The 61,879-nt window shown below is 45.0% G+C and overlaps 3 protein-coding genes across 3 annotated transcripts; 2 read left to right on the forward strand and 1 right to left on the reverse strand.

The window, feature by feature from the left end:
• Positions 1-530: 530 nt before the first annotated feature.
• On the reverse strand, positions 531-16,859 carry Mtpalpha (monolysocardiolipin acyltransferase Mtpalpha). Its single transcript, XM_084578379.1, has 17 exons — positions 16,743-16,859; positions 16,323-16,364; positions 16,155-16,225; positions 15,964-16,097; positions 13,249-13,387; positions 12,008-12,127; positions 11,818-11,920; positions 11,290-11,412; positions 11,091-11,209; positions 10,441-10,607; positions 9,285-9,455; positions 8,676-8,898; positions 7,558-7,767; positions 4,816-5,011; positions 3,456-3,567; positions 1,694-1,784; positions 531-980 (listed from the first exon to the last, which is right to left on the reverse strand). The coding sequence occupies exons 1-17, from the start codon at positions 16,798-16,800 to the stop codon at positions 771-773; spliced, it is 2,289 nt and encodes a 762-aa protein (XP_084434505.1). The 5' UTR covers positions 16,801-16,859; the 3' UTR covers positions 531-770.
• Positions 16,860-17,018: 159 nt separating this feature from the next.
• Positions 17,019-33,611, forward strand: Mtpbeta (mitochondrial trifunctional protein beta subunit). Its single transcript, XM_084578380.1, has 14 exons — positions 17,019-17,132; positions 19,628-19,684; positions 19,877-19,997; positions 21,686-21,717; positions 21,822-21,889; positions 22,311-22,398; positions 23,942-24,129; positions 26,394-26,574; positions 26,704-26,828; positions 28,312-28,439; positions 29,291-29,378; positions 29,502-29,576; positions 29,759-29,923; positions 33,481-33,611. The coding sequence occupies exons 1-14, from the start codon at positions 17,069-17,071 to the stop codon at positions 33,517-33,519; spliced, it is 1,419 nt and encodes a 472-aa protein (XP_084434506.1). The 5' UTR covers positions 17,019-17,068; the 3' UTR covers positions 33,520-33,611.
• Positions 33,612-35,530: 1,919 nt separating this feature from the next.
• On the forward strand, positions 35,531-45,366 carry LOC146178570 (ectopic P granules protein 5 homolog). The gene has a single exon (XM_084578381.1). It carries the CDS (start codon positions 36,142-36,144, stop codon positions 43,573-43,575), a length of 7,434 nt encoding a protein of 2,477 aa, XP_084434507.1. The 5' UTR covers positions 35,531-36,141; the 3' UTR covers positions 43,576-45,366.
• Positions 45,367-61,879: the final 16,513 nt, after the last annotated feature.

Raw genomic sequence — 61,879 nt, forward strand, 5'->3', positions numbered from 1 at the left:
TATAGATTTGTGGAAAACCAAAAAGCAATTTTTTTTCATTTATATTGTTACCAATACCCTGGAGCAAAAACATGAAACCCGAGCATTTTAGGAGCCCCTTCTGTTTACGGAGTCTTCATGGTATGGATTTCAAACTGGTTATATGTATACACATATACACAAAACTACATGACAAAAGCACTTGAAAAGTTTAGCATCTTTTACACTCTTTGAGACTGTTTAGCTGAATTTTGACTACTTATATGCAGCATTAAAGCTATTTTCCTCTGGCATTTGGCAACACTGATTGCAGCCCAGTGCTAAAATAGTACTTCTTCAGCACCATCTTTAAGGTTTTGCTTTTGAGCATTGAATGCTGAGCAATAATTAAAACTGGGATAGAGTGTATTCTGAACGCTGCACAGAAGAACACCATGAGAAATTAGCTTAGCAAAGGAACAGTGGTAATTTTTGTGGTTATCTGTGGGGCTAGAAGCATGGTGCACAGTTTGTCCAAAATAATGAAGCTCTAAAAGAATCAGCACGCAAGGTATCTGTCAACAGTTTTATTGGCTGCATGCCTGTATATAAAAAGCACATGACGTGAAAAGAAATGGTGATTTCCAAAAATACAATCTCAACTTGATGACGTCGATATAAAAGACGTCCTGTGTTTCCTTCAGGCAATATTTACATCCAGTCTGCAGTCCCCTAAATACAATAAAGTACACAATTGAAAGCTAGTAGTGTGATGACCAAAGGAGGAGGTCCACTAGGTATTAATGTTGGGTCTACTTGTTCCTGGAGTGAAACTTCTTGGCAGTGTCATTAGCATGGTCCCTCAGAAGCTGGCAGGGCTCAAATTCAGGCCCAAAGGTCTGTGTGAATTTGTCCATCCAACGAACAAGCTTGTCCGCACCGTACGTGTCAATGAAGTGGAACGGGCCGCCCAAGAAAGGCGGGAAGCCAAGACCAAACACAGCGCCAATATCGCCTTCAACCTGCGCAGGTTTAAAAGAGCAAATTGGATGACGCACATTATCGACTGTCACCAAGCAACTGCGACAAAGCTGACTGTAAAAAAAAGAAAAAAAAAAGAAAAAAAAAACACTGGACAATTTACAAAGCACGAATAATAAGCGTAGTTCACACATCTTTTTATGTAGGTTCTCAAACACAGAATGTGCCACACTGTTACTGACAAAAAAATGATAATAAAGTTAAGAAATGGCCACGGTTTACCATAAAGCTAAGCTAATTTTACATGCTAGAGCTAGAATTTTACATGAGCTAGAAGTGCTCATGTAAATAGGCTTCGTAAGGATTATGAAGGTGTATAAGTCAATGTGTGTTCAGGCAGAAACTTGCTACGTATTGTGACCTTACAGACCTTTAGGCTTACCTAGGCCTATTAGGTCTCACATGCTTGATTAGGCTTAGAAAAGCATTACTGAGCCAATGTGTATTTACACGTACACTGGCTTCATTTATTAACCTGTGCTTCATATGGGTTTAATTAGATTTAATCAGGTTAACTAACTTTGACCTTGGTACAGTACTTGTGGTCACTTATATAAAGTCATAGCATAACCATTCATAGCAAAGTTAGGCCTGACTATTGTCCTAGCAACAATCGCTTAAGCAGACGGAAACCGGAAGTTGGAAAAATGCAGCTGTTAGGCTAGAGGCGTTTTTAAATGAAGGAGTGGCTCACCGGGTTTGCGAGAACACCTTCTTGCAGGCAGAGAACAGCCTCGTTGACAAACCTGCTGGCTAGCCGAAACTGGAGCTCTTCTTCTGTGTTCCTACAGGAGAGTTGGTGTGAAACACAGACTACCTTTAAATCCAATCTAAAGGGACCAGGAAGTTTGTTCAAGATCTAAGAAGTGCCCCTTAAAAAAGACGTGCGAGACCCACTAGGTATGTCCCAAATATATTCTAAAGTAAATAAACAAATGAAGTAGCCTTTAGAGAGATAATTGCAAGCAGAGCATTTATTGAACTATGTACGAAGTGAGTTCAAGACTGAGGGCACGAAACAAGCTCTATTTGAATACAACATTGGTCTAGTTTTTTTTTGTTTCTTTTTTAACTTCCTTTTTACCTTACTATAGATCCCACAGCGACTGCTTATTTGTGTACGTGTATTTTTCCAGTTTTACCTGATAGCGTAAACGCCTCGCATCTTAGAAAACCCAGCGTCAGTGTTGTTGCCAATCTGTCACAAGGGCATAGAAGAAAACTGACTTTTTAAAATTTAGAGCTACAATACTTGGATGGGTCTTGAATGTCTTAGGACAATTATCTACATAAAGTAAAGCAACCGAACTGAAGAGTCGGTTAGGCAGAATGCTTGAGATTCAAACCCAAGGACCTTTGGGCTGTGAGACGGGCAAGCTACCCATAGACCATGAAAGTTTGCTGCTCCAAGCTGGATACATATGGACCTTGTGGATGTGTTGTGTTTATGGACATGTACTGATGAGAGATTGTATGGTCAATTATGAGCATGCTAATTAAGAATCAGGTAATTAGTGAATAATTACAAATGCTGTGAGGGTTGACTGTGTGTGAATGATCGAATGAATGTATAGGTGTGCGTAATCTCGAGTCCTACTCTTGGCTCTGAGAGGCAGTATAATTAAACAAGTCCTCAGCAGTCATACAGAATTCCTGCCCTGCCTTTTCTTCACTCGCACGAAAGCCACCCCCAAAGGAAAATGAGCTCCCGCAAGATGGCTTCCATGCAGTTGTGCAGGAAGGTGCGTGGAAGCTATTTTGTGGGGCGACTTCTAAGGGAAACCAACCACACGATCCGACAGTGTTTCACCTTATTTAAAATTCATTTTAACCCGAGTTCATCTCGATGGGAACCTACTGTAATGTCAGCACACAAAGGTGATAATAACAAACGATGCCAACAATGACTACCAGCACACAGACGATATGGCAAAACCTCGCTGACATGTTAAAGGTTGAGACGCAAGACGTGAAGAGCTTTTCTGGTGTTTGTGGACTTTCATCGTCCATGGTCCTCAATGAGACAGAAACACTACATACAACATGCTCAATTCAGGGATGGGAAAGCAGCCAGGAAGTCTCTCACTGTAACCATCAGCGCTTTGAGGTGCTTTGCCCTACTACACAGATATAAACTGTAGAGAAGCAGCTGACCGTCGCTGTAGTAAGGTGGATGTTTGGGCTAGTAAGTGAAGATTCATAATGAAAAACAGCTCACACTGATATACACCAGATAGAGAAAAAGAAGGAAACACCGCTAACGTTAAGTGGTGTCTTGTTATCTGTCTGGTGTCTCAGTGTGCGCTGTTTTTCACCATGAATAGCCCAAGCTGTTTTCGTGATGCTGACTCACACATTTTATAAATCTACTGCTCACAATTATGAGCCAGCAACATATCAGTCATGTTCTGTTGTACACAACCCATGTGCAAATAAATTCCGGAAGTTGTTCTTACTCGAGTTTCTTGGGCAGGCTGTACTTCTTGAGCAGGTTTTCTGCCTCCGTATTGATGGGCCTCTCCTTGACGCCAGGCTTGTATATAAAGCATCCCTTGCCGGACTTGCGGCCTGCAAAAGAGCAGTCGGCATTAGAGACAAAAAAAAACCACAACCCATGAAAGCGTGGTTCAATCTGTAGTGAATTTTCTTTCATACTGCGAGAAATGACCAAGCCTGTCATTTCTTTGCAGGCCTAACTGGATGCAGCAGAAAATCCAACACATTTCAAAATACCTGTTGCTCTGCACTTCTAATCAGATTTGAATTCAAACAGCAACCATTTTTAGTGAAGGAATGAAGCGCATTAATGATTATACATGCAGGTGAAACTTGCAATTGTTTTATATACGCAGGTGAAACTTATAATTGCAAGTCAGACCTATCCCATTTTCACAATTCTAACGTGCTCCCGACTGTAATGTGCAGCAATATTTAATGCCCAGAGACCACAAAAACAACTTGCTGCCGATTTTATCGCACTCAAGAAATTTCGTTTATGAGGTTTTTGATCTTAAGTATTTTTTAAATGCTTATTATCAGAAAAAAAGAAGGTACATGTTAGAATCACGCAAACACAGTATCTGCAGTACCAAAGACGTTATGGCTACTTAAAATAGGAGCTCTAGTGAGACAAATTTTGCTCTCAACCGGATTATGAGGGCACACATATGCACACAAAAAAAATAAAGGGATACTTAAGCTTCACCTTAAAGGTATGATGCGATAACGACCTGTGGTCCTAATTACACGCATACCCATTAGCATACACCCCTAAGATATCCCTTGATTTAAAAGACCACATGGTGCGCATATAAAACCACGCATGTTCCCAAGCCGCGCAAGCATGCCTTGGTCGGTAGTATGTCTGACTTGCAAATAAATGATGTGGGTTCAAACCCCTCCTAAAGCCTAAACTCTTTAAATTTTTCTTGGAGCAAAATCAATTACTTTACAGAGTTGGATAATTTGAAACATGCAACTTTTAATTGGCATTAACGATTCAATCAATTTCATTCCGCATGCAATGCCTAGCTTAACGTGAGCGTTGTGGGGTGCTTGAAATTACCACATGAGGTCACGTTGGCTGTGATGTCTCGGCCCTGTCGACCAATCAAGGTTTTTTTGCTCATAGCCAATGACGCTGACACTGGTTTTTCTGTGACACCGGATCCTTAAAGCTATCGCATTAAAAGTTGTTTTCAGAGCGACATGAGCATTTCACCAGGCAATATGGTGTCCTAAACACAGTCACCGAACTGTAAGCTCTCAGAGCTATGGACCAGCTGGTATTAATTTTTCGGTGATATGAGTACTCACCCAGAAATCCGGCAGCGACCATGTCCTTCAGGATCTGTGGGTTGCCGCCCTGGAATCTGGTGCCAAACTCTTTGCTGAGAAACTCGGCAATGTGCTCAGCCACGTCGATGCCAACCTCGTCGACCAGCGTCGCCGCGCCAACAGGAAACCCAAACTTCTTGGTCAATGAGTCAAGCTCCTTGACAGTGACCCCTTCCTGCACAGGGTTTCCCTGGCTGTTAGTTTATTGTGATTAAGAGACTAAGTCAAAGGCAATTATGTGCAATCAATGGACCCCAATCGTACATTGTTCTGTCAGAACCATAACGAACAAAAACATGCATCCACATTTTTATTGCTTTTCTTTTGATTTTGTTGTGATGTTTTTGTAGAAAGGTAACAGAAAAGCCACACAATAACGAGGCAGTGCGGTACAAGACCTTTCAGTGGAGATATTTTGTGGCAGGCACTCAAAGCATTAAAGGAAATGCACGAATCTCGACTAACACCTTTTAAGTTAGACAACTACTCTGTTTATATGGTGAAAACTCGTTAATTCGAACTTCACTACTTTGCCTGTGCCCCTGGCATGTGGCCAGACAAATGTCCCCGCGATACGGCTGCCGCACCCCCCCCCCCCCCCCCCAAACAGAGAAAGAAAATTTTTTTAAAATTATAGGGGACATTAATTCCGCCTTTAAAGGCTTAACTCCGGTGGTTTTTTCACCATTTTCAGTTATTGATTGCATTACATTCCTTGCTCTGTCCTTGTTCCGACACAACAAACAGTTTTTAGAAATTCGAAGTAGTACTGCTTTTAAAAAGAAAGAACAGCAAATCGAAACTGAAACTGGTTTCATGGCCAGAAATGACATTCCAGTTGACGAACCCGTGACGACGTCACATGCAGTAATGTAAAAATACTCACACTTACATTGGTTGGCAGAAATAAAGACTGGAAATCATGACGTATTATATGAAATGTCTGAGATAGCGTAATACAGGCCTCAATTTCTTGCTCACGCAGGGAATGGCCACTAACGTGGGTATAATGCTTATGATGTCACAAATGCAGGGTTGCCTGCAGAAATCGCCTGAGCTGAGGCCGCAAAAACTGCACATTCGTGTTGTGCACGAATAAATCATCGAATGGCACGTAAATTCAGTAGAATGTGTCAGGGCAGAGAGGAAAGCCTACAGTAAAACTTTTAACAGAATATTCAAATGTCAAAAAACTTCCACAGTTGCCCTTTAAGGGTATGACGCGACAGCGTTAAGCAACTAAGCTACGGATTCAGCAACTACGAAGACGAATTCAGCTCTTCAGACTTTAGTACCTGACAGCGAAACTACGTCAAACAGACCCGAAATGTCAACAGCCATGCCCTGATAAGTGTCGCCTGCTATCGATGGTTGAATTTTCCTGTTTTGAAGCGCTTCTTGACAAGTGGCGTCATTCAGTAGAAAATAGAAGAACGCTTCTTTCAGTTTTTCTTTTGGTTTTATTTTTTTCACCGCGCTGCGCCCGTCCAGATGGTCTCCGGAGTCAGGTGATCGGCGCTCGTTGTTTACATTATGGCGTCGACATCATGCATGCTCCTGCTGCTTGAAAACGACGCGGTTCCGCGGAAGTTGACGCATCAGAGAACTCGTTTTTTGGATGCGAACAGCAGTAGTGATGACTCGGAAGATGAATTCAGCTCTTCACACTTTAGCAGTGACAGTGAGACTACGTCAAACCGACCCAGAACTTCGACAGCCAGGCCTCGATAAGTTTTGTTTTCACTCCCCAAAAATTTCCGCTTTTGCTGAGCGCTGATCGAAAGAGATCACTGTTCTAAAGGTCACAACTGTTATCCGTAGGGTGAGAATGTCTTTTGGGTAGTATTACTTGCCGCCGGCAGCACAGGGAGTCATGTTTTCTGCTAGAGGACAGCCAGGGGTCGACCTCGGCCACTGTTTTCTCTTCTAACTCACGAACACTGTACACAGCAAGCTAGAATTTGCTGCAATGCTGCATTGGTCCCTGTCGTAAAAAACGCATATTTTTAAATTTTTATATTGTGTATTTGTAGTACCAAAAAAGTGATGCTTTTATTGTGTGTTTTGTTTTAACTACAATTTTTTGCTGACGGTTCTTTTTTCCTCACTTATTCAATAAATATGGTGATTGTCACTAATACCATTGTGAAGAGGAATTCGTCTTCTACAATTTGATACTAAACACTCCAGTACCAAGGAAGCTTTGTTAAAGAAAAAGAAAATTAATGACACCACCCAAAAGCCACCCTTTTTCCCGCGGATAGGAAAGCATTAATGAACCAGATACAGTCCGCAGATAACTACGACACGCAGTTCTTGCGTGATAATAACTTGCACGATAAGGCATGGTATAAGGGGTTAAATATCCCAAAGCAGCATTGCCTATGAGACACACCGCCATCATGGAGGGCTCCGGATTGTTTCGACCATCTACAGCTCTTTGATGTGCACCGACATCACACAGTACACAAAAGCCTTACGTTTCACTTCCACCCGAATGAAGTCACTGCAGCCTGGACTGAACCTGCATCCTCCAGTTCACAGCAGCTGCTCACCTATCCACACAGCAACCATGAAGAGACTCGTAAACATTTACAGTGCAGGTAACATTCGAGAATAGTAATCTGGACAGTGTACTTTTTAGTCGACGACATATGGCTAGTGTTTATTCCTCATATATGCAATTACTTGCAGCGGAATCAAGCTGTAAGATGCCCTTACCTGTAGCAGCCTGATGGCTTCGGCCAACATGGCCGAGAGGATGCGTGTCGTGTAGAAGCCCGGTGCGTCCTTGACCGTGATAACCACTTTGCCCTGCTTGAGCCCGACTGCAACAGCCGTCGCCGCAGTGTCTTGGGACGTCTTGTCGTGGGTGATGACCTCCAAGAGCTGCATCTTGTCGACGGGCGAGAAGTAGTGCATTCCAACCACCTGCACAGTGTGCCGAGCAGCAGAAGTCTGCACTATGCTCAGGAAGAGTACCCATCCCCACCACATCTCCTTTCATTCTTTAGGAGAGATGAAAGTTTGCACAATGGCTTGAAACATCAATCAGATATAAACTGCCACGATGACATCTTCAGTACTTTTATCATTGTTTATACGTTGTTCACATGATGCTTCCTCGTGGAAAGCCTTGCAAGAGAAAAAAATGGGCTCTGGGTCTGTAAATGCTTTTAATATTTAGTAAAAAGTAGTCTAAATCAAGACACTCAATTCCTCTTCTATCGTTTTTTTTTTTTTAAGGACCATAGTGTGTTCCTTTTGAAATTTCAAATGCTTCACGGCCTAATTACTGGCTAACAAAATAAAGTGGGAGCCTGAGGTGGTAAATCTGAGGCCGTCTCAATACAAAGCACAACTAAGCAGTTACAATGCAAAAAGCGGCATTCAAATCCCCGCACCCACTGCTGTGCTATGATTTGCAGGAACCAGGCGATAACCTCAAAACAAATTTTCAATAAAACAAGATTGGATGCTTTAAATTAGCACATATTGTCTCTATATTCTTATTCCTTTAAAACAAAGAAAGAGTGCTGTAAATGCTGCAAAGCACAATTTTCTAAAGTAACATTTTTTTTTTTTTTCCCCATAGTTTTTACAATCTGACCCCCAGTTCTGCCTTTCAACATGTACCAACTGGGGATCTTTATTACATAGTGATAGACACGTACTGAAACTAATCAATCTCCTGGAAATATTAAATGCTTTTCAAAGCTACAAGGCTAAGGATCTGACTGCTCGGTGAGAAAAGCTGCCAGTGACAATCTGCCTTGAATGCGCATGTCATAATGCGGTATAACTGTTTCAAAGAAAACAAGCAATGAAGCATGACTGGCCTTGTCGGGTCGTTTGCTGGCCTGTGCAATCTTGCCGATTGGCAATGCGGACGTGTTGGAGGCGAAGACACAGTGCTCCGGAACAACCTGCTCCACTTCCTTGAGCACGGCATGCTTGACATTGAGGTCCTCAAAGACGGCCTCAATGACAATGTCGGCCGCCTTGAAGTGGTCGTACTTGAGGGTGGGCTCCAGTGCCGACATGTAGACATCGCGTTCGTAACTGAAAAATTATGCATAAAAAAGAATATGAATGTTAACAACAGGTACAATTCGACAATATAGTTACCCAACAATACCAAGAGTTGACACATCTAACGGTAAGGCCACAATACATCATCCAGGCTCTAGCCACACACCAAACGGTCCAAAATGGAACTTTGAACACACTCTATGCATCAGTACTCCATGATGTACAAATTTTGTATCTTTAATTGAATGCGTAATGCACTGTGCCTGGCTGTTCTTTCGAAGAAAACCGTAATGTTTTCCAACCGTTTTTCTACAAAAATGTGAAAACAGCATGTTCTGGTTCATATAAATGCCCGAAAATTCCCTCACAACCGCACTCCTCGCACCTGTGCCTTGTGCTACACTATGGAAGCTTACGCTGATATGCGCTTCTTCTTGACGTTCTCGTCCAGTCCCTTGCGGACCTGCTGCTCGCCCCGATTCAGGCCCTTTTCGGCAGTGTCCTTGAGTACCACACTCCAGCCCTTGTCGACAGAGACTTGCGCAATGCCCGCTCCCATGAGGCCAGCACCCAGGATACCTACCCTCCTGCACGGGGCAAAAAGAGAACGAGCATGCATGAAAACGATGCTCACCGGATCAAGAGTTCGACCAAGCTCGAGGAGAAAGTTGATACAGGTGATACAGTGATAACGACAGAGCAACTCACTTGTTACTAGAATACCCTAGTGATAATGGAAACTCAGGCCACTAGAAACAAGGTAAAGATGTATCACATTCTGTATGTATACCACGGTGATGTGTCTCGAACAGGATAAGCATGCCACAGAAATTGTGAGAAACCAAATGTGAACGAGAGTTAATGTGCTCTATTTATGCCATTTCCACACTGGAAGTGATAGGCTTCACACTAAATAACAAGTTCTATTATAGGCTTTCATGCTTTTATATTTTTATTGCAGGAAAAAAAAAATGTAATCATGTGCCTTTGCCTAATAAAAAGAAAAAAGCACGGAGAGCAAGCTACAAATGATACATCTTCCAGCATTATTCATGGCTAAATACGGGTAGCTTTAATTGACAAATCTTCATTTACTTACTCGGCCCAGCCACTGCTTTTCAGAGAAATGTAAGAAGAAAACGTCAGAGGTGCAAAATGTTTAAAACAAAGAAATATGCTAAGCAAGGGGCGAGATATACTGCACTGCTTTAAATAATGGTTTTTATCAAATAATGAAGCACACAGGTCCTCAAACTCATTTGGTAAATGTCTTGCCACTAATTTTCCTCATGACAAAAGCTGCTTAGAATGCAGAGAAACTACAGCAGTTATTATGTACAACTACAAGACAAAAAGTTTTGGCATTTGCCACATCCGTTATCAGTAAGCAAACATTCATGTTAAAGCAGTCTAATGCCTCATTCACATGATGTCAAAGTGGCGATGATGAGTGGGAGTCCAGTGCGTCATATTCCACTCCACAGTTGAATATGGCATGCACCCACTTAATTAATTAAACACAAGATACAGTAATAAGTGAAATGCTGATGGCAATACACAGCAATCACTCACTTGACTTCATTCTGTGGCTCCCCAAAACGGTTCTTCTTGCAAGCAACCTGACCAAAGTAGAGTCCTATGAGCCCCTTTGACTGGGGCGTGACACAGAGCTCGCCAAAGCCCGTGTGCTCAGCCTCATAGCCAAACTTGGGGCCTTTCACGACACCAGTCTTGACAACCTGCACGCAGCATGGCAGGCAGCGAAGTTTTGCATCAATACACTGCTAACCAATCTTTCAGGATTAGTGGTATCTCGGCTACCCTCACTCTAATGTCACTGCGCTGTTTGTGGCCTGCACTTTTCCTTTCGGAGCCGTAAGTGCACAAAAAATGAATGAGTTTCACCTGCGACACATTTAAACGTTTATCCAGCTACTAGCAGGTGAGGTTGACAAGTCCCACCTTTTCCAGGAACGACATCTTCACTCAACGAATCCTTGTGCAAGCTCAACTGCAAGATGCCAAATGCTTTTCTGTGACACGCCATGCTACAAGCTTCGAACAAGAACCACTTGAGTCCAAGGTTCATTCAACATCGGACCAGATCAGAAAAATGTTACACTAAACAAAATTTACGTAAGCTTGAAAGAGCACTAACTCAAAGCCATCACTGCAAGCCACTATTATAAATATCAAGATGCCACACCAAGCCAAAACAATACCTCGAGGATCTTCAGTGGAGCTGGGTAGAGCCCTTGCGTCATCTTCATCACCTGACCCTTTGCCTTGTCAAACACCATGTTCCGCACGAGCTCGTACTGAAGTGCCTTGTTCATTAGGCCTGTTGCAAGGCAATCAGTTGAGGAGAGACAAGTGGGCGCCATTAGGAACTGCTAAGTTGAGGATGCGACTCCTACTTACGCTCCATAAGCGGGCGCGTTCGGTTGGGCTTTAGCGAGCCGTCGGCCAGACCCTTAGCTGCCTGAATCGCCACTTCTTCCAGGTATTCGATCATCCGTTCTTCTATAGGCTTCACTCCTGGGCCTACAATAAATGGGGTGAACTGTCTCACGAGCTTACATAGCAAAATAGTGGCCACGGCTATATTTTGCTACTCAGAATTAGGTCTGAGTAGTGTTAAAGAAGAGCTTTTGGCAATTTCTAAGACTCGAACAGAAAGTTGTAGAGTCGAAAGAAAAATATGCTGTTTGGGACAAAAGCCTTCAGGGCGTACAAGGATGTAATTGATACCCGTAATTCTGTTGTTACCACCCAACTTCCGGAGGTGAAAGTCGGACTCGTATGCTAGAAAACATGACGGCAAAATGATGCAGGCGCTGAAAAAGATCATACTTATGCACCAAGATCGCCTTTTGCACAACCTAGAGGCTTTCATCTTTGTCCACGCACTCTCCCAGAATGATACAACTGGTTGCAGCAGCTACGCACCCAGAGGCTCGACTGTTTGGTCAACGAGCCCCATCTTCTTCGCATGGTCTGCGCGAATGTTTCGACCCGTGAGCATCATGTCTAGCGCAGTGGGAAGTTGCACCTGAAAAGAGTCAGTGCAGAAAGATGAACACTGTAGGCCAGCTGAAATAACGGAGCCCCGAGAGAGCACGAAAGCGAATTTGCTTACAAGTCTGGGTAGACGCTGAGTCCCGCCGGCCCCAGGTAAGATGCCAAGCATTACTTCAGGAAGACCGAGGACTGTTTTACGGTCCTTGACTGCTATCCGATACTGGCAGGCCATAGCAACCTGAAATATTTCACCGTAGTTGAAAAGATCTCTCTACTGAAATATGCCACAAGTCCATAGTCCGTAAGTTAAGGATGCCACTGAAGAATGTACCGTGTTTACTTACGTTGTTAACCCACATGCTACGTTTGCCACAGTGAATTTGCTTAACACTATGTAGGCAGGAGAGCCAGCAATAGTTTGTTCATTGCAATGTCCCGAGTTGCTGCACTCCCAATTGCGTAAACCTGCTATTCAGTGTGTTCACTTAGGGCGCATTTGGGGCGGGCACTCTCCACTGCCACAAAATCAGTGGAACGAGTGATATAGCAGCCAACATCTTTTGAAGCAAACAATGCTAAAAACCAGCATCACGACTATGGCTGCCCATGTGCTTTTGTTGATGATCGATGAATGGAAGATAACACATGTGTATTAAATTTCAGCTCTCACAAAAATATCTGTCAACTTTGCCCCCATTTAATCAATCCACCCCCTAAACTGATGTCAATTTTTCTTGAAAAAATAAAAGTGGGTTCATTACGAAAGTATATCAGGTAGCAGCCAAACACAAAGTACCTGCAATAAGACAAAGCTTGCATTAGAAGAAGACTCACAAAAGAGTGCTCCTGCTCAACCCATCAGCAAATCTTGATGAAAAGTGGAAGCAAATATAGAATTTCTCCCACAGTTCCCAGCTAAAGCCAATGAATGTGATGTGTAGCATTACAAAGAGCCAGAAAGTTTGGGCAGTGCTACAGGTTGGGGACGTGCAGATAATCTAGGTGATCTAGCTCCTTCACCTGAGCAAAGAAGTCAGCATATAAGCTTTTCTTTTCGTGCCTGCGCTTCAAAAACATGATGTACAACTTCAAAACCAAATGGGGATTAAAGCAGCCCTTTGGCTCAGCCTTCAATACTTCAAGTAACCAAGCTAAAAGGGCATTAGAGCGGCCATTGGGCTCAATATTTCGATACTTCAAGTAGGGCAACACATGCTAAAATTGCAACCTTTGCAAAACCTTACACAACTTTTGATGCAACCTTGCGAAAGGTTGCAAATGTGATGCAACCTTTCATAAGCCGGTTGCGCTCCCTGTGGTGGAAAAAAAGCACGGCCGAGAAGAGTTGATAAGCGTCACCTCGAGGCCGCCTCCAAGACAGGAGCCCATGATAGCAGCGACTATGGGCTTGGGGCTATCCTCCAGCTTTTGGACTAATTCTTGGGCTTCACGTGAGAGACGCGCGCCTTCGGCAGCAGTCTTGCACTTGTCCAGCATCCTGGAAAGCCACAAAGTTATCTCTCCATATTAAAGAAAAAAGTACTAAATGAAAGCTCAATAAGAAGCCTGAACGAGCAAGCTACAGAAGTCTTAAAACATGGTTGAAAATAAGGAAGATTAAGAGGCAGCTTGGAAACCAGGGGTGTGTCAATATCTGAAATTTCGAATACAAATTGAACAACTTTGCTATTTGATTCATATTCCCAAAACTGATATTCGGAATTTCCGAAAAGTACTTGAAAATTACCGAATACATCGAATGTTTTCGAATTCGTCACAGCTTTTCCTGCACTGCATACTTAAGTGCACTATTTGACCGCGTGGGCTGTGTAGTGAAGCACCCTCAAAACGTGAAGAGGCCGTTTTGTGAAAAGGGGCCTTCCCTTTTGTGGAAAGGGCTTTTCCAATAGCGTGCCCAAAGCGAACGACTCGATGTAAGTGGAAAAAAACTTCGTACTTCAATTTCCTCTCGAATGCAGACAAGCATAGTGTAGGCGTTAATCGGATAGAATTGCTGACATGCAAATAGTTTTCACGAAATTTTTTCAGGCCCATTAGATAATTCGAGCTTTCCGTTATGTCAACATTTTTTTTCTAGTCCACTGAAGGCCAGATTAATGAGAATTTTTGCTGTATTCAGCAGCAATATGACAGCGTCACCCAGTTTCATGCAGATCCTTCTTGGACAAAAAACTGGTACTGTATGAAATCATGTATAAACTTTATATTGGATTTTTGAGAAGGGTATACACGTCTCTGCAATTTTATTTCAATTTTACTTGCAAATACAATGTGAATACTGAATTAAACAAGACAAATGGTGTTCGCTATTTTTTAATTTTTAATATTTTTCCTCTTGATCAGATATACGATATTCAAAGGCATTTATTCCCTGTTTTCGTATTCAAAAATTTCAATATTCGCACAACATATTGAAAAAGAAAAGAAGAACAAGACTGTCACCCAAGTGCTTTCCTAAAACTACCAATGAATGAACAGAGTCTATAAGAACACGTGTCCTAGTGCATTTACCAGGCCAGTCAACTAACCAGCTGCAAAACAGCAACTGCCAACTTCAATGATGAAAAAAAAAATACATCAAAGCACAAAGTTCTTAATGTGACAAGCTTCATTTCATTCCTTGCTGCAGGTGGCATCCAGCAAGCAATGTCAATATGCAGCACACAAGCGATTTACTATAAAAAAGTTCAATGAACTCGCTCAACCTGTTCACGATAGCAAACAAAAAAAGGCTCTCGAATGTCAGCAACCAAGCGAGCTTCTAAGAAGGAAAAAAAATAAAGAGGAAAAATTTAATAGAACCTATGCTTGCAGTTTAAAAGAAGCAGAGCAAATTAATGACAAAACGAAACCAATGACCTTAAACGTCTAGAGCTGCAACATGAGGCACCAATTGTGTTGAATGTTCAGCAATGACAACTGCCGTTAGGTCACCAGGACACCAAGAATGTTATGAAGTTAAAAGATACCAATAAGGCATTGAGTACCAACAATTCGTCTCTCAAATTATAAAAGTTTGAGATGTAGCCTGCACTTCAAATGGACAGAATGCCCCTTTGTGAAACAACTATCTCTCTAAAGGCCCACTCCTGTCTTTTTTTTTTTTTTTATTTAATGATAGTATCATATTCATTGCAGTTCCCTACCTTCGACACAACAAATAGTTTCCCAAAAAGCAGAGTTTATGGCAAGAAACAATGATCCATTGGAAAAATCAATAACGTCGCATATACTATTGGCGGGAAAACATTTGCATGCACTTTGAAAGGCTGAAATAGTGACTGGACATAGCGACGCAGTTCATAAAATACCCGAGACGGCCACATACAAGACTCAAACTTTGTTGTCCATGCGGGGAGCGGGCAATAACTTAGGATTAACGCCTGTGACAGTGCAAATGCAGCATTGTCTGCAGAAATAGTCTGAACTGAGACCACGGAAGGAGCATATTTTAAAATCGATTTGAATGTGGCTGAAGTGTTGCACGGCTCCCCGATTGAGCAGGATTGGTCGGGACGGAGTGGAAAATATACAGCAAAAGTTCTTTAGAATAAATGAATGTCGAAAGATCACTGGAGTTGCCTTTGAAGAAAATAGGTTTGGAACAAAAGAGCAAATGAATACAAGGTCTCATAATATTTCTTCGTATACTAAGCGATGGCAAGTAGTCCACATTTTTACCTTAGTTACATACAAAATGACAACACAGAAAAGTGCTTACCTAACCTAAGCACAACAATTTTGAAAGCAGGCATGGTGAGAACCTAAGAAATGTGGCCAACCACTACAAAGTCTATCAGAATTCGACAGTAAGTACGAAGGCACAGGTGAAGCATATTGAAATGTAAATTCAACGACAAGTTGTTACAGTCATTCATCATAAAAGTTATCTCGTGGCTGCTGCTTTTACCACGTAAACACTGCAAGCATAAATACCATACCGTCTTATCATGACTAGTGTAGCCCTCGGCACAGCAGTCATTCTGGTACGTAAAGATAACAATAATATAAAATAATCTTTATTGACAACCGATGCCTCAAAAATCGTCTTACGTGATGTCAGCGCCGGCGATAAAGCAGCCAGGCTTTGAGGATATCAGCACGGCACTGGACACTGCTCCGTTGCTGAGGAAGTCTTGTAGGACGACTTTCACATCTTCGGTGACTTCGGCGTTCAGTGAATTGACCTAGAACAGGCAAGGCTCTTGTGTGACATGTTACCGCGCCTGCACTGGGACTGTCACCTTTGAACCTGGTGTGTCGATGCGGATGACGGCGACGCCTTCTTTCACGTCGTACTTCAGATGCTTTAGTACTGAAAAGATGAGGCAGGGAGAAGAGTTCTGAACGACGCTGGCCATATAGACGCTTTTTTTTTTCTTCTCCATTGCAGGAAAAGGAAAGCTACTTACGACGCATGCTGGAAACTGAGAAAGTCCTCACTGAGTTCCCTCCTGCGTGGTAAAACGCGTATAATCAGACAGTGACAGCAGTTTCGCGTTAGTACAAGCCTTAGAAGACCTTCCAAGCAATGCCTTAAATTAATAAAATGCAACGTGACACCCGTCCAGCTGACGGCAGTATGGTTGCGTAACGAAGATGGTTCTTTGGAAGACCTCTGCTCTTTCAATTTAGCTACAGTATCACTAATGCCACAGAGATCCGATGCTAGGCAGTGGCGACAAGCAAGGACGAGTTCACACGGGCAAGCCCACAAGATAGGGGTTACTTAGCGTGACCCTGATTACAACCAAAGTGTCCAGTGACACCCACCTATTAATGACTTCTTCACTGACAAATGAAAGTAATGTCTGATGTGATTAGCCACTTACGGATCGAGGAAATCAGATGAGGATAATTTCGTAAAAGTCCCAGCGCCCTACAAGCCATACTCGATGCCGTGCTGTTACCTCCTCGCTGGTCAATAGCCGGCTGGATGAAGCGAAGACGCGATATTTGCCTTATTTGCTATATAATTTGGATGAAACTTTGAATAGTTTCTTACTTTTAAGTGTTATAAAAGTGTTGCAGTAATTATTGTATTTATTTAGAACATTTCTTACACTTCCAGTTGTTGCTTTTTGTTAAGAAAACAATTTTGAAGAGAAGGCTTTAGGGCGTTGACCATATCACCATTTGCAAGCCTCGTCAAGCAATCATGGCGTTTGTGTCGGCTCGGGCAGGTGCTGGTGCTTCGGCGGCGCTAAAACGCGTTAAGTTCTGTGAGTACGAGGATTTTTCGCGCAGTTTTTTTGTTGCAGTGAAAAATATTGGTCTGGTAGTTATCAACTGTCCCGCTGGCTTTTACGTTAGCTTTATTTGCGCTTTGCTCGTGTGGGGATTAATTCGCAGACGGCAATTTTGTTTTCCTGGTTCTCCCTATGTTTTCACTTTTCCTCCAAAAAGTTGGGGCTTCTTGAACCGGTTTCGGCCCAAAGGATGTCACTCGCTATTGAAATCTTGTATTGCCGCAACTCTTCAATGTTATTGCGCTTCGTGGCAGTCGTGTTGGTTTACAGTCGGGCAATCAGATTTCATTAGATTCATTTCATTCAAGCTGCGTCCAGCCAGTAAATCTGGCTAGAGTATTACCTCATTGCTGTATTTTAATTATGTCTAATCACCCCCACTGTCCTGTACTACTCAGACATTTCGTACTTCGGCGTGCTTTCAACGCAAATAAGGTTTGAAGAGGGACGACCTCGCGCTCACTATCTGGACCCGGATGCGCGTTAATCGGCGCTCGTGTCACTAAACACTTTTCGTTCCGAAGTGTCAGCCGGATCAGATATCGCATGCGTCGATTCAATGGGGCGCCCCTATCAATGCACGCGTACTTTTAACCCTGTGTTCGTCATGGTCAAAGCTCTGAAGAGGAGAAATGCGAGAAACCTGACCTTGGGTTGAAATAGTATATGCATCGTGCATTTGATTACGTGCTGTCTTCTTCCAAATGATGCGTTAGACGTTAATACGGATGGATTACCCCGTGACATTCCCCCACAACTGCTTAATAGCGTGCGACTGACTTTCTTTTCAATGCATTTCCGTTTTTATCAGCAGAACGGTAGTTGACATGTAAGAAGCGATTAGGTCACGTGAAGAATGAAAAAAAAAAAAAAAAAGTAAACAGCAATGTGTTTGCTGATACATAGTTATATTTTGCTGCTGACTAAACTAACCTGTTTCTGGTATGTTATGCATCATTACAGGAAAGAAAATATCAGTCTAAATTTAGGTGGCTGTATTTAATATTTTATCTCTTTACCTCCAACTGATATTTGATCTGTATTGCCTTGCTGTTGTACTGTGTAGTCCAGACACTTAGAATAAGGCACCACAGAGACACTTTGGCGAAATTGTTTTTTCTGCAAATATTTAGTTCATGAACTTCCAACAGTGATGTACACTTCTTATTGCTTTGTCAGGCTAAGTGACTGTGACCATATGTATTGACTGCATAGTTGCGCACTGCACATCTTTTTACAACCATGTCAGAAATGACATTACTTTTAAACCACAGGAGTTGCATTATATTTTGGAGCGGTGCGTGCTGTGAATCTGTCTGGCAATGATTTCATTAAAATATTTTTTAAACCGCTTTGGTAGCTGGGAAACCTCTGCAGTTTGGACATATTTTCTTGTACAGGATCAAACTAACCTTACACTTCCATGCACGGCAATAGAGAAACTTTTTTTTTCTTAGCTTAACAGTGACCTCTTGTACGCCTTAGGTTTTTTCTGTGAATAAAATGCTTGACAATTACATGGGCTTAAAGTTAATTGTACTCCAATACAATTAGTTTGGTGCGTGGGGTTAATTTTGCCATTTATACGTGCTGTTCCCCATATAGGCTGGATAGAACACTGCATTATGCAGCAGGCCGACAGCTCAATGAAAGATGGCTGTACTCACTGCCACGACTAGTATTTTTCAAGTGCTCATCACCTGATGCCATTGCTGGCAGAGATTTCATTACTCCCTCCTTCCTTGTTTTTCTTTTTTGCTTTGATGTTTTGGTTTCTAACTGATGACTACCAAAATGATTACTGCTTCTCCTCAACCCTCATCACCCCACCCTAGAAATTAAGCGACCTGGGGAAACTTCTCTTACATATGTTGGTTGCTGTTTCGTTGCTGCGATTGGCCTTCATAGAAGCCTGCTTGATTTGACCAGTAACTTACCTGCTGGTATTAACAGAAAATCACACCTGCAAATCCATCCCCGTCAGTCACAATGCATTAGCACAGGTCTATGTCATGAATGACTGACGTGTCAAGGCGTTCGGGCAGAAACACAGCTGTGTTTCCACTGCAGACCTTTCCAGTAGGGACGATGTGCGAGCACTGCAGTGCCTGCAAGCCTTCAGCGCAAAGCAGGAGTGACACGCAGAAATCGGCGAAATAGCAGCAGCAACATTGTTACCGATGGGGAATGGATTCCTGCAGTTTCAGAGCAGGAAGCAGGTGTTGTCAAAGGCCCATTGTTCTTGTCACAGACAGGCTGAGGGCAAAGAAGGTGTTGTCTTTCGTTCTGTGCCTCAGACTCTGCTGGCGTAGGTACATGCATTGCATTTGCAGCTTCTTGACCTTGGAAGGGCGCAAATGAAGGCAACCTTCTAAGTTATTTTCGTTTGTTAGAATTTGTTTTGTGTGTGTTTGAGAGAGAGAGAGAGATGCTTAATGTTTATTTCTTTTTTGTTGCCATTGGTTCAGGTTCACCAGCTTGCTTGTCAAGTGTCGTCACAACCAGCCACTATGCTACAGCTACTGGTAGGAAAGCATTCGTTTTGTGTTTTACTGTTAGTTTAAGTGCATTTTTGTATTTACGCACAAGGTGAGCCTTTCACCTTGAATTCAGGAGCACTTTGGGCATTTCAGGTCATGCGACCATTCATATTTCGTATATGGCTTGAAAGTTGTTAGTGGAGTTGTTTTGCAACGTTTTCATTTCTCCCCTTGTAGCAACCAAGAGGTCTGGGCAAAAGAACATTGTTTTGGTGGAAGGAGTGCGGACGCCATTCCTGCTCTCGGGCACCAAGTACAACAACCTTATGCCCCACGACCTCCAGAGGGGTGCCTTCTTGTGAGTGCGGTGCTGTGTCTTTTTGACTTGCTGTGGTATTTAGAAGCCTGCCAACTCATCTGGCATCTTGGGCAATTGTTTATGTTAGTGTGCAAAATATTTAAAAAACATAATGGTGCCATTTTACCATGCGATGTCAGTGCACTCTATAAGAAGCCCAGGTAAATGAAATTTTCAGAGGCCTCCACTGCGGTGTCCCGGGTAATTTAACTCTCTTTGGAGCATCAAGTGCTATGAACTAAGCCACGGCATTTGAGTGGCTGAAAAGCTCAAGTAATTTATCTTTCTCTTTATCTCTTATAATATCGGTATTCTATTCTTTAAGATTCTTCACCATCAGTTCCCATTTAGCATTTTTCCTCCCGGCACGATCAAAAACAACAGCGTTACACGGTTCACTCTACGTAATAATTTTCTACTACCTAAGGTCAGTACTAACTACGGGAAACAAGGCCTTCAATTTTTGTCCATATCATTTTGGAATTCTTTGAATTTCGACATTAAGCAAACTAATACACTTTCTTTGTTCAAGTTGAAATTAAAAAATTTTCTTCTTAATTTGTGATTTCTTTATTTATATTTTTTGTTGCGGAATTCGTGTTTTTGTACTTTTTTCTGTATTCTATTTTTGTATCTAAATCTGTCGGCAATGCACTCTTTACTATGCATTTCGTTATTTATTTTCAGTGTTGCTTCATACATTTTCTTACAATAATATTATTCTTTATGTTGCCTATTGAAATCTATTACCATGGGTGGTCCCACCTGCAGTCTTATACCATGGGACCTCTCTCTGTATATTCTTGTACGTTGTTTTTTTATTCGAAAATAAACTTTGAACTTCAACTTCAATGGTACAAACTTGATCTTGATTCAAACATGCACCAGTAATATTTACTCTCATAGAACGCTACACTTCTTGTAGTTCTAGAAGCAGTCTGATCTTGTGCCGTGTTGGTTTCATGGTGGTGCATGTATTTCTGAATGTTGCTGATGAGCGAACTCAGATGTTCAGGGGCTAGCTGATGCAGCCTCAAAACTCTGAAAAAGCAGTTTTGTCCGAGTGCTTGTTGAACAGTTTTATGAAAGCACCATCTGATGGAAAGTGAGGAGCTGTGTTAGAATGCCAATGCAGTCTCGAGGGAAAAAAAAAAGAGCTTTCAATAGTGAAGGAGAACCCTTGCATATTTTGTCATTATTTTTTTGCCGTAGTAAGTTTTGCCTTGTTTCGGGCCCCGAGCTCTGAGCTACCAGAGTTTGATGACATTTCATAGCACATTTGAGGCGCGTTAGTAGCTTAAAACTACTGAGTGCCTGGGGCCTTTCTGAGGAAGATTGTACCAAATGCTCTGGGTGGAAAGCTGTTCACTGCTTGGCCAGCAGTCTGAGCTGCATGTATTGTTGAATGACATGCGATGACCCCTTGGCAAAAGAAAGTTATCTTCTCTTTGGGTTTGCATAGCAGCCCGTAACTGCTCTGCAAGAGGGCGCATAGTTCTAGTATTATGATGGAACTGAAAATGTTGCATTTCAATTCTTTTGTTAGGGGGTCACTTTGTTTCTGTTCCTGCTGGCACTAAATAATTGCTGTATGATGCTTAACACCATAAAATTCTTTCAACTGCTACCTTCTTTCGTTACCTGAGTAGAAAAATGGCCTTTTTCTTGTTTGCCTTTTTTTATTACAGGAGTCTGCTGAGAAAGACTGGCATTCCAAAAGGTTGGTGATGCAATTGCCATGCATCTAGTTATTGTTGATTTCTAATTAGGCAGTCATTTCAAGCTTTCTTTGTTTTTCTTTTCTTTTTTTCCTTTTCTGTACAGAGTCGATTGAGTACATTGTTTCAGGAAGTGTGATTGCTGAGCCTACAACATGCAATGTTGCTCGGGAGGCAAGTTATTATTTTTTTTTTTCGAATTGAAACATTTTGAGTCAGTTCCGTAATCTTGAATATTTCTCACCAAGGAGAATGCATTATAATTCCAGGTGATATGGCACCATGTATGACATGAATCATGTCATTCTCTGTGGAAGTTCTGTAATAGAATCATTTCTTTTTAATTGAATGCATTGAATTGAATGAATTCAGTCACTTGCAGTCATTAATATCCTAACACTAAGGTAATGTAAATGGAGATGTTGATTGTACACTTTTCTTTTTTAGGTTGACTGGTAGTCAGCTCGATTAAGTCGCCATTAAGGTAGTTTAGAAGGGTTGTGTGAGAAGGCATCTGAAGAAGACAGATAGATTGTAAAGTATATCATATGTTTTGAAAGGTCTTGCCCAACACACTTGGTGAATGTTGTTACAGGCCGCGCTGTGTGCTGGGTTTTCGGACCAGACGCCGTGCCACACAGTCACCATGGCATGCATCTCTTCGAACCAGGCTATCACCTCAGGTAGGCTGACTGCGCAGGTTGTTCTGGCAAGTACCGGCGTCGTCGGTGCTGGTACTTACCGGTGCTAGTTGTCAGCGATTCTTGTGGTTCAGCCTGTTGAGACCGTTTCAGCGTTTGTCAAATATGCCTGCATGTACTGCAGCTGCTCTTAAAATCTTGGCCAAAGTCATGTAGGAATTTGACAGTGCTGTTCTCTTTAAGTTGCTTCTAAAATCAAACGGGTAGTTTATATCATGTAAAGTGTCTATTGTACCTTATGAAGTGAGACGCTGTAATCTACTGGTCCAATCTACTTGAAGCCTTATATGCAGTCGCAGTTAACTTTGTCAAAGTGAAGAAATGTTATCGTTCTCCCATCGTAAAGCTGATTGCACTTCTATGTGCATCTGGATAGTTGCGCTTCGTGGTATTGTCTTGAGGTCTACTATCATGTCGCACCAGCGAGACCAAAATTGGTTGTGTGCAAGCCATCCTTGTTATCTTTATTGCTTGGACTGTCATTGCATGATTTTAAAGGGCACAAAGTTGGAGTTCAATTGGTACATCCGTTTTTACTCCATTTTCATGGAAGTCCTGTAGAGTGAGAATCACGCACAGGGTTCACTACCTTCCTTCCTTTGAGGCAAGGAGTGAAATGTCAGTTTTTACTCCGTTTTTGCTCTATTTTCTTGGAAGTCCCGTAGAGTTAGTTGAGAATCACGCACAGGGTTCACTACCTTCTTTCCTTTGAGGCAAGGAGTGAATCGGCAGCCTTGTTTTGGGTGCGGTCCACTCAGCGAGCGGCCGCCCCTTCCCGCTGCATGTGCAACAGCAAAGGCGCGCAAACGGTGTGCCGGTTTGCCAAAGGGAGTAATCCAGGACTGCAGAACCTCGAGCCCTATGGTTCCGCTGGTAGTATCCAACTCCCACAACCCTTTGTTCCTAAAAAAAGGACTAATTCGTTGCAGTCTTTTTTTATGCGGCCTAAATAATAGGCGTGTAACGAGTGTTGCAACGCTAAATGCGAACCGTAATATGCTTCTATCGGTTAAATCGCTAGCTTATTCGCACTAAAATTCAGCACATTTTCAGTATCAATTTGGATGATGTCCTTGCCTGATTCGATTAGAATTAATTCGAAATCCACATAGCCTGCAGCATTGGCAACCCATAGGAAGGCTTGTTTTGGGTTGACAATGATGCAGATGACTCGGATTTCGATTTTATTCTGCGCCAATCAGTCAAATATACATAATATAAACTGGTATTAAAAGCTATAGCGAGTTGTATGCTATCTGTGCGCCAAATACCAGTGCAAATAAGTGAGCGATTTAACCGAGAAATGCTTATTATGGTTTGCATGTAGTGTTGCAACAGTCAGTATGTAAAACTTAATTCTGGGTGGATGAAGCATGCAGTCTGCCATCAAACCCTATACGGTACATCTTGGATGCAGAGGGATTGAATTTCTCCCTCGAAATCATGTAGTGCGTGACATTTGTGGAGCTGGTGACAAAATAGATACATTCGTTCTTGGGCTTTCATTGCTCATTGTCGGATGCAGTGATGGGACTAATTTCGTCGGGGGCCATTGACGTTGGCATGGCGGGCGGTGTGGAATTTCTCTCTGACGTCCCGATACGGCTGAACCGCAAGCTGCGTAAGCTGCTCCTGTCAGCCAACAAGGCCAAGACCCCCCTGCAGAAACTGGGCCTCCTCGCCAAGTTCAGGCCCAGCATGTTGGTACCAGAGGTGAGCCCTGACGGCTGGACTCTGCGATTCTCAGCCTGTAACGCCTCTCTGCAATCAGTCATTAGTGTCTAAAGAAAAAAAAGTAAAAAGGAACTTAGTGGCAAACTTAAGGGAAAATGGGATCTTGAAAATTCTTTCTTTATTTTTCGATGTATCGTGTTGCAACTTAGCGTGCAAGTGTGGAATAGAATGCTGATTTTAATTGTGCATTTAGATTTCAAAAATCTCATCTTGAGAAGAAAATATGGCAAAATAACTGCCCTAATCATAGATTCTTTTACGGTCCGTCATGCCAATTTCTCATTAAAAAAGGCCTCATTTAGGAACATGCAGACATTTCAAAAGGTCCAGCGCACATGCTGAACCTTTTCTTCTTTTCCCTTAGTTTTGATATATTAGCAATTGGACTAAATTTCAACCAATTACTGCCGCATACTTTTCTTTCCGACTTTGGTATTTATTCATAGCCATGAAATTTCATTATAGGAAATTCCTTAGCTCTATCATGTGCGGTGGACGTTTTTAAATGTGTGCATTTCTTAAAAGAGGTTTTTTTTAATGAAACTACTGTAATGGCCCATAAGAAACAGATGCATTATTTTGCCATAACTTCGCTTGGCAACAAGATATTTAAAATCTATATACATATTTGAAAACAGTATTACATGCACACTTGCATGATAAGTTTCAACAAAATATGTTTACAAATAAAAAAAGATTTCTCAAGACCCTGATCTTCCCCTTAAAACTGCATTGAATCGCTTTTTATGGGCTTGCAAATGTGCATATTTTTTACGTGATGAGTTTCAGAGGTACCTCTATTTTTCTTACCCATGCTTAAAATGAGTGATGGGATTATAGCAACATTGATGCTCTAGCGTCTCTCATAGCCTGAGTCGTTTGGGACGTTAAACCCCACAAGCCAACCGACATTGATGCTCTAGCTCCTACCCTACGATGGCCCCAGTGAAGTCGTGTACTTTTCTTGGTTACATCAACCAGCTAATGATACTGCTGCTCGGTAACACAAAGTAACGATTCTTAATGTGGAAGAGATAAGGTGTGGCCAACAGTTACTGAGAATTCTTGCTTTTTGCAGTTTGCAATTGACTAATTGTTGAGAAGAACACACTGAATAAGGTCATATTATGTTAATGTGCCGGATCTCTGACGTAGTTATGATCAAAAATCACTTCAATTTCTTTTTTATGGAGTCAAATTAAACTTCAGTGTGATATGATTGAAGTGGGTTGTCAAAAAGCTGTGCTGTGCTTGAAGGAATTGTCAGCAGGTATCTTGTAACCTAAAATTAGGGGAATTATGGGGGATACAGTCAGAAGTGATTAGGTTATGCAAGAAGACAAGCAGAGTGCACACTACTATCTGTCGCGAATTTTGACGCTACTGCACAATATTTGTATCATTGTTTTTAAAAGTGTATCAAGAAGGTTTTACTGTTTATACAAGTTGGTCCTGTATTGGTTGCCTCTTGTTTGGGCTGGTGCAGATACTTTTAAAAGCATTTTTCATAGTATAAGCCATAACTAATAATGTGCAGATTTTTTGTGCCTTCAGTGTTTAATGCAAGACACCTTCCCATTGTCTACATTACAATCAATCTGGAAAACTCGTCATTCGAGTGCTTGTGGTTTCAAGCAAAAATATGCATACGTGGACATCCAACAAGTAATATCCCTCTTTCTTTTCTCTCTCTCTCTTTCTTTTAGCGCTCCTTATTAGGAATTTATGAAATTGTGAAATATTACAGCCACATATCTGCCAGTCCTGTATTAATTTTAAATATAATCCTGGTCAGTTTGTATGGCTTTGCACCACCTATAAACAGTATTTATGCATGCTTTCTTTGTACCAGCCTTTTTCCTTCACGGTGCTAACACTGGCGACATTGCCCGTCGCAGCGGGCTGAAAGCAACAGAAGCAATTGGAAATTTGTCTGCAATGTACTTCCTCGTCTTGCTTACTCTGTGGTTTTGCACCGTCTTATTTTCACCTTTGTTCATCGCGAATTGAGGTTTCAAAATGACAAGAATGTCATTCGCGCTGTGATGACACGTCTGCATCAGGAGAAAAAATGGTTGTACAAAGAGGGTATGCGTTCTCTTGCTCATCGGTGGTGCTAAGCTAGACAAATTCACCGAGACAGCATTGGAAATATCTGCAGCTCTTGGTAACGGACCAAAAAGGGCGAAACATTTTCAGTTTACCGCGGGAGGACCTGAACATCTTTTGCTGCTGCCTTGCAGCTTCCCTCTGTGTCGGAGTTCACCACCAAAGAGGTGATGGGTCACTCGGGTGACCGGCTGGCTGCTGCTTTTGGGGTAAGTCGCCGCGAGCAGGACGAGTACGCTCTGCGATCCCACACCTTGGCCGACAAGGCCTCCAAGCAGGGGCTACTCTCTGACATCGTGCCCTTCTCGGTGCCAGGTGAGAAGCTTCCTTTGGTTGACATCCAGCCTGTGTGGAACGTGTTGCAAGGAGCCTTATTTTTTTTTCCCATCGATGAATGCTTTGTGAGCATCAGAACTCTGAGACTCGACCTGATACCTTTCCCAGGGGATTCCACACCTGTGTCTGCCGACAATGGGATTAGGGTGTCGACTTTGGACCAGATGGCCAAGCTGAAGCCGGCCTTCATCAAACCCCACGGGACCATTACCGCCGCCAACTCCTCGTTTCTGGTAAGCGGCTGCGCAGAAACAGCCAGCCTCAAACTTTCTGCCCACCTCTTTGTGAAGCTACTCTCATGCACTTTTCATGCATGATACGAATGCATAAATGCCTTCTGGTACTCTCGAAGTGGTGAGCTTGAAAAAAATGGGCTGGATCTTTGCTTGCTGTAAATTCCTTTGCCAGTGTTGCATGCTCTAAGAAGTATGTCTAAGCAGACGTACAGGGTACCTGCCACTGCTGCAAGCTATCTTTGGAAAGAAGTTCGCTTGTGAATATCACGTGCAGTCCTGGGAAAGTCAGGATTCCACAACGGTTGTCTAAGCTTGCGAGAGAAAGACAGAATGTGCCCGTGAAAAATTATTTGCTATCAGACCGCAGCTAATGCTCATGCTACATACTCGTAGCTATCCTGTAAGTTTTTTCATCTCTTTATACTATAATGGCCTTGTCTGTTTGACAAACACACAGTATTAAAAATGCCTATCGTGCCTTTCAACTGGCCCTGACCGCCGGCAGCTGCATTTTGATGGAGGTGGAACGAAGAGGTGTCATAGTGCTGTGCTTTTTCCGCACGTTAATCCCCAGGTGTTCGAAATTACTCCATAGCTCTCCACTATGGCTCCTCTTTCTCTCTTTCCTGGGTTCAGGTGTTCATAGGAAAAGTGTTGACAGATATGCGCCTTTCCTTTTCTGTCAACCAATTATTACAACTTTTAAGTGGTTTTTGTGTATCACCTAAGCCTATTTTAAGTGTTATAATATCATGTGGTTGATTATAAAAAGATTTTTAATGTGTGTGCGAGAGTGTTGAAGAGGGTAGACAGATTTATTGTTGACGTTTCAGCTGGGAACCGGTGCGTGTGCTACTTATATTGGTTCTTGCAAGAAAACTACTTTAGCTGAGAAGCTCAGCAGCCCTGTATACATGGACTCGGCAAAACTGGGTCTAGTCAGTGTCGGTAAGCGAGGTCACCCTTACTCGACCTTCTTGGTGTCTACATGAACTCGCTTGTAGTAGACCGAGCAAGTATAGCAGTGGCACCTTGTGTCGAGATTTGCTCTTAGTGAACAACTTTCCTGTTCGTGTTTGATTCTGTTGCCTTTTACAATCTGGAGCTTCACTTTATTTTTGATTTTTGTTTTTCATTGTTGAGGTCCCTGCAGCATTCAATTTCAAGGTCTCTCTTAGCCGAGCTGGAAGGTTCTGATCTCAGAGTTCCTTCTTACCCGACCTCTGACTCGACAGTCTACATGCTTCAAGCGAGTTAACCTACCCCCTGCAGGCAAGTTAACTCACTCTGCTGCTTACTCTACTCAACCCGACTCTGCCAAGTCCATGTATGCAGGGATTGTGACACAAACAGCCGTATTTGTTATTTGTAATGCCTACTTAGTGTGACTGCAGAAGCGTGCAGCATTGTCGCTTTCATTCAAATTGAGTACCGAAGCCCCCTCTCACTCTTTCTCTGCTGTTTCTTTTTTAACTCTCAGACGGACGGTGCATCTGCGGCACTCATCATGTCCGAGGAAAAGGCCTTGGCCATGGGATTCAAGCCCAAGGCTTACCTTCGCAGTTTCGTCTATGTTGCTCAGGACCCCAAGGACCAACTGCTTCTGGGGTGAGCTCCGGTTGGCATGCGTCTAGTGGTGCACTGGTTGTGAGGATTTAAGTCTGGGACCAACTTAGTCTGGGGCTATTAAGGTTGAGATCAATGTTGCTCTGTGTGTTGTGCGCTGGCGATATAAGCGGCTACAGTGTTCGGCAGTGATAGTTTGGTGATTGCATGTCTTTTGGAAGACACTGGATTTGGGAGACAACTGAGCATAACATTGAGACAGACATTTGTAATTAGGACACTTGTCCAGTCGAGGCAGGAGGTACCAAAGGGCATCCTTGAGATATCAGTGTCGTTTGAGTTGCCAAAATAGATTTAGATTTAATAATAAGATCATTTGGCAGTGACCTTGGGAACTGTGTTGGTTGAATTGAATCCGGACTACTGTTGCATCGGAGGATAATCTACCAGGATGCATTCTTGGGAAGGATATGAAATGAGGCCCTTTAACCTGTCGGTTTTCAGTTGCATTCAGAGGAGTGCACTAGGCTTCCCAAGTGAGGTTTGTGAATAATTGCCTTCATGCTTGGGTTGTAGGACTGTGCATATTTAGTGCTACTTGAGCTTCACATCTGTGTATCCCAGTTATGTAGTAAAGGACAATAGCTTTCTTTTGCCATTATATATTTGCACACCTTGATTTTGCCATCATCCCAATTTTCAGTCACCTCCTTGCCACTGTGGCATTCTCATGATATGCTGCCCTCTCAGTATGAGGCTTGAGGTCCTGTTACTAATTTGCAGTGTTTATTTATTGTTTTAAGGGCTGCTCTTTGCACGAGGTGAAAGATATTCTTTAATTCCCCAAGAATCCAGTTTACCGCGGCTTCTTATTCTGTTCTTTCACTTTTCAGTCCCACATATGCCACGCCAGCGGTGCTCGCCAAGGAAGGGCTCAAAATGTCGGACATTGACGTCTTCGAGTACCATGAAGCCTTTGCTGTGAGTGTAGCTGACTGTGGCCACTTTGGCAGAACTACCCTCCACTGGCTGATATTAACGGCATTGCCCCCCCCCCCCCCCCCCCCCTTTTTTTTTTTTTTCTATTCACATTGACATTTTCAGGGCCAGATCCTTGCCAACATGAAGGCCATGGATTCCGACTACTTTGCCAAGACCTACATGGGAAAGCCTGCAAAGGTAGCAGCTTATTACAGAGATTGGAATGATCTAAGGTTTCAAATCGGTGGAAATCGAATGAGTAAACCGTTACTTTGCTGATATACTCCCAGCGCGGTCACATAAGCTGGCAGTGACTGTCTGTGCACCGGTGAACATGCTGATTAGAGATGCATATAGTATGTCATTTCGATTGTCCACAGGTTGGCTGCCCACCGCTGGAAAAGCTGAACCTCTGGGGTGGTTCGCTGTCTCTGGGCCACCCATTCGGTGCCACCGGCATTCGTCTCGTCACCACCGTGGCAAACCGCCTGATCCATGAGAACAAACAGTGGGGCCTTACCGCAGCGTGTGCGGCCGGTGGACATGTAAGCTTGCTGTCTTTCTTTGCCGTTTAAAGCCTGCACTCGGCTTATCGGAAAGCCACGATGTTCAGTTAACTGCTGTTCATGTACAGTTTCAGGCAGAAAATTTCAGTTGGCTCAGTGTAGCCACAAATAAACATCAAATAGCATTAATCATCTGTAGCGTTGCTTTGTGCTGGATGTTTTGCCTGTTAAATGGGATGGTATATTGCATTATAACTATTTATTTATTAAGGTGAAAGCCTTTAATGCCTCATCGTTGTCAGCAAGAGCTGTTGGCAGAGGGTGTCACGCTTTCGAGGGGGATAGTTAAAAATAAATAAATAAACCTTGTCTCCACCAGGAATCGAACCTCCGTCCCTTGGATCCTCAGCAGTGAAACGTTCATCATAGTTCCCCTTTTCTACAGTGAGGATAGTGGGATTCCCTATACTCCGTTTCATACATCAGGTGCAACGCAGCGAAAGCTACGCAAGTACAGTTGAATCCCGCCACAACGAATACCGCCACAACGAAATTTCCGCGACAACGAATAATTTTTTATTCCCCGCGAGTATCCTATAAGAATTAATGGCCTAAATTTCTCTGCACAACGAACCATTTTTGCAGAGCGTTTCCGCTTCAACGAAATTTTCGCGTTCAAAATCGAAACCGAAACTAGTTTTATTGGCGAGAAGTCCAAGTCAAATCCAAAGCCACATTAAGCATGAAATCACGTGATTGCAGTTCCGCCATTTTGGCTTTGTGTCGTGGTCGCGTTGTTCACTCGCTGCCTTTCTCTTCGACAACGACGAGTTTTCATCCGCAGGACACGATGGCAACGCAAGTGAAAAAACGCAAAACTCTTTCCCTTGAGCAAAAAGCTCAAATAATCGCCCAAGCAGAAAGCGGCAATTGCTGAAGACTTCGGAATTCCTGCAAGTTCGCTGTCAACGATTCTAGGCAATAAGGACAGCGTGAGAATGGCACTTGCTTCAGGCACATCCTCGAAGCACAAAAAGGTGACGCGGCCCCTCCATGAAGAGTTGGACAAAGCAGTGCATGCGTGGTTTGTGGAAGCACGAGCCAGCAACGTCCCCCTGTCCGGAAGCATCGTCCAGCAGAAAGCCTTGAACTATGCATGCCTACTTGGCATTGATGATTTTAAAGCCAGCATTGGCTGGCTAAACCGTTTCAAGGCCCGCCATAACATCGTTGGAAAAGTGTTGTGCGGCGAGTCAATGTCAGCAGACGTGGACGGAGCAGCTGCTTGGAAGGCGAGTAACATGGCCGGAATTTTAAGCAACTTCGCGCCTGCAGACATTTACAACGCCGACGAGACCGGGCTATTCTACGAGATGTTGCCGGCTAGGACGCTCGACTTCAAGAGGCAGCGCTGTCACGGCGGCAAACACAGCAAAAAACGCATCACAGTGCTGCTTTGCACAAACATGGATGGCTCGGACAAGCGTCCGCCGTTAGTCATAGGCAAAAGTGCCAAGCCGCGCTGTTTTAAGGGAACTCGTAGCCTACCTGTGCAGTACAAGGCGAACAACAAGTCATGGATGACCCGCGCTATTTTCACCGAGTGGATGATGGCATTCGAACGCGACATGAAGCGGCAGGGCCGTAAAGTTTGCTTGCTTTTGGACAATTGTTCAGCGCATCACTCCGACGAAGTCAAGCTCACTAACACGGAGCTGAGGTTTTTCCCTCCCAATTGCGCGTCTGTCTTACAGCCTCTCGATCAGGGCGTGATTCTTAGCCTGAAGCGCGCTTACCGCGGGAGGTTAATTCAGCGGCTGCTTTTTAACACTGAAACCGGCCGAGACACGAAGGTGGACTTGTACGTGGCACTGCAGATTATGTCTGCTGCCTGGAGCACACTGGGGCGCTCAGTAATTGTGAACTGTTTCAGGCACGCCGGATTTGCCGAAGGTCGACCCGTACACTCTGCTGGCCTAACACCAGGCATTACAGACGACGACGAAGAGGCGTCACCGGCTCCGGGGATCGCGGCCGCCTGGAAAACGCTGGGAGAAATAGGAACCGTGCCGCCTAATCTCGAGCTCGACGAATACATCGGCGCTGACGCTTGTGTTGTTGTTCACGAGGATGTGAGTGATGAGCAGATCATAAAAGCTGCCCGGAATGATAAGGACTCTTCCGATGAAGAAGACGACGACGTACAGGAAGCGCCGGCTGCGGCAACCGCCGTACAGGTGATGGACGCTTTTGATGTCATCAGGAATTTCGTTGCTGTCCGAGACGACGATGTTGCAATGGGTTTGCTGACCGAGTGCGAAAATCGCGTGACGGCGTTGCTCGCCGTGAAGCGTAAGCAAACCAAGCTTACAGATTTTTGGCATTAAATGCCTTTGCTGCTGCTTGGGCAATTCTTTCTGCGTTTCACGTCAAATTTTTGCGATAACGAAGTTCTGCGAGAACGAATTTTTTTTCGTGCACCGTGAATTTCGTTATAGCGGGATTCAACTGTAGTCTGCAAGAAAAAAAAAAGGAGGCGTATCACTACACGCTCGTTTTGTAGCCGAATGGTTCCTGCGGAAACGGGCTCTATTCCGAGCATACACGTTTTCAATAACTTGCTTCGCATGCCTAGACATCTTCGCAATGCGGATCTTATAGAAAAAATGCGCACCGAAGAACCATTTTCTCAAAAAGAGATGCGCAGCGCGGAGGGCACAGCCAGCGCCATCTAGTGGCACAGCTGGCAAGGTTGTGGGGCAGCGAAAACGTGACACGAACGAAAACGACAAAAAGCATACAAATTCACTGAATCCGATCCTTTCTCCCTAAAAAACGTGCTCTTTATGAAGTTGATGGCAAATGTAAGATGTAATAAGCTTGCAGACAAAATAACTATTATTTCCTCTCGTCAAGAGCAGGCACTATTTTTCATCGCGGGTGCGGAGAGCACAAACAAGAGCTATAGTTTTGGCAGTGTTGCACTTGATGTATGAAACGGAGTATAGTGACAGGTACTGCGCCTTTAATTTCCTGTAAATGAATTATAGAACACTGGTGAACTTTGATGCATTCAATGGAATGTTGGTTGTGTTTGACAAGGGGCGCGCCATGTACCGTCATGACTGGTCATGACGTCACCAGGCGATCCATGCATAGACGAAGCTGACCCTGCCTGGCGTTCGATTCAGGCGTCCTTGCGGCGCCTTTCATTTGGCGCTTCCTCGAATGCCACACCACACAGCAAATAGAAGCAGACCCAGGTGTCTAGGAGGTGTTAGTACAGCAGGCATTATAGCGGCATTTGAAATTGATTTACAGGATAGAAAAGGCGCAGTATCTGTCATAATTCTCCATGGACACATGTATCATGCCCTCAAAGAAGGAAGGAAAGTGGGAGTGAAAGATGATAGGGAGATAGAAGTGCTGTAGTGGAGGGCTATGAAAGAATGAGTTTAAAATAGAATGTATATGTATTACTATATTTCATAGAACCACTAGTGTTGCAAAGCATATAGCACAGTATGCATGACTGAAGTGGGCATTTCTTTTTATAAGCGCTTTGTAATCTGGCTTTCTTTTTTTCTTGCTTGCAGGGTCATGCCATGATTGTGGAGAGGTACCCAAGCAAATGAGACAGGTGCCTGCGAGAAAACATGTTCCTAAAAGATTTATACAGTTAGCGAGAACATTTTCAACTTGTGAATAAACTTGTATATATACTGTCGTTGTGCCTTGATGCTTGTTTGGGATAACTGTCATGTTGTAGCACAAAACAGGGGCAGTTTAACTTGCTTCAGCAACAATATGCACCAATATTTTTTTTAAATGAGTCCGAGTATGCTGCTGTACCTCAAGAATGCACTGTTTCTTGAATTATTGGAGTTGTCAGGAGCATGGTTATTGCGTTGTCATTTCTGAAAGCCTGTAAATTAACACAGTTGAGAGGAAGCATTAATATTATGTAGTACAGGTCATTGTTGCTGGTATAGGCAAGTAAAACCTTTGACCTCACATTTTGAGACATTTTGGACATTTGTGGTGCCATGTCTGGTCACTTTTGCAAAAGCCATGTGGAGTACTTGGTCAAAATAGCTATTTTGAAGAAATCCTAGCTAAAGTGGATTATTTTTACAGAAAACTAGCAGAGATTTTTCTTCAGCATTGTGCAGTGTTGATCACGTGCCCTAGCTGCGATTGCAATTGGTACAGCAGCCTTAATTGGTTGCACGATCTCTCTCCATAGTCGCAAAGTGGTTTATATCTGGATTTATGCCAGGTAAACCGGTAGCAGCAAAGTGCGCTGCCATCATTTGGCTGCAACAAGAAGCTGGGACAGGTTGACTTTGCTGCTGCACATACTCTATGTAGACACCAGTCCATATCTGGGAAGAAAAGCGGCGGTAGCCGCCACAGTTGGACACACCGGAAGAGAGGTGACCAGCTCATCGATCAAGATGCAGAGGAAGTTTCAATCGTCCTTGCAGTTAAACACGCCAGCAGCCAAGGTAGAAAACACACAATACTCAGTGATTCCCAAAAGGCCTGTCGTACCTTCCTCCTGGGACGCGCATGCAAACAGGCACGCCGAATAATGGAGCAGGAAAAAAAGACTGGCAACATGAAGCACACAATCCTGTGGATACCGGCATATGAGGGAATAGACGGCAACGAGGCTGCCGACAGGATAGCCCGAGGGCATACTTTCCGGGCACCTGCGCCAGCTGCCCCAGAGCCTTTGGGAACTAATTCAATACTTCAAATTAGGAAGAAAACGATACACAGAACCACACAAAGACTGCAGGAGGCAGTAACTTGGAGGAACATACAGGCTAGGACATTCCCAAACCTAGCAAAGTGCCACAAAATCTGGCCCGAAAAATTCAAAAATAACACATGCACTGCATGCGGTAAAGCCTCGAACATCCTTCACATGATATGGAACTGCATAGAGCAATTAGAGAAATATAAAGCTCGACCACTCAGCCAAGCGGAGTGGGAGGCAGAGATGGCCCACACGGGTCTCTCTGAGCAGCGCAGCCTGCTCACTAGGGCCCGGGAGGCAGCCCAAGCCAATGGTATCCTGGACTGAGGAAACCACCCACGTTATTCCGTTAAACAATTACAGTTTACTTTCTGCTGCACTGTCAGAATAAGTCGCGCACACCGCTTTCTTAACGCCGCACTTTTACGGCGTCGTTATGGTGAGGTTACTACCATCCCATCGCAACCTTTGCAACTCCAGTTGCATCAGGAGTCGACCGTTAGCAACGCGACTAATTAACCATTTTGTGACAGGTTTGTGATGTGAACATTGCGCAATACGGCTCGTGATGTTGCAAATGAACTCGCTATATTTGCCCAAGGCTACTCGAATACAACGTTCTCTCTATCATATCATCAGCTAAAGCGTGGCGATGTTTTAGGGCTGGTTCTGAATGCATCGCTCTTTTTAATCTGCGCATTCAGTAATCAGCGTTGAGATTCCGTTTTCATCTACTTCTGTATCTGACGCGCCAAGTGTTGTTCATCGAACTCCGCCGAGTGCTGCTGCTCTTGCCAGCTCTTCCTCCGAATGCAAGGTGGCGAAGCCAAAGTCGCGGAAGGGAGGCTCTGCGGGCTATACAGCCGTGTGTGTGTGCGGCCGCAAGTTCAAGGGTATCCATGGGATAGCTTTGGGTCAGCTAGCTGCAAGTTCTTTTGCAGCCTCCAAATATTTCGCATGCCATCCCGCGTAAAGCACGTAAGTGAGCGCCATTACAGAGCTAGAAAGCGCGATGACGCCCTATGCGTGCTTTGGACGCTTTGATAAGGCAAGCGGCGTATGTGACTTCGTGCTCAGGCTACCCGAGACATGAGGTCGACGTCACCGATATCTGAAAGCGCTTACGATTTTGAGGGTGCTGCAACGCGATCAGCGCTCCTGAAAATGTTGGAAGAACTCCGGAGGGCGCGATCAGGTGCGGTACCGAGCTCGCTGGCCGTTTTGGACCGGTACGGCAACGCTACATCGAGCCATGCGCGATTAATTTAAGAGTTTTAAGTTAAGAGTAAGAGTTAGTTTTGATGAAACAGCTAGATCGCCGCTACAGTGGCTGCGAAACTAGAGCCGCCGTTGAGCCGGAAGTTGTGTTTTTCATAACCGGAAAGCAATCCCTTGGCAATGCCAGCTGAGCAGCAAGCTCGACAAGGCCGAGGGGGCGCCTTATCAAGTTGCAGCTCAACAACAGACGCGCGAACGGTGCTGGCATGCAAGCATGGAGGCGGTGAAAGTGAAGGCGCGGAAAAAGGAACGTGCTACATCGGCCGTGCCTTGCGATCCGTGCCAGCCTACTGCAAATGAAGTTGGCCGAAGGCCTTCTGAAAGCGCGGGCAGTGCAGGCGTTGCAAGGCAAGCGTGTGACAAGACGAGCGCACCCGTTCAACCCGCGGCCGCCGCGACCATCGACGATAACGAGAGTGAGTCACTTCATCATGTTCCTGAAACTGTGCCTGCGCTGGCGCGTTCAGATGACAGCGATGTGCCACCCTACAGTTCTTTCTCACTGTCCGACCAGGGTGAACCAAGCAGTGGTAGGCGCTGGGAAGAGGCGAATACCTCGCAAGTTATGGATGCGCATGTGATCTCGGCTACAGTCGCACCCGGACTACCAAGTGCACCGCTTGATACTAGCGATGAGCCGTACGATAACAACTATCCGCAAGCGATTAATTTGACGCTGACAGGACTGATCTGTGCTCCCGAATTGCCAACAGCTCCAGTAGAAACGGCCTGTGATCCCAAAGGTGACAGCTTCCCGGCCAAAATCGAAACTACGCGACTTCAGGAAACATTCCCAGCAGTTCCTCTTCATGTACTGCCGACTGCTCCTGCAGACCTATGTGCCGACGAAGACGCGTATGTTTTCCCGACTTGTCCGGAATGCCCTGCGGAAACACCACATTCAGAGGCCGCAAACTATGTATCTTCGGCGGCTACACTTTGTGGCTTTGATGTCCTGAGTCGAAGCAAGGATATTGGCAGGCTGCATTCAGAACTTTCAACTGTCTTCGGCAATCGAACTTTAGTGCAGCCGTTGACAGAAGACCAAACACTTGGGCTATATGAATGTGCATGGTTGAAGCAGAGGGAATCCATGGTGTCTGAGTTTGTCAGCCTTAACGAGGAGAGTAACCTGAACCATCACAATCTGTATGTCTTGCTAGCGAGCTACTTACGATCCAGAGAACTACTTACTGAATCTACTGGCTTATTGAATAGTTTGCAAGAACAGATTGTACAACTTGAGGCTCGCACGTGGGACCTTGTATCAGCCTCTGTTACGAGGGTAGCAAGGTGCAAAGACGACAGAGAGGTCACAGCAACACATTGTTTTGAGAGAGCGGAATACAATGGCCGTGCGGTCTCTCTCATGGCTTCAGCCTCTGATAAACTCCTTCGGCTGCTTAGGGAGAAGCATGTGGTGCACATGCACAATGTCAACACCTTTCGAATCCAAATCGATTACTACTTCCAGCTGGTCTTTGATGGGGGTCCGTTCAGGCACCTTAAAAACAATTCACCTGTCAACTTTCAAACAAACCCACAATCGAGTGACCATATTTCTGAGCTGAAGTCGTGCATCAGTGTCCTTTTTTCTTTCCTACGCAAAAGAGTGAAGGATGAAGTTTTTGTGAGCGAAGTGCAGTCATGGGTGTGTATGCTCTCCAGTTTGCTACTACGTGTAGCATCCCTGGCCGATCACTTCTTCCTGCTGAATCATGTGCTGTGGTGTCCGCCAGGGCTTCATAAGTGGGCCGTAGGCTTAGTTCAAATACCCAGTCCATCACCAAACTGTAACCTCAAAGTTGGCGTGAGATGTTTCCAGGTGGACTATACCCTAGCAGCCTTAGCTACAATTCTGTCGCCAGTTCAACCTGTTCAAAGTGCCTCTGTGACATCTGCTGGCCAGGTACTGCGCAAAGAGCTGAACTGTGAAGATGACATTGTAGCTTTAATGAATCAGGTACCTCTTTCTGGTATCTGGAATCTTTTATCTGGGTTGTCTGAAAATTCCGATGCAAAAGGGTTGCCTGAACTAGATGTTCTGAAGGTGATTGCAGTGGCATCGCACCTGGTAGCCACCCTTGGCTCTGGACTGAAGAGGTACGACAGTCTCTCATACAAGCGGCTAACCAAGACAATCAGCCGCCTGATTCATCAGACAGTTCACTATGTATCTAACCACTGGTCAGCGTTCCAACTGGCATGCGGTAAGACTGACACTGCTATTCCGACACGTCTCCAGGTTGAGTACGATCACTTTTTTTTGCGAGCAGTCAACACCATCTTTTTCTCTCGGGACACTGGAACATGGCAGTTCATGGCCAACCTTCCGTACGCTTCGGTGTCTAAAGCCATGCGGTGGCACTTAATTTGGGTCCTCCACAACAGGCATCAGGAAAAAGAGCAGCAAGTTCAGTTGCCACCCGCAGACATTTGCAAGGAGGTACTCTGTGAAAGCCACTGGCTCTCTTTTGAAGAAGTGCTGAGCAACACGCCACAGTCGAACGTCCTTTTCATGTTGACGGCCCTCGCCAACCTGGCAGATGGCCCTGCACTCACCCACATCATTGCTCTTGAAATTTTTGAGGTTGCATATCTGAACCCGAATTTTAGAGGAGCGCTTGCCAATGAGGGAAGAGGTTTGTTGGCGTCTCTTGCACAAAAGCAACCATGCTTGGTGTCAGTGCTCTTGGATGCTGTTGAAGACAATATGATGGCATTAGGCACAATGTCTTGTCACTTGATGCAGATGATGCCGCTGCATCTCTGGAAGCCCGACAAAGAAGACCTGGACATTATAGCCCACTTCCTGCTCTACTACCCACTGGACTCGCCTCAGAGCTTTTTGGCTCGGCTTATGATCGACCATCTCAACTATGGCATCACTGAGCAAGGTCAGCTCTTCCTGGAACGTAGCCTCCACCAGTTTCTGGGAGTATTGCTGCTTGAGGCCTATGAAAAGTTGTGTGCCGGCTATGTTGACAAGCAAGCCCGCTACTCTCATCATATGGTCGCAGGTACTTACAAGGCAGTGACGCCTGCAAATTTTGTTGCCTGGCTCTGGAACATCCTTTTTAAGCTGAGGCTACATGCTTTTGATACTAACCATCAAGCCCAGCTGAGCCTTGTCGTTGACGAAAACCCACCTTGGGGCATTGCACCAAATCTTCAAGAGTATGAGTGGCTCAAATCAGTCTGGAAGGCTAGTGAGGCTCGTGTCCCATGTGCTATCTTCTTGTCGCTTTCCATTGGAACAGCAGGCCACTACCGAGAGGAATTGAACATTGCTGGCTTCAAGGGTATCTCAACCCTGGTACTTAACAAGCAGTATGGTGCAGCCATAAAGTGTGTGAGCAATATTCTTCCGCTTTTCTACATGCGACAGGAGATGCTCATAACCAACCAGCAGTTTCTGGCTGACCTTCAGAAGATCATTCTTGCAGACAGTAGCCCCCAGGCAACATCGATGTGGCACACTAGTTTGGAATCGGAGTGTGGTGTGCTTAAGCTGCTTGCTGCTACAATGGCTAGACACGTTCAGCAAGCCAAGTGCTGGGGCTTTCCATCACTTCCTATTAGGCTTTGGGTTTCGTTGCTTTGCAGTCTTCCAGATGTTCCTATGCTCAGGGCAGCACACAAAGCCAAGGGCAAGTGGGACGTCATGTACCTTCTTGACACCTTGGTGCAGCTGGCACACTTTGAGGGAGACTGCCTTGAAAGTATGCTGACACTGCTCACCGAACAGCTTGCCAGCAGAGCTATGCCTTCAGGACCACAATCCATGAAGACCTGGCCGGCAATGGTACCTTTTCAGTCCGAACCAGAGTTTCCATGGTTTGCCTTTGCCGGAATGATTGCCGAAGCTCGGCTGCCTGCCGTCACTGCTGCTTGGACAGCCGTTCTTGGTGTTGTAACGCGGTCCACTCGGGGCTTGGCTGAAGCAAAGAAAGCCATGCAGGCGCCCCTCAATGTTCTTTTGCTGTACCGCTGGGCTCACCAAGCTGTGCTCACTGACGCTGACCACCCAGCCTTGATTCTTATATGGCAACAGTTTCTTTCACTATACCTTCAACTCTGTCCCGATGGTGTCAGTGCAGGTCCGCGCTTATTTGAGTGGGGCAGCTATTCATCTTTGCTTAAGAAGGTAAAGCAGCGGCTGGTTGAGCTGGAGAAGCATTTTTCCCTGCTTTGTTCAGGTACAGAGAAGAAAGGAGCAGCAAAAGATTTGTGTGAAAGGCTGCTTGTAAGATATCGCAGCTTTAGACTATGGCTGGAGGAGAGTCGCAGCCTTCTAAGCTCTGGCAGGGACATCAGCACTTTGCCACCACAGTACAGTCCCACCGAACTTTGTGCCACCATTCAAGGCACTGGGCAGCTTTGGCATCACCTTGTGCCCGTGGAGACTTGGAAGCGCCAACTGAGAGACATGGAACTCCATGAGGGTTCGCTTGCTTCCAACCAATGTGTGAACGAGCAGCAGAGCACGGTGCAAGCTTCTGAAACGCATGTGATATCTCGTTTCAAGGTGTACGAGAATCCAGTATCAGCCCCTAGAGTGCCTACCATGAAGCCGGTCATCCCACCTTTGCCAGTGATTGCAACGGAAGTGCGGAATCTGGTTTCATCTCAGCTGCGTAAGTTACAGGACCAAGCAAGTACAGTTACTTATCAGTTGGAAAGGCTGACAACCCTGGATAGTGAACATCGTGAGCAACTGCTGCCAGTGCTATACAAGAACGTTTCAGCATCTGTGAGCCGGACTCTCTACTGTGGTAGTGAATGCAAAGGTGGCATTCGCGTGAAGCTAAATTTCTTTGAGGCTCACCAAAATCCAAGTGTTCTGCTGAAGATAAAGCGGAACCGGACGGAGTGGCTTGCAACTGTTACAGAGCCACCGCATGCTAGCTGCTGCGCTTTTGTTCATCTGGAGGCATGCCTCACCCATTTGGTACAAAGGCACCAACAGGCTTCACCTGCTGACAGGGATGCACTGCAGGTTCTTGGGAGTGAGGTGTTCTTCGACCTGGTTCAAGTGTTGCACAAAGGGATGACAGACTATGCTCCCACACGGCAGTTCCTGACTCTTTGTTTGGACATGGTGGGAGAAGAGTTTGTGTCCAACAGAGCCAACCAATGCTTACCTGTGCTACGAGTGATGCTCAGAGACCCAAGTGTTGCAAGTCACGTGGCCCCCTTCTTCACTCCTGCAGCTGCGGACGACGAGCAGTACGCAGCCATGTACCAGTCCGTCAGTTCTCGTATTGTCCCAAACCTTTATGCCGTCGTCTTTGTACTGCTGTCGAAGTTTGCCCTCACAAGTTGGCTGAAAAGCCATGTGCGAAGTCAATCTGTACGAAAACAGCTGCTCAGGGCTGCTGGAGAAGCTTTGTGCAAATGTGGCGTTCATCCAGGGGAACCGTTGCTGCCTCTGGTCGAGCTCTTCCATTCTCATTTGCACTGTCTGGTGCTATACAACTTCCCTCAGCATTATGCATTCACGCTTGACATTTTACTGAAGGGCTCATCATCCTGCTCAATACCTGTAGCCACTTGGGGCACATTCCTGCGAGCACTGGGTTACTGCATGCCTGACAGTGCAGCACAGGCACACGATGAAGAGTATGCGAAGCACCAGCACATCTTGTCACTGGAAGAAGTAACGGGAACTTTGGATGCCGTCACAGCCCATTTCACGACACTGCGAGCATCCAATGCTTCCGCGACTAAGGATGGCCTTTATAGCAGAATGAGACCGTACTTGGGTACATTGTCCTGTTTCTTCAGTCTTGTCGCACACTGCTACTTATGGGAGAAGGTTAAGTCACCTAAGGATGACCTCAAAGAGGCTGCCACCAGTGTGCTACAGTTCTATGGGCCCTGGCTAGAATTAGCTGAAGGCACAAGTTCGTGTGCTCCATGGCTGCCAGAAAATGCTGGTGAAGTTTCCCAGATGGCTGATTCTCTCGTCGGCGCACTCTCCTTCTTCCACCGTTGCTGCTACGGCGCGTGGAACATTAATGTCATGTCTCTAGTGTGGCAGCACTATTTCGTCAAGTATGTGTGGACCAGCCCACCACAGTACATTGCAGACTCCATTCAAACTGCCCTGTGCAAGTTGCCATGGTTGCAGTTTTCGCCTTCTCCAGATGATGTGAGGCTTGCCTGCAAGCTCTTGGTGGAAAAGTATTCCGGTCACTTGTCTTTCCTAGTGCAAGTTTTCGAGAAAGTGCCTTGGCACTCATGTCTGTTGAGTGCTCGGCAAATTGCACCCGATCTTCGCGTTGACTATTACTCATCCTTCGCCGAACTTGTTCTGGGCCTTGCATGGCGGCCAGACATGGCTACATTTGTATCGACTGCCCTTGGGCCCCTTTGCAAGCTGGATTGGAGCCCACTTCCTGTGGAACTCGTCTGGCGCCTTCAAAAGGTGTTTGCCAACAGCTGCGACGTGCACAAGCTGCTCAAGCAACAGACTGGAACTGATGCGGTGGTTCTGGAGTTTGTGGCTGCCATTTCATGCATGCTTCCAAGTCAGACTGGGGATCCACACAAGCAGCATGCATTTGTCAGCACACTCACGGGACTATACAGCTCGGCTCTCGACATAGCTGATGCTAACGACGTCGCTCGGCTGCTGCCCCAGTTGCTGGATCGTTGTCAGTCGGTGCAGGGCCCCGTGGCTCTCCTGGGCCGTGCTTTGTCACTCTTAGACAGCTGCCACGAAGACAGCCCACAAGCGCAGGCTTTGCTCAAAGGTCTGCTGCCCTGGCTCGATGCGCGGCCGGGGCATCCAATCCTGCTGACAGTGCTGGCAGCTGCTTGCGTCAACGTGGCTTCGATGCCTCATCTTGTGCGCGTGACCGAGGCCTGTCTTGTGGCTTTCCTGCGAGCGTCAGCAGCGGATGATGGCGGCTGGCACCAGGCAGCTGCCGTGTTTAGGATTCCTGAGTTGACGCTGGCCGACTTCCAGAAGCAGTGTGCCTGTCAAGCGGGGCACCTTACCGAGCTGTGCTATGTGCTGCACTGTCTGCCCCAATGTCGTTGCCCTGAAGATGAGCGTGGTGTTTTGGACCAGCTTTCTGGGTGGGTGTCCCGAGGTTGCACCCCTGGTTGTGCCAGCGGGGAGGTTGAACCCAAACTCCTGTTGCTGTGGGCCAAGTTCCTGATCCTATGCCAGCGCCAACTCGAATTTGGTGGCTGTCAGCAAGCAGTCCGCCAACTTTTGGCTGAGTTCTGCTCAACTCTGGCCACCTTGGGTGAAGACCGTGAGACGGGTGGCCTGCTCGGAGCACTGGGCATGGGACGCCGGTCGCCATCATCTCCTGGTTTCAGAGTCTGCTGCCGTGCTGTGTCTGCATTTGTGGCTGCTCAAATTGGCGAGGACAGTAAAGCATTGGCAAGCCAGGTGCTTTCTCGGCTGCAAGCCGTGGAAGCCAACAAAGCATACTCGTCCATCTCACAGGAGGTGAAAGAAGTCCTGGGCATTGTGCAAGGGCATTGTGCAAGTACGCTTAGGGACAGCGTGCATCTCATTCATAAACTAGCTGATCTTTTTTACCGTGATAAGGCATATCTGCGAGTTCTCAGTCACTGGAAACTCGTGGCATTGCCTGCTAATGTTGAGTCAAGTCACATGACAAACTGAGCTGTATTGTGTGTACTGTCCACTGTGGAGTTAGGTCACATACCTTCGTCTCAAATGTTTTTGCAGTAACTGCCAATCTTTTACTTGCTTTTAGATATGTGTTCATGTTCATAGAGATTTTATTTTGCCTAGCTTAGCATATATAACGTTTTTACTCGTTTTATTTTCTCACTCATATAATAATAATTGGTTCACAGGAAGGGAAAGGCGCAGTAACTGTCACACTTGCTCTGTGGACACCCGAACCACGCCATAAGGGAAGGGAGAAGGGTGGGAAGGAAAGTGGAAAGAGAGAAAGAGGGGCCGTAGTGGAGGTCTAGGGAGTAATTTCGACCATCTGGGGATCTTTAACGTGCGCTGACATCGCACAGCACACGGACGCCACTTCGTTTTGCCTCCATCTGTTTTATGTACTTTGCACAAATGCACTCAAAGTGTGCTTGTCACGCAGTATTATTCATGTTGTCTTCCCTTTGTTTTAGTAAAGCGGTCAGCAAGCTTACCGATGGTGCTGTATTTTGCACACAAGGCATACGTATGCTTGACAGCCAAACTGATGCTCTGCTTTAGATGCTTGACAAATTGATCTGTGCTTGAGCAGTGTGTACAGTCAGTGGGACACCTTTTACTTGATTTTTTTTTTTTTTCACTGCATGACCATCCATTTTTACTTGTTATTAAGCGAGAAGTGTATGTTCACCAAGATATTATTTTGCTATGCTGCAGCTTTTATACTTTTTCTTTTGCTTTCAGTTATGATAGAGATTACAACTTTACTCTGCTGATCACAAGCAGTCATTTCCCAGACTTAACCATATTGCCTTTCCTTTGATAAAGCCATGAACAATATATATAGAGTGCCTTATTTTGCTGCAAAAGGTATGTGTGTGCTAAATAACCAAGTTTATACTCTAGAACAACTTGTCTTTACACATTACTTGAGGTATCCTTCAGTGTAGCGGCGTTCTGCAGGCCTATAGTTATGGTGAAAGCTTAAAAATGCATAGCCATGACTTCTTGACTCATTTTTTTGGTGTGCTTTTTTTGTCATTGCCTTCTTAAGCACTGTAAGCATTGGACAGCCATAGTGTTCTTGGCCTATGGCTGCTGATCTTTGTCACTGGTGTGTCCTTTCATGATACATCTAGTATCTGTATCGAGGATGATGAGGTTACAGTGTTTGTTAAGACCAAAAAAGTGCTCAGCCCAAGTGTCCTTAAATATCTAGAAGCTCATGCTGATAGTATCTATACTTGTACCAAGCAGCTGTCTGTGTGGAAGCTTAACTGTGATCAAAACTATAACCTAGTGGCATTGCTAGTCTCGCCTTCTGATCAAAAACAGCCCTAGTCTTCCATCATTAGTTCCTGGTTGTGAGCACTACATTTGAGATGCCTTAGGAAAACTTGTTTTAAAGGTGCATGTCTAAGATGTCATTTGTGCGATTAGGCAGCTCAAAGTGATATCGTTGGTTTTCCAAAAGGGGCCTTATCAGACCTACTGTTGCAGTGCTATATGGGAGTTGTGTGAATGATTCTGACAGGCTGCGCTTACTTTTAGAGAAGCCAGTTTGTTTTTGCTGTTTTTTATATAGTCCAAACTGCCGTTGTATATTTTGCGTTTGAAACCTTCAGATTTCAAAAATGAAGGTTCCAGTTCACTAGTGTGGCTGGGCTACTGCAGGCAGTGATTTGCCCACACACGTGACTGGCGCCGTGAAAATGTATAAACGTGAAAGTCATAAATGTGCACCTGTGATGTCGTGCTTTTCGATAATAAACAATGTTTAAGCATTCCAGTTGGAACTGTGGTGTCTTCACATGAAACCCTGTCTTGGGACTTTGTAAACATGCAGGTGCACATTAAAAAATTAACGGCCGATTGATTGGATTGACGTAGACGAAATTCGATACCGCCCTTTTTAACCAGAACATGTACCACTGCAATCACTGCTGGTACCTGTAACTTCACAATAACGCTGTTACCCAATCATTATAACTTGTCACTGAAGTGTCCTATAGCTGGTGCTTTAATAGTAGTCAGTTCATTATAGCTGACATTTTGTTGCAGCCGGTGTTTCAATATCACCCCATGGCTTCACATCGAAAGCTGTTCTGCGAGTTTCAACGTTGGCAGTGACTGAGTTAATGAAGGAGTCGATTCTTACTGCACTTACAGGCGCAAAAGCAATGCTGGCGCTATTTGTAATGTGACCCACTCAAGCCAACAAGCAGCAAAAATACTATTTTGGACACTGTCACTACATAACATTGTTAATGATGCTTCAGTAACAGGGCCAGAGCGTTACATAAAAAATGTAGGATGAATAAGAGATAGAAGGCCGCTTTAGTGTGCAACCTACGGTTACTACTGCCTAGGTATCTGTGTTTGGCAACAGATTGAACTGGTAGTAGGTGGGTGCAGTTAAACATTGCTTCTCTTTCATGTAAAACAGCGTTTTCTGCCTGAATGACTGGCAAAATAGTTCTTGAAGTCCTGTCCAGAAGTAAAAAAAGATAGGCTCTTGATTGGGATCTATGGCATGGAAACTTTTGAAGCGAAAAGCTTTTTTCGCTGCGAGGGTCGGAGCGGAGCTTCGCGTATGCCGTGACGTCACAGCCAAGGCCAGCTGCGCAGCCTTCTCGCCAAGCTCTGCAGGCGTTGCCTAGCAACGCTTAAGACATGCGACGCCTCCTCATTAAAAAAGAAAAAAATTAGTCTCCATTTGGGAATCGAACCTCCATCCATTGGATCCCCAGCCGATCGCTTTACGGCTAGGCTTTACGCTGTGCCACGCCCCACGTTTTTTTTTTTTTCTTCTTCTTTATTGCATTCCGCAGCCTGTCAATACACAGTTACACCAGCATCGCGAGTTCTCACTTTGGCCACACATCAAAATTCCGGGAGACATATACGTGCATATAGTAAAGGCAACCAGGCAATATAGCACATTGGTCTCTGAACAGAGAGAGGGAGAGAGAGAAAAATTTATTGTCGGGAGTAGTGTTATTGGGTCTTAATGGAAGAGCATGCATGGCCATTAGCTAGGTGGCTTGCGGCGACTTCTTCAGCTCGGTTTACGGCGCCGAACTGTATTTCGGGGTTCGCGTTGCGCAGCACTCAATTCCTCCCAGGATTGGAATGAGAGAGCTGAACAGACTTCGATGAACGTGGTGGCTCTGCGTGGCGGTCTGTCATGCGCCGGCTCTTCCACAGGCTAAAAAGTTCCATGAGCACAAAAAGGTCACATGGCGCCTCAGAAAGCTTCCATTGCAGGCAAAAATCTTATAGTATAGGGTGCAATATCGATGTCCGAGTCCGTTGAGGAATGTTCCAAACAAACACTGCATCACGGCCATACACAAAGCAATGATCTAGTTTCTGGCTGCTGACACAGCTAGCGACAGTCTATACTGACCATGGCACAAAAGTCCCTTTAGCGCACGAAGCCACGTTTTGACAGGTAAGGTTGATGTGTGAAGTTTAAAAAGGTAGTCTTTGCGTCTGATTGTCTATATGCATTCGTTGAACCCGCTTTAATGCACTAATTGTCTAGAAAGGGGACTGCATCGGTACAGGAAATAATGCCCCAATAAGAACTTTTGTCATATCTGTCTTCTGGATATACGTATTCGAAGGAAAACCGTACAGTGAGGAAATGGAATGTTTCGGCAACTTTCTTAAGAAAACCCCACAAAGGACCCTCACTCCTCTTGAGGCGCTCTTCATAATTCCGCTTGTCTATCGTGAGGATCATGATATAGCGGGATTTCGTGAATGACAGATACTGCGATTGGCGCGCGATTCGGAAGTACCAAAGACTAAAATAGTTAAGTGACTCAATTACGGTCATCATCATTATTCGTCATTGTGCTAATCCATATATAGCACAATGGTATCCAGGCGAATACAACCCCTCATATTCCCTTTGCGGTGATCAGAGGCCAGATTTAGAACACATCATGTTTAAATGTGAAAGCATGCAACCGCCAGAAGGCCTGCAGAATACCAATTCGGAACAGTGGGATTCCGCATTGCTTAGCTCTGATTCAGGCCGGTAACGTGCCATCACGGCCTGGGCTAAGGAGGTCGTCGAGCGCCATCGAGCGACGACCACCCCTGGGGCGGCTTGAGGAAACGTATTCTCACGAAGAAAAAACATAAATTTCTCTTCAATAAAGTTTTCTCCTCCTCCTCCTCAGAACAGAAGGAGGCCGCATTGCTGAGCTCTGATCCAGGCCGGCAACATGCCATCACGAGGGACCAAGGAGGTCGTCGAGCACCATCGAGCGACCGTCCTCTCACGAAGAAACAATACCGTGCTCAAATTTCTCTTCAATAAAGTTCCTATTCCTCCTTTACCGTTTAAGCAAAACATTCGTTAGGAGGTGAACGCTCTTATTGTGGTCACAGCCATGCACAGCATGAGTCGGAAATTCCATGGATTCGCAGCTTCGGTATCTTGTTTTATACTTAGCAAGCAGTACTCCCTCTATCACGGTATCGCTCAAGATGGGATGGCTGACAGCCCTGCTTGTGAATGATGTGGCGTTGACGAAACGATTGAGCAATTAACTCCTTTGTGAGTGCCCTGTTTTTGCAAATGAAAGGCATACGCTGCATTGGATCGTCTGGACGCTCACCCCTTAACGGAAGATCTTGGGACCATGGCCACAAAAGTCATCTGCTCTCAAAGCCTACAAGGCACTTCGCTTTTAAAGAGACTAGCCTGATTGACAGACTGTGACTTTCTCACCTCCTCTTCTCTTCTAACCTCCCCCTTTAATCCCCCTCTTACGCTTTCCCAGTGCAGGGTAGCCAACCGGACATACTTCTAGTTAACATTCCTGCCTTCCGCCCTCCTTTTCTCCTGCTCCTCCTCCTCCTATATGGATTAAATCGCATATTTCTGAGTAGTGTTTGTTGTAATTTGCTGAGTGTTGGGTGGGGTTCTGGATATTTCAGTCTGTTGTTTTTGTACCAATTCGTTATTCCTCTGTACGTGGGGTCTCTCTCGCGAGCCGTAACGCACCTCCCGGTCTACGACGAATCCTCGGGCATACTGGTGTGCCGCCTCGTTCCCAGGATGACCCGCGTGAGCGGCGATCCCCACAAAATTTTAATCGAGTGTGCATTTTTAGAGTGATCAAAAGCCTTCAAAATTTCAGCTGTCAGTTGATGAAGTCTACCTTTTGCTAAATTTCAAATCTGTTTTCGAGTCGCTAAAAATGAATTTGGAGTTAGTCGTGACAATCGCCAGAACTACAGCCGCCTCTTCTGCCTCCTCTGGGGTTCGTGCTTTGTTTATCGTTCCTGAATTTTGTAACCGATACGTGTGATCGACTAGTGCCAGGTAGGCTCTCTTATCCCAGTATTCTGCCTCGTCGACATACGCATAGTTTGTGATAGATTAGAATAGTGTTTCTCTAATGATTGGCCTCTGCTACCCGACGCTGCAGGTGAAACTCCGGGTGGATGTTTTTTGGTAGTGGAGGGACTTCCAGTATTTTGTGTATAGAACGGGGAACAGACGTTACCTGGTGTCACCCGTTAATAATTAGGGGGTGTATTATTAACGATGCGCCCTTAAAGGTGCGCACACTCCCAGACACCCTTAGAGTGAGTGGGGATAGCTGTTCCGGTCGCAAAGGAGATGCCCTCGACCTGCGTGGCAAGCTCAGCCGGAATTCAACTACCTTGTAGTGACAGAAGGGGGTGGTCATTTGGTGCCCAGCTGTCGCCGGTTCAAACCAGAGTAAGGATCGGAGTCAGAAGTAACAAACAAAACACAATTTATGTACAGCAAGAGACGATACAAAGGAATACACAAACACTAAAATTGCACAGACGAGAGGTTCACAGAATACAAACGCTAAGCATGCAACTACAGAATGATTCAATAACACAGAGGCTTTACAACAGATCAAACACGAGAGAGTTACATAACCAAACACCAAATTGTTCACCGGGCACTGTTGCAGTCCGACGCCTCAAGAGTCACGATGTGGTCGCCATACGAGACGAGCGCCGCTCCCTTGGAGGTCCGTGGGTTTGCCAGCAGCGGGTGATCGCCGGGAGTCCAGCCGAAGCACAGGCGAACACGTCGCAAACACTGACTGACTGACTGTCTCACAAGCGGCGCGGGCTCTTTAAATAGGGCGCGCCGCTTCTGTCTGTTAAAACGCGCCAAAGCTAGCGCGCACACACACTTAGCTTCGCTGGTTATAGCGCTCTCTTCTCCTCCCGTCGAGCCGCGTGTCGTCATTGGCTAGGTCCCATAGAAGATTCTGGAATTTTCTGGCGTATTCCAGGCCGATGAACCACCGTCCTCCCCGGGCAATGGGAAAGAGGGTGACGATAACGCGTACAAAGCTACGCGCTCTCCCGCGCGGGGAAGGAGGCCTTTCTCTCCATGCTTTTGCACGCGACGCTGCGCTGGCCTCGCGCCGTACCAGCTTGATGAAAATGTGCGCCGATTTCGTGACACCTGGGAGTGTCTACCCTCGTAGTGTATGTCGGTCTTTTGCAGTACTTGTCGATGTTGTGGTCAGCCGCTCGTACTGCGCCATGAGGTGCGCTTCGGTCATTTCTTCTAGTGTACGTATTCCCAGTTGCATGAGTTTCTCGGTAGCCGTACTAATAGGAAGACCGAGTGCCGTTTTGAAGGACTGCCGAATAATGGAGTCGATCGCAATCCTGTTCCCTTGGCTTGTAGGAATGTAATGTGGCTGATAACCTATGAAGGCTTGCACAAGTTTTAGTGTCTCCTTTTCTTTCATTCCTCGTTGTTTAATATCCTTTGCCAGAAGCGATACATTTAAGTACTGTTTTTTCCCTCGTACGATCGAGGCATGGAGCAGAATACCTGGATCACATCGTTCCCTCCCATTGCATGAATTTGTTAGGGCAATCGGCCACTGTTAATCACTGTCTTTATAACTTGAATTCAATGATTAGTTTGTTTTTGCGTTTGTTTGATTGATTGTTCGATTGTTTGTTGATATTGTACTGTATGATTACCTTACATTTTTTCTTTTTCTTTTGTCATTTCTTAAAATATGCACTCCCACTCCTGCTATAGCTCCAGATGGAGCTGCAGTATGCACAAATAAATAAATAAATCCTCCGTATAAGGCAAGATGTTTGATTACTTATCGTTTGGAGGTTTCGGGTTTATTCGGTGCTTTCGCCATTTGATTGAATGCACATGTCCAGTATGCGTAACTTTTCTGCGCTCTTGGACGCGAGCGCCACCACTGGAGCGAATGGCGCTAGTGTCGACCTAGGGAAGAAAGTGGGATCACGTGACTCCTCTTACTGCTGCTGAAGCAGACGCTCGATTGAATTTGTGTGTTTTAAAAGCTAATAGTCGCGTTTATTTCTGTAGTTTTGGGTTGATATAGAGTGCTAGCCTTGCACTTTTTTATCTTGCATCGTGACTGAGGCTGGTGAAGTTTATTTAAAATAAACTGTTGCTACGATCCGTTACTGCTCTGCTCCCGGACGTAAGCAAGGGAACCCGGCGCAAGCTCCCATTGCTACCCGAAACATAAGCTCACAGAACATTCCTTAATCAAAACTTGAATGGGTTAATCAGCCAGTGATCATTCTCATGATGTGCGCTGCAGGCATTTCAGCGAGCGAAATTTTGTCCATAGAGTTGGCGCTAAACGTTCTGTGAGCGGCAGAAGAAACGGCGCGCGCGTTTTAATTTGCGCTTATCACTTGTGAATTCTAACGATACTAATTGCTGGAAGGATGGAAAAGATGCTGGCTTCTTCACAGAGCGGTACCGTCCCAAAGAAAGGAGGGATCGTGCGAAGGCCAGAAGGTATCTAATTATTCTGAATGAACACGTTGACACCGAAGTTTCACTGAAGTGAACTAGAATATTCTGCCGCCTCAAGCAGCGGTATGCATGCATGGTGAGTTGTCTCACGCAGCGTCTCCAGTAGTGTAGTAATTTAAAATGGCAGAGTCCGTGAATAAACGAAAGATAAAGCATTGCATGCATGTTTTTTGTGATGTGCTGATCGAGATATCCGTAGAAAAAAAAAAGAAAAGAAGCTATACTGTGTGCGGGAAAAACAAATATCCGCTCTAACCAAGAGTGTCAATGACGGCAGTCAGCGGGCAAGAATTTGCTGCGTAGAACACATGTCTTCACACTTGCTAAAAAAATTAATCTATGTCATTCCCGCAGCCAAACATGCTTGCTCCACTATACGTTCAAGGGAGTAAGCGAACTATAGTGCCGCTTCCGCCGGCGCTATATGCGAAGGCGCTCAACATCTTACAGGCTCCTGGCAGTCATCTGCTCTTGCACAGGAATCCCATTACCTGTGCACTGACTGCTTACATCGGACTGGTTGTGTGGTAGCCTCAGATTTTTTTTTTTCTTTTTAACAACAGCAGAAATGCTGGAGCCGGTTCTCGTCGTCGTAGCAGTAAAGCTCGCCAAATACGATAACTCTGATTCGGGAGGCCGCATTGCATTTTTGCCGAATGAGTGGGTTTCATACCTCAAAATAAGCTTATACAGCCCCAGACCGAGGTACACATTAAATAAATAAATGAACGTAATGCTAACGCGCAACTGAACTGCCTAGGAAAGCATTCTACAGCAGCCGTTCAACGTGCGTTATCCCACTAATTACTTCGTCATGCGGACGCTTCCGGGAGGTGGCGCCACGGTATGTCCTCGCGCCCATGCATCCACATGCTGTCAGTATGTTTGGCTAGTGCGACTCTTCTGCGTACTTTCGTAATCTGTCGATCGTTTATACAGCGGTCGGTTGAGCCTGGCCGACATAGGTGGCACCACACGACGGATGAATTTCATAGATGATTTTTCTATGTTGTCCATGTAAACGCCGCTACAATGGGACTGGAGATTCATTGTACCCCCAGAGACTACTCACTCGCCCGGCCGAAGCCAGTGGCATAGGTCACGCAGCACACTCAGGGCCAGCGCCTTTTGGTGCGGGTGTAACTGAATTTCACAGTGTGACACTGCGCGAATGACATATCAATTACAAATATCATTCGTTGAAAGGGACACTTAGTTTTTAATTTTGGATAACGCAAATAACCTTGCAGTGACACAATGTTACGGTGAAAATATCTGAAAATATTTTACAGCACCCGAATGCTGGCAAATCGCGGTGCAGGCGCGGCCTCGGAGATTCCGCAGTCCCGCGGTCCCCAGAGAGACAGATCCGGATGGCGGTGCACTAGTCAGCAGAAAATGACTGTACGCGAGAGCGGCTCTAAAATCTGGTCGAAAGAATAGTGTTAAAACCGGCAGCATAGAACGAGAAACCGCATAAGCTATTGGCTGAGGATAACACGAACACCTTTTGAAAGCTGTTGTATTTCGGTTCTAGTTTCGCCCAAACCGATACCGCTGGCTCTCCCCTGCTGTGGCGCTTGTCCAACGCTTTTCCGTATATCAAGACTGCGAACAAGCTTGCAGTCTTGTATTGACCGTCATCCATACTACGTGTGGGAGGCGGCCCTGACAGGTGAAAAGCCTAGCACAAAGTACAAGCGAGTCCGGCTGGTACGCGAGTCGACTTCTGCCAGCATTCCAACCTGATCTGCTCTCAATCCTCCCACTGAACTTCAATTTAGACATAAAAGGTGCATCATCATTATCATCGTCGTCGAAGTACGGCTCTGCAAAAATGCGCTGCACGTTGATAGCCAGCAGCTTTGATCTCTTTTCGACCTGCTGTAGCTTCATCAGCGCCATTCCGAAATGATCAAACACGTAATTTCTCAAGTTAAATTGCTGCCAATCATCTAGTGATCTGATCTGATCTATTGACCTACTGATGTAAGTTCGTTTAGACTGTCGGGAAGGGTGTGTATGATTGCTATGACGTCTATTTCTGCACCCCCCCCCCCCCCCCCCCCCCTATTCTTATGTAGTACATACAGTTTTGTGGCGGGCTCCGGTACAAACCGAGATTAAACTGAACATTAAGGGGAGCCCGAGGTACAAATCCCACCAGAATTCCTTCGCTCTCACCCGTAGTTTCTCTTGCTATGTACGCCTCTACATGCGCCATTAAAAACAACATGGAGCACCTATATACAATATCAGTAGAGCATGTTCGTCCTAGCTACGGCTCACATTGAAAATTGGTAATACTTAATTCATCGCTCAATTTGAGCGTCTACTCCATGCTTCCTATCACTCATGGTGCTTTTCTGATAACAATTAAGTGTTCAAAAAGTCTCGTCACGTGAAGATACTCTCAGCTGCGTTCATGCAATCTGTAATGCGCGCGACCAGAACATCACGTGGTACTCGTACATGATAGTGCCAGCCCAGGAAAAGAAAACCTAGCAGTCGAGCTATAATTTATAGGACGCCAGCATGAAACAGTCAGGAACCAGAAAGGTTGGCTTCCAAAGATAACAAATGCTTCAGCAGAGGCGTTTGCCGATCAAGATACGAGATAGCGGCACGTGCTTCGTCTGGGATAGGTGAGATTTGCCGAGACTAGGCCTAACCCCAGCAGAATGCTACGGAGCGGCCGAAGTACAGCTTTGCATTCCCGAACCTGCCCAGGTTACGCTATTTGATTCGAGCGTTTCAACTCCGCCCAGGACTAACCAGACTAGCAGAACATTCCTCGCCTCTCTTCTCAGTCCCTGTAGTTGCGAACTGTGACAGTGTTCAAACACTGCAAACATCGAGGCCTCGGAATCTATGCCATGCTGCACACTCGCCTGTCCACTGCAATCGGCCATCGACAGTGTTGTGTCTGTGCAAGAAGTTCATCCGAACGTCGCCAACCAGTGCTAGTTACTGTTTTCGTGGCATTCTAAACTGCATCAGCTGCACTTTCTGCCAATCTCCGCGGTGGGATGTCATCGGCACCGCACCTTGTGTCAGCCAGCTTCAGCTCTGCGTGCGAGATCAAAGTTCTTCACCCGCAGGCACCAAAATGGTAAGTGCGACTCTCAGTTAATACCCCTTGCGTCGCCATATATGGCAATGTTGTCCCCCGCTTGGTTTAATATCATCATAATCTGGAACGCATTGGACGCTCTTTTTGAACACCCCTGTAACGAAGTGTTTTCATTCAGAAATATTTGCAGCGCACCATCTTCGTACGTAGGACTAGAATTAGCAACAACAACAACAAAAAAAAAGAAAGCCACATTATTTGTGGAGCATTAGCGTGTACTTGCAGTTATTATAGTGTATATAGAAGTTTTAGCTCATCGTCCAGGCATTAAAAGTTAACGACGTTTTCATTTATCTAATCCCATCTGATTTACTTCGAAAAAACAAAAACACGAGGAAATAAATTTTATTAATCAAAATTACTCCATAGTAACCTACGAGTGCCATCTGAAATGGTCACGTATTTACGCCACTGCTGGTGATCTGTCATTCATGATCCGATAGTATACTTTCCGAAAGTATCGTCCCATTCTGATTCCTGTTATTTAAGTACGTTTCGGGACCTGGATCTGCGGCCACAGTCCGTCATAAGTAGACTTATTTCGTTACTACATCTAGCACCTCGCTACTATCCATTCCGGCATAATGCTGTGTAACTCCATTAACCGCATATATTTCTTGGCATTGGCGATAATTCCTCGAAATGACGAGCTCGAATGTCTCTACGATGCACGTGTTGATTTTAGCACCATGCATTGTGTTACGGGATAAGAATACATTAGAATGATATTTTCTTAATGCGTGTGTGCTCAGCTCGCCAACGTACGGTGTCATTTCACTACTTTACGCCGATTATTATGTGAGATTCGCGTACTGTGCCCCATCGACTCGCATACGTTAAAACTATGCCACTTTTTAAATAAAATAATATCTTTATGATGCCGTGTGGCCCTCGCAATGCTGTTGTTGTACGTGATAATACAAAATTTTACGTAACTGGTATGTCTCAAAGTGGATACGCAATGAGTTAACACTTGAAGCGAAAGGATTTGCCCCGAATCATGCGAAGTTCCCCTTTATTCCACGACTTTTGCAATGCACGCAGTTCGTTCAGTCGAAAAGGCATCGCTAACCCCGGATTACGAAAAACGTGTCGGAAAAATAGGCGCTAGCATTTCGCAGCCACCGGAACTAATCGAGACCTTCTACGTCGTTGCGGAGACAGATGGCGCCTCCGTGTTCTAAGTCAGACACCCTACCACGGTGCACCCTACCATGTCTCAAAGCGCCTTTCGCAATGCGGAATGTGCGTCTGCGTCGATTTTTCTCAATGCGGAAGCATCCCACTGGGCCACAGGCCGCTATCGCGTGATATCTTTGAAGCGTAGCTTAATTGATCCCCTTATCGTCAAATCTTTGCGTTTTCAATGTCATTATTAGCGCATACTAACTACCCTTTTCAGTGATTGTGACCAACTTTTAAACGAAATTCTATAATATCACGAAAATGGTATACTCGACGCTGACTTGCATTTTATGGTGTGACAAGAAAACTAGTGACGTTGTTTGATGATTTGCATCAAAGGCACCGAGAAGGCGGAATTTCATATGATAGTATCGGTTTGCGCTTAAGAAACATGTCCCTCTCCTTCATGCGCTAAAGACAATCTCTCAAAACCCGTATCTCAGGCAAGCGCTCCAGTTGAGCCGGACATACGACGACCAGAATCAGCCTTGCAGAATCGCAACTGCAGGAGAGGCACCTGGCAGCGAAGCTCATCGCCGTCGCTCCGGAACCTCCACACGCTAAGTTCCTCACTGTTACGAGCGTGTACGCGGAAATGCCATAGCGTCAGGTGAATGACAGATACACGAAAAGCTGTAGGGGGTGCACCTTCCGTAGCTGTGTTTGATAAAGAACTCCCCCTACCCCCCTTCCTTCGATTTCTGTTTAGTAGCCGGGGTGCCTATTTGGCCAGAATTTTTTGCCATTCCGAAGGGTGATCGAGTGTTCGTGACGCATTAAAGGAAGGCAGTTTAGTGGCTATGTCGAAGAAGCGTACCAGTGTTGGTGGTGGTAGTGGTTGATTTATTTTTTTATATAGATAATCAAAAAGAAGGAAAAGATTGATTGAATGATTGAATGTCCTTTATTGAATGGGAAGTATTGCCGGCTGCGGCAACTGCTATCTAAAAAACTGAAGCACTTGAGCTGCGGCCGGTGGGAAGGAAAAGGGGATAGGGAGAGGATAGCGAGGGGAAGTAGAGAGGGGAGCGATAGGAAGAAAGGACAGGGGGAGCTTTGTGCCTTATTTACAAAGTACAGACGTTCAACGAGTTCCCTGAATCGAAACGCGGGCATATGTAATTGTACTCCTCCGCCGGGGTAATACAGCTCCTCTATTAACTATTAACTTGTAGTGTGTATTAATGTGATAAGCTAGATTAGTTTATTAAGGTGAGTGCTTAACGAGCGCACGGTCAAACGAAAGGGTCTGAGCACTGTAGTTTTGCGCCGTCGTCAACTTTATGCGCTCTTACATGTGAACTTTATTAAGCATGTCGTTTCGCGCTCGGCACTGCTTCTACGTCTTGTTCTATACTCGGTACGAAGACAGCCAAAAGAGTCAGCCATATATGAGCACGCGACACAAAAGAACGCTACTATCAGCTGATTTTAATTTGTTTGTGGTGGTTTTTTACGCTGTCTACTTACTAAATGTGATTAACTAGCCCAGCACCATGTTTTATTGCAACCCTGTTTTAGCTCTCTAATTTCCAGGGAAGTAGCGTAACCGAATATTTTCGCTATCGGCTGCTAGCTCAAGAGCGGCTTCGCAGCAGTTAGCCTCATTGCAGGCAATGAACAGTTTTGTGATAAACGGGAACACAAAGCCTGAGGTTGGTTCACACAATAGTAACTAACGCTCTAGCGAGTATTGTACCCTTTGTCTGATTATGTAAACCTACATTCATGTAGTTAGGGACAGGTCGTAAGAATACCACCTGAGGGCGTTCCTTACAGGTTGGGTTTGTTTCGGTGTTAAACGCCCCAATGCGAATCAGGATATGATAGACGCTGTAGTGGAGAGCTCTGGGAATTTCGACAACCTGAGGTGTTAGCGGGCACTAATATCGCACAGCACTCCGGTGCTTTCCTTTCCACCTCCATCGAAAGCGTCCGTCTGAATGTCTTGACGTTATCTTAAGTCAGTCATGACTCCCGAGCCGTTTGGCAGGTCTTCACGCTTTTCGAAGCCGGGACCTTGCAATTTTTGTGACCTTGCTATAAATTTCCTGCGACATTAGACAGTAGTCAATGGTCGTCTGCCTGTTGCTGAATTCCCACGCGATTTGGCCTTCACATTTTGTTTCTCTATTTACTATAACTAGATCGTGTCGCCCACAGAATTCTAGCATTAGCTTCCCGTTACAATCCGTGTATCCATCCAGATCGTCGATGTGGCCGTTCATGTCCCCCAGTAGAATAATATTGGCCCCGTTTCCAAACTGGCTTATATCGTCACTGAGACATTCAACAAGATCCTTGTTTTCTTGCCTTCACTGATGTCCTGTTCCTAAATAAACTACCCTAGCCATGTCCTTATGCCGGCAATTGTTTCTGAAACCCAGATATGTTCTTTACAAGATGATTTAATACTTTGCCAATTTGTTTTCCGGTGTATCAACATACCTACCCCTCCACCCTTTGACAGATGGATGGATGGAATATAGGAGCGTCCCCTTTGAAACGGTGGGGGGGGGGGGGGGGGGGGGGGCAGCAGTAGCTATCATGCTCATTTTTCTTCCTATATCTTAATTATTGTTTTAGATTGCTTAACTAAACCATCATTCTGTTTATTAAATTTTTGTTTCTACATTATTAACATTATGTCACTTCTCTGCTTTTAAGCCACCAATCTTTAAGTCGTTTTTTGCTAGTTTCCACCGCCGGTTTACTCACCCGGACACTGGTGTCTCTAAACCCTAAAGCTTCAGGAACAGTGATTGCGCCTGCATCAACTTCCGGATGGATACCATTACATTCGAGTATAATATGGTCAATTGTTTCACTGGAGTTACCACATACAGCACATGCGTCATCTCCATTGTTAAATTCCTTTTTGTAGCTGCGTGTTCTAAGGCCCCCTGATCTAGCTTCAAAAAGTAGGGCACTACCTCTTGAGTTATTAAAGAACTCTTCCTTCCTGATCTGCATTTTCCACTTTCGGTATAATTCCACATTCTGTTTCTTTTCCATCGAATTAATCCAATTTTTACCATCTGTGTTTTTCACCTGTTGCTTAATGCTCTTTATTTCTCCGTCCTTGTGACTAGCATACTTACTAGTTAGTTTCCTAGTTCTTTTTCTCCATTGTGAGTGCACGCTTTTTAAGTACAGGTATGTAAATACTTTAGCTGCCCGTCTGTTACTGTCCAATTTCCTCAGGCGTTCCTCATACAATATTTTACTCTGAGATTCCCGTACTTCGAAAGGTGCCCAGCCCATATCTCCCTGTACTGCCTCATTTGTAGTTTTGCTGTGGGCACCTAGTGCTAATCGTCCAACGGATCTCCGATTTATTTCTAATGTCGACTGTACCTCTGATTTTAGGCACAAAACCACATTTCCGAAAGTAAGTCCGGGCGCCATAATTCCTTTCCAAATACCCCTCAAAACCTCATACCTATTGTATCCCCACAATGTCTTATGCTTCATTATCCCGGCATTCCTTCACCCTTTGGCCTTAAGTGATTGCTCATGCTTTCTAATGTATGCCAAACCTTCGTTTACCCATACCCCCAGATATTTATATTCTGCTACTCTATGTATTTCATGGCCTTGTATTTTAAGACCCTGATCAGTCGAGTCGTTGAAAATCATCAGACCCGACTTAACTGCGCTAAAACGGAAGCCTAGAGCGTCCCCTCCGCAATACTTAACTAGAGTTCGCAATTCTTCGAGACTCTCAGCTAGCAGCACAATATCATCTGCATGCGTCAAACCGGGGAGGCGCTGCTCTACCGCCTTTCCACCTAATCTATATGACAGGTTAAAACCTAGGTTACTGTCTTGTATTCTCCGTTCCAGGTTTATCATATAAAGCTCGAACAGCAGTGGTGATAGAGGACAGCCTTGTCTTAATCTTTTGCATACTTTGACATCTTCCGTACTTCTTATCCCTTGCCACGTAATTTCTACTTTGTTATCCCGGTATATTTCCTGTAGGAACTCTGTTATGTTATAACCGATACCTTCTTCTTTTAATATGTTCCATAGGAGTTCCCTGTTTACATTGTCGTACGCCCCGTTTATGTCCAGGAAGGACAAATACAAAGGTCTATTTTCCACTCTAGATATTTCGATGTATTGGGTAAGCACGAAAAGGCTATCATCTAAACGCCTACAATTTATAAATCCGTTCTGAAGTTCTCCGAGTATCTTGTTACTTTCTACCCATGCTTGCACCTTTAATTTCACCGCCTGCATGGCCAACCTGTACATAACAGATGTTGTGGTAATCAGCCGGTAGGATTTTATGTGCATCCTTTCTCCTTTCCCTTTATAAATCAAATTCATTTTACTCTGCCGCTAGCTGTCCGGAATTTGCTTATTCGTTATGACTGTTTCCAAAGCTTTTAACGTTTCCTTACTTCTTGGACCAAGTTCATTAACCAGCTTGATCGGAATTCCATCTATTCCTCTAGATGTGTTTTCAGGAACATTTTTTTCTACCTTTTTCCAATTTAGATTGGTCAGTTCTAAGCTGTTTTGTATTCTGCTATCTTGTGTTCCTTCCTGATTTACGGAGATTACCCTATCGTTGCTCTTAAATGACTCGGCTATAACTGATGTAATGTAGTTCACTGCGTTGTCTCCTTTTAAAAACTTTCCCTCGTTATCGTGAATCGAGTCCTGCTTCTTTTGATTCTCATTACCTAGCCAGCTTATATGGCTCCAGAATTTTCTTGTTCCGCCTCTAGAGGCATCGTGTATGTCAGCCATCCAGCGATCGGTGGACTGCTTTATTTTACTTTGGACGAGGGCCTGTACATCGTTTCTTTTGTCGGTATGATTCCATTTTTGGATCGATTTCCTCCTAGGATGCCTGTGCTTTCTTTGCCTCTCTGTGTTCCCTGAAGCAGCCCTTCGTTGTTCAATGGCTTCCCTAATATTCCTCATCCCACCAGCTCCGTTGGCTTCCTCTTTCCATTCCAGCGGTTTGCTACTTTAAATTCCTTAATTTTCCTCTTATGAGTAGTTCTACCTGTTCATAATCCTAGTCTTCCATGGGCTTTTCTTTATTGCTTCTTCTATGTCTGCTGCTATCTGCGCTATTTGATCGTCGTTTAATTTTGCGTTTACGTTTCTCTAAGTTTCATCTCTTCTTTTCATCAAGGGCCCCATCTGCAGACTAATACGTTTATGATCACTTCTCAGACTACACTCCCTTTTTCGTCTATTTCCATTTTTGTGACCTGCTATAATTCCTTGCGATATTAGACAGTAGCCAATGGTCGTCTGCCTGTTGCGAATTCCCACGTGAGTTTGGCTTCGCATATTGTTTATTTACTATAACTAGGTAGTGTCGCTCAAAGAAATCTAGCATTAGCTTCACGTTACAATTCGTGTAACCATTCAGATCGTCGATGTGGCCGTTCATGGTCCCCTGCAGAGAATATTCGGCCCCCTCTACACAATGGCTTATATCGTCACTGAGCATTCAACAATATCTTCTTTCTTGCCTGCCTTGGTGTCCTGTTACTAATAAACTACCCCTAGCCATTGTCCTTCTGCTCCTGATACCAGATATATGTTCTTTACAAATGATTCATTCGTTGCCAATTTGTTCCCTTGTGTATTACCATACCTACCACCTCCTCTTTTTTTCCGCCTCGTTCTTTTGCAACTCTTCCAGACGTAGCCTTCCATTAACGGCGGATCTCTAGATCACTGAGATAAGTCATGATAGAGCGTACACACCTATTATTTCATCTTTCAACTGCTGTTTCTATCTCTAGCCATTCGATCTTTTTCTACCTCCTTGCATGTTTATGTAGCTGATCCTAGTGTTAAATCTTTTTTTTTTATGTACTTTTCTTTCTCGACCTCCTCCTTGCCATTTTTTATGAGGCTTCACGCCTCGTTATCAGACTCACTTCTGCTTCGCTTTCTAACTACCTCCGTGCACTGAGCTGTCACGGACACCGCTAAAAAAGCTACAGACCTGCATCCAGGCGCCAGCCGATCTCTGCTCCCATCCCTTCTGTTAAAATGAATGCATCTCGCTGAAAAGCCCTGCCAAAACCTGCTTTAGCACACCCCCTGTTTACCTCAAACGAATTCGAAACGCTCTCCAGGCTTTCCAGATTTCGTTCAAT

The sequence above is a fragment of the Amblyomma maculatum genome, chromosome 9, assembly GCF_055883805.1.
Source record: "Amblyomma maculatum isolate TAMU_Amacu chromosome 9, ASM5588380v1, whole genome shotgun sequence".
NCBI lineage: Eukaryota > Metazoa > Arthropoda > Arachnida > Ixodida > Ixodidae > Amblyomma > Amblyomma maculatum.

Excerpts from the sequence above, each read along its gene's own strand:
- Mtpbeta (XM_084578380.1), top strand. The coding sequence starts at position 17,069 with ATGGCGTTTGTGTCGGCTCGGGCAGGTGCTGGTGCTTCGGCGGCGCTA. Across the intron at positions 19,685-19,876 it reads CCACTATGCTACAGCTACTG|CAACCAAGAGGTCTGGGCAA; the intron begins GTAGGAAAGCAT and ends CTCCCCTTGTAG. Across the intron at positions 26,575-26,703 it reads CGTGCCCTTCTCGGTGCCAG|GGGATTCCACACCTGTGTCT; the intron begins GTGAGAAGCTTC and ends TACCTTTCCCAG.
- LOC146178570 (XM_084578381.1), top strand. The coding sequence starts at position 36,142 with ATGGAGGCGGTGAAAGTGAAGGCGCGGAAAAAGGAACGTGCTACATCG.
- Mtpalpha (XM_084578379.1), bottom strand. The coding sequence starts at position 16,800 with ATGGCTTGTAGGGCGCTGGGACTTTTACGAAATTATCCTCATCTGATT. Across the intron at positions 13,388-15,963 it reads ATCGCCGGCGCTGACATCAC|GATGCTGGACAAGTGCAAGA; the intron begins GTAAGACGATTT and ends GTGGCTTTCCAG. Across the intron at positions 12,128-13,248 it reads GTCTTGGAGGCGGCCTCGAG|GTTGCTATGGCCTGCCAGTA; the intron begins GTGACGCTTATC and ends GAAATATTTCAG.